The sequence below is a fragment of the Mobula hypostoma genome, chromosome 5 (assembly GCF_963921235.1).
Source record: "Mobula hypostoma chromosome 5, sMobHyp1.1, whole genome shotgun sequence".
In the NCBI taxonomy this organism is placed as follows: Eukaryota; Metazoa; Chordata; class Chondrichthyes; order Myliobatiformes; family Myliobatidae; genus Mobula; species Mobula hypostoma.
This window is the reverse complement of record NC_086101.1, coordinates 28,604,781-28,665,728: the sequence shown is the minus strand read 5'-3', so window position 1 is coordinate 28,665,728 and position 60,948 is coordinate 28,604,781. Positions and strand designations below refer to the sequence as shown.

The following is a 60,948-nucleotide window of genomic DNA, read 5'->3' as shown; positions in this document are numbered from 1 at the left end:
GCGGTGCTTGCTGCTGCAAAGATACAGAACACCAAAGGCTTTGTTGTGCACCTGATGCTAGGGTAAGGATCTTCCCTTCTGAGCTGGAGGGAATCTTGGTAATGGAAGGGAATGATCCAGCTGTTGTGGTGCAACTGCGCACTAATCCCACCGACCGGTCTTGGTAAGGTCTGCTGAGGGAATATGAGCAATCTGAGGCACAATTTAAAAGCAAAAATCAATGATAATTAACGTGAAACACACAAAATGCTGGAGAAGCTCAGCAGGGGAGTCTGTTCCTATGGAAATAAATAAGGTGTTTAACTTTTTCGGGCCAAGACCCTCCATCAGGACTGGAAAGGAATAAGAATCCCCCTTCTCTGTTGCTCCAACACCCTCCCCACCCCTACCAGACTCCGGATTCCTCCCACTCTCACTGCCGGGCCCTGTACCTCGCTATGAGCTGTCGTTGGTGGAACTTGTGACAATTGTCCTTATGTTCCATTACACTAACATAAATTTATGTTCTTGTTCCTTGTATTCTTACCCAAAGGAATCAGTTTGCCCTTCTTTGAGTCAAACCATCATTGTTCTTATATGCCTATTTTACAAAGCTGTGTTTCTTCTGGAGATTTGATAAATGTTCACAGTATTCACAGCTGTATTGTGTTCACTTTTCATATTTTCATTGATGGTATGAATTCAGAGAAATAACTGCATTATTTGTTTTCTCTCAGTGGAAGCAAGAAGCACAGAGACTGGTACTGACGTTAGTAAACATTTTATTACTTGATGGAACAACAATAAGCTGAAGTTCACACTGCAGTGGAAAATTTCATCCTGTTCCAGAAGTAGTCGTTCGACATTTTCATCATGTTTCCCATTTTTCCATGGCTTCACTTCCTCTCCCCCACTCTCCGATGTGTGCCACTCTCCCACATTTCCCATTACTTCCCTCCTCTGCCTGTTGCTTCTCTTCTCCTCCACACCCCATCTCTCGCACTCTCTGTCCCCACTGTTCCTCTCTGTTTCACCACATTCTCTTTCTCACCTTACCTGTTACACTGATCTCTGCTCCTTCTCCCTCACCTCATCACCATTCCCATTCTCTTTTTGACACACTCACCTCGTTCTGCATACCCTGATCAGTATTTGGCAGGTGTGTTCATTTTCCTTAAATTTTAGTCTCTGGTGACCCAACATATTTCTCCTGGAACAAAATGCTCTTTTCCCAGCAAATAGGTCTGAGCTTGCACAGACGGTTCATTAATCAATCCTACTACATCTATAACCTTTAATTTGATTATCAGTATCTATTGGAGTAAACAATATCTTTATGGCAATGAAAGATTTATCAGGCTTGAATGCTTTAAAATACAATAGCAACAAGATTATTTAATCAGAAGAATGTTCATTGGAAAATCAGAGAATACTTCAAAATGAATTAATGGTTGGTTCAGGTGATGTGTCACTGCCTTCATGTTGTTGTGACTGGATAGTCATAGATGTCCACTCTAAAATCTGACAAACGATAATCATGTAACACTTAAAGAATAAGAGTTGACGCACAATGTGTTCCACAAGGTTGAACGGTAAGAACAACAAATCCAAAAGAACTTAGATGACAAGTGATCTGGAGGGTTGGATAAAAAGGAAGGATGTTGGCAGGAAGACATATTAAAAATGAAGATACCCTTCAAATGTGGAGAGAGTCAGTAACTTCAAATGCCTGAGAGTCACTATCTAACAGGACTTGTCCTGGACCCATTATATAAATGCAATTGTAAAGAAAGCATGACAGTGCATCAACTTCCTTAGAAGGCTGCAGAGATTCAGCATGACACCAGAAACTTTGACAAACTTTGAGAGATTAGCAGTGGAGTGTATTGACTGGCTGCATTACAGCCTGGTATGGGAACACCAATGCCTTTGAACAGAAAATCCTACAAAAGGTACTAGATTTGGCTGAGTTCATAACAGGTAAACCTCATCCAGCCATTGAGCACATCCACATGAAATGCTGTTGTAGGAAAGCAGCATCTATCATGTTATCTTGTTATTCCATGCTCGTTATTTATTACTATTTTATTTGTAGTTGCATTTCAAAAGTTTGTTGTCTTCTGTGCCCTTGTTCTTTCAGTGATCCTGTTTATAGTTACTATTCTATTGATTTGATGAGTATGCCTGCGGAAAAAAGAATCTCAGGCTTTTTTTATGTGTGTACTCCAATAATAAACTTTAATTTGAACAGATGTACCACTGGTATAGAGGGGAACATGAAAATGAAATAGGAAGAAAATCTAATGGAAAACCCCAATACATTTAATGACCATAGTAAGGGTAAACAGGAAACAAGTCAATTCCTTTGGGAACAACCTATTCATGGAGCATGTTATCATTGAAAAAGGCATATGTGGTATCGTATAAACTTTGAGGATGTATCTCCCCCAGGAACCAAGATGTATCCCAGTCTGTTATGTGCCATATATGAGAGAGTGCTCTGGCCCCAGCAGAAACTTGTATTGTTAAACTATCCACAAGTGAACAGAAAGATGACCAAAGAGTAGTTAATGTGATAGTTGTATTCCAGAATGGCAGACCAGATCAAGCGGGGTAGGAAAAGGATGTGAGGTGGTGCAGAAACAAAATCTGAATAACATGAATCATACATGCTTGCTCAGTTAGTGATTACTCATAGATTATCAAAAAATGTATTATCAAAAAATATTTGACCAATTGAGCGACATTTTGAAGAGGTAACAAAATGTATCGAAAACGACAGTCTGATTGTTGTTTACCCATGTCTGATATTGTCATAGACAACAAATCCAAAGCGTTAGAGCTCGGTGGATCCAGACCCAATTGCATAGATGTATGTCTCAGAGCAGCTGCAAAAAAATATCAAGGGAGGGTGAAATGCCAGAGGTCGAGGTGCACAGTGGAACCAATGACAGGTCGAAAGGCAGGGGAAATAGATCCTGCACTGTGAGTACAGGGAGACAGGGAAAATGTTGAAGAACAGGACTTCCAGGGTAGTAATCTCTGTCTTACTCCCAGTGCCACATGCGCGTCAGGGCAGCAATAGGATGACGGCACAGACAGATCAGTGGCTGTGGAACAGCTGCAGGGGCAGGGTTTCAGATTCTTAGGATCTCTTCTGGGGAAGGAATGAAACAACCTGTGCGAAAATGATGGGTTACACATCCCACAGAAGGCATAGACTGGTTGTAGACAGGTCATATTCTGCATGGAGGTCGGTCACCAGTGGAGTGCCTGAGGGATCTGTTCTGGGACCCCTACTGTTCGTGATTTTTATAAATGACATGCACGAGGAAGTGGAGGGATGGGTTAGTAAGTTTGCTGATGAGCACAAAGGTTGGAGGTGTTGTGGATAGTGTGGAGGCTGTCAGAGGTTACAAAACTGGGCTGAGGAGTGGCAGATGGAGTTCAACCCAGATAAGTGTTAGGTGGTTCATTTTGGTAGGTCAAATATGATGGCAAAATACAGTATTAATGGTCAGACTCTTGGCAGTGTGGAGGATCAGAGGGATCTTGGAGTCTGAGTTCATAGGACACTCAAAGCTTCTACGCAGGTTGACTCTGTGGTTAAGAAGGCGTATGGTGTATTAGCCTTCATCAATCATGAGATTGAGTTCAAGAGCCGAGAGGTAATGTTGCAGCTATATAGGGCCCTGGTCAGACCCCACTTGGAGTACTGTGCTCATTTCTGGTTGCCTCACTACAGGAAGGACATGGAAACCATAGAAAGGGTGCAGAGGAGATTTACAAGGATGTTGCCTGGATTGGGGAGCATGCCTTATGAGAATAGGTTGAGTGAACTCAGCCTTTTCTCCTTGAAGCGACGGAGGATGAGAGGTGACCTGACAGAGGAGTATAAGATGATGAGAGGCACTGTATTGTGTGGATAGTCAGAGGCTTTTTCCCAGGGCTGAAATGGTTGCCACAAAAGGACACAGGTTTAAGGTGCTGGGGAGCAGGTACAGAGGAGATGTCAGGGGTAAGTTTTTTTTTTTACGCAGAGTGTGGTGAGTGCGTGGAATGGGCCACCAGCAACGGTGGTGCAGGTGGATACGGTAGGGTCTTTTAAGAGACTTTTGGATAGGTACCTGGAGCTTAGAAAAAAAATAGAGGGTTATAGGTAAGCCTAGTAATTTCTAAGGTAGAGACATGTTCGGCACAACTTTGTGGGCCGAAGGGCCTATATTGTGCTGTATGTTTTCTATATCCTCATGGGCAGGTTTACCAGAGCTGTTGGGGAGGGTAGGAACTAAACTGGCAAGGGGATGAGAATTGAGTGACAGGGCTGATGATGGGGCATTTGGTATACATGTCAATGCAGTGTTTAGTCAGACCTTAAGGGAGTCTGCGGAAGGATTTGGACAGATTGAGAGATTGGGCAAATAAGTGTCATGTGGAAATGCAGTGAAGGGAAGTGAGTTGGTAGTAAAGAGGGTCCAGAGGAGAGTCACAAGAATGATTCTGGGAATAAAAGGGTTAATGTACGAAGAGTGTTTGATGGCTCTGGCCCTGTCACCTCATTGAAACCTAACAAATATTGAAAGGTCCAGACAGAGTGGATGAGAAGAGAATGTTTCCTATAGTGGGGAAGTCTAGGACCGGAGGGCACAGCCTCGGAACAAAGATGAGAAGGAATTTCTTTAGCGAGAGGGTGGTTAATCTGTGGAGGTCTCATCATTGATTATATTTAAAGAAGAGGTTAATAGGTTCTTGATTAGCCAGGGCATCGTGGGTTATGGGGAGAAGGCAGGAGAAGGGGTTGAGATGGCAATAGATTAGCCATGATGGAATGGAGGAACAGAGTCGATGGCCCGAGTGGCATAATACTGTTTCTATGTCTTATGGTCTAAAATTGCCCTGGTGATAAAAGGCAGCTACTGATGTTGGAGGATTGTGTTTGTGAGTGGAAGCCTGTGTCCAGCAGATAGTGAGCAGGCTAATTTTTAGTAATATTGATACTGTAGAGTTGGTGAAATGCACAGATAGATGGCAGGTAGAAAGAGTGATGATGTATGGTGGGAGGATGAACAAGGAGGTGGTGTACACAATGAATGTAAGACCCCAGGGAATTTTAAGGAACAGGATAATCTTGTTCTTTCTGTCCAAGCATAATGACTTAAAAAACACCCAAATAAGCTGGAGAGAGAAACAGTTAATATTTTGATTGCACAAGTTGCATTTGCTCTGATGTTCAGACATTCCACACAAGAGTATCTAAAAGTCTATTGCAGGTTGTGGATATGAAATGTTAACTGTTTCTGCCTGAGCAGACACTGCTTGACCTGCTGAGCAGTTCCAGCATTTCCTGTTTTTTCCCTATTGCACATTATCATCATATATTTTATTTTTTTAATTTCTGGGCAAATGTCTGCATTGGTTGCAACTGATAGTGGGTAGATTATGGGGAAAGTGGGAGAATTGGACAATTGGTGCTGCTTTGTGCACTAGCATTGGTTCAGTGGGCTTAATGACTACCTACATCATTTGACAATTTAAGTCTCATCTTATTTCTCCCACTTCGTATTTTTCTGAGCCAAACCTTATGGAACACATCAATGCTTCATCGATCCCATGGGCGAGACTCTGAAAGTAGTAAGGGAGAAGCATAGAACTGGGAGAAAGTTTACCACCATTTGACACAAGATCAGGGAATGTGCTGTCTGACAACATGGAGAGAATAGGGATTGAGGGAGGAGTTGAGGAGGTGGGGCTGTGAGTAGACTGAGTACAGGGGTAATAGAGGCTGTCATTCCAATGTTATTTCCAAGGGATGGGACATATATGGGGAACAGGAGACAATATGGATGGATTCTCTGTCCTCAGCTCCCATCATGTCTGAGGGAGGGCAGCACTGAGGAAAAACGATGTGGTCTTAAACACTCTGGGCAAATGGTGGAGAAGATGGAGGGTGAATTGGAATCAGCAGATTGTTTATCAGCTGGGTGGAACATTTACTTCCCATTTTGGAAATGTTTGCAGTGTCTTCCAGTTATTTATCATCCGACCACCAATTAAAAATGAGAGAAATGCCTTTTTTAACCCAGTTTCCAGTCCCTTTGTTTGACTCTGTTGGATTTTGCTTCTGCTCCTCTGATGACATATTCACATTGATAACTTTCTCTATTAACTCTGCCCGTTCCTTGACCTCCGTCAGTGCCTGAATTCTGTCCAGGAACCCAGGCTTGGCCTCTACTCTCTCAGACTGAATCAGGAGCTCAATGTAGGCTGGGGTAGATAACGGATTTGGTCTCAGAGCTATCTCTTCAAGTCTCCTAATGCTCATGGATAATTGTTCAATAAACTTCAGGACTGCATTCTGAACCTCATCAAACTCTTTCTCAAGACTCTCCATGATTTTCTGCTGAGTCATCTTCTCACCATACGCCATCTCATAATTTTTTTTCAGCTTATCAAATGTTCTCTTCTCTTTTTTCGTTACATAGTCAAACTTGTATTTCTGGTTGAAGTGAACACTCCAGACACATTTTTGGGGACAGACAGTGCAGTTCCCATCCCTGTCCATTGCTGCACATCGTGATTTTTTTGCATCATTTGCAATCCTACAGGGATAGTGACAGGTGAAGCGACATTTCTGACAGTTGGTTATGTAATGTCCAGTCCTGCTGATATCTTCCTCCACTGGAGATGTAATTTCAATCTCATACTCAAAGTCTTTATTTGCATCCAGCTCGGTCTGGTGTTGGTTCAGAACTTGTTGTGTTTTTCTGAGCTCCTCCTGTTTGGTCAGGCTAACTCTGATCTGAACCTGCAACCCCTCCACTGTAGTCTCCAGCTGCTCACGTTCCCTCAAAACCTCTCTGGTCAAAGATAAACTTTTTGTTTCCATCTTGTTGAGAGCGCTAAAGAATTTCTTCATACTGTTTTGTCCCTTCTTCCAGAAAGTTGCATCAAAATTATCATCATCATCATCTTCCCCGCTGTCATCAGAAGTACCCTTAGCACCATCGTTTCCTGACGCCGGACACTGGGCAAATATGACAGAATTGTTGAACTTGAAGTGAGCTGGCACACCATTTTTATCTTTGGGACATGGTACATCAGCTGCCTTCAAAGCCTCTAGAACAGGGGGACGGTTTCCATCTGCAAATGTCACCAATATCTGAACATTCTCGGCAATATCTTTGCCAAAAACAGAAAGAATTGAATCAAAAATATATTTCTGTGTGTGAGTCAGGCGAGCCAAAGAGGCTTGAACAACAAGACACACAGCATCAATTTGATCAACACCCTGTGGGGAGGTGAAAAACTCTCGGATGTGCTCAGTGATCAATTGATCTTGGCTTATTCCCCTGGTGTCTCCAAATCCTGGTGTATCGATGATAGTCAGAGAGTAATCAGTTTTAAATCCTACCTGATGGTGGAGTTCGTAGGCAGTGATGGAGGATGTCTGACTTTCAGCCTGAGATTTTCCTGTCTCTTCATGTATTAACTTGTATCTGAAGTCGTCTTCCCATTTCACACCCAAGATGTAGTTGATCATCCCATTGATGAGGGTCGTCTTTCCTGACCCTGTTGCTCCCAGAACCATCACTGTCTTCATTCTGTGTTTTGTACTGGGTTTTCCAAAGGAGCATTTCACAAGGTGTTTCCTATCATCCAATATCTTCTCCGTTAGGTTGAGCTTGTAAATGGAAGGGTTTCCTTTGGATATCACTGGAGATCTGCTCAAAAGTTTCTGGGCTATTCTGTTTGGTGCATTTACTGTTTCTAATAAAAGCTCATCACTTGCTGCACTGCAACCTGCTTCCCCACAGTCAGCAGACACTCGGACTCTGTATTTTTTCTTTGGTTTCAATCCCTTTAGCTCACAGTGACATTGTGTTTCATTTGTCCTCACTTCCTCCCATAATCCACACTCCAGTTTGGACCCAACTGCTGTCTCTTCTTTATACTCAATTTTGTACTGAACGATTTTAACACCATCTCCAATCTGTTTTGGAATGTCCCAAGTCAGAGTGGCAATTGGTGAACGATATTGGAAGGCCAGTTGACCAGGTGGACTTGTAGGATGAGTGGTGTACCGACAACTGTCACTGGCCTTACTGACACCTACCTTAGACACAGCTCTGTACTGGAAATAATATTCCTTGTATGGCTGCAACCCAGATATCGTGAAAGACTGGGATTTATCAGGTGTAACCAGAGATGTCCATCCCTCCTGCTGGGGGCCCTGGTACTCTACTCTGTAACCCACAATCTCACCGGCCCCATATCTGGGTGGATGTAACTGCAGAGTCACACTGTCATGTGTTGTTTGACTAAATTTCGGTCTCGCTGGCTGTGATAGGGGTTCAAAGCATGGGTTCTCCAGAGACCCTTCCCGATACAGGTAAATAGCTGCTCCTGTTTGACTGCCATCCTTCACAGATGCAAGAAGAAATTTTGTTTTCCCATCTGCTTTGTTGGCTGTGGCAAAGTCCAGGAATAATTGAGATGTTTTCTTCATTTTACGGGACATGGACGGATGGCAAAAACAATCGTTGATATGTCGTGTTGCACAGGCTCCAGTAGCAGGAGTTGGTGACTGCATTTTCTGATCTGTGAGAGATTGGAGGTAGTTCTTTGCCTCTGACAGATAGAGATCATCCTGATGCAGTGATGTAAATGTGAAGCAGACCACATAGTCTATTGTTGGATCCATCAGCTCATCATCCAACTCTGTCTTCGATTTCACCGAAGGTATATCTTCAAACATCCTGAGGTAATGTCCCACTGCCTTCATCTCCTGTTCCTTATCATCCAACCATGTGACCAGTGACTGCTGACTGAATGGTGACAGTTCCCTATTCTTCAGTATATCAACCAGTAAATCTTTCTTCTCTTCACCTCTCCGGATAGATGGCAAATCTCTTGCTAAAGTCCCCTGGAAAACCTGTTTGTATTCCAAGCACATCTCTCGGAATTCTTTTGTCCCATCTCCAATCTCGGGAAACTGAATGGAGACTCTGTCTTTCAGCATATCATTGCATTTTATCACTGCCTCACTGAGCTGTTCCAGGACACGCTGGCAGTGACTGATCAAATCCACACTTATCTCCCTCACCACCAGAGCAGCTTTTGAGTTTAGTTTACTGAGAGGATAAAGTATGACTCTCACAGGCACCGAATTCTCCCCACCTGATCCCAGTAAGCTTGGGAGGCTTGCATAGGTACTGATGGCATCTTTGAATGTGGTGGGATTATTCTTCAGTGAGAAATCCCCATAAAAGGTGCAGCTAAATTTCCTAGAATTAGACTTCTGTTCTTCTGTCATTTTCAGTGAGTCTTCCCCATGAACTGCAAACTCAGGGAGATGTGTAATCATTGCTTCCATATTACGCTGGACGTCCTGCAGTTTCTCTGCTGGAGGGACCATTTGATCAAACACAAAGAAAGCCTGGGCCCCATACAGCACTGCTGTAACGACGTGGGTTGCCGACCCCTCGTCAAACACACTCGGGTCACTGATGTTCAGCTTCCCCAAGTGGCTCACTGTCAGCTGTTCAAAGCTGGTTGTTGTTTTGTACTGAAGGGTAACTCGTGCCTGCTGTTTTGATTCCTTTGTGTCAGTGAGATATTTTGCTGATCCTTTCACCTCCACTGCACCACTCAGCAGACTTGCTTTCAGTGATTCCGACACGTTGAGTGCGGCAACTTTCTTCTCCATGGAGTCTGATGTGATGATGTGAATCTCAGTGCTGGGCTGATCCCGACTACTGAGGTTGTTTTCGAGTGTCTGTGAATCCCACAAGGTGATGTCTATGGAATAAAACAACAGGAAACAGTCAAATTAAGTTCAGTTGTGTAAATAATGATTATACTGTGAACTGATTTCCTGAAAAGGCTGCATTTTGGCCATAAGACATAGGAGAAGGATTAGGCCATTCATCAACTCTGCTCCTCCATCTGACCATGGCTGATTTATTATCTCCGTCAGCCCCATCTCCTGCCTTCTTCCCTAATCTTTGATGCCCTTACCTATCAATCTCCAATTTAATTATACCTAAAATGGCCTATCTGTGGCAATGGATTTCACAGATTCACCAACCTCTGGTGAAAAAAGCTCATTGTTCTAAAAGACGTCCTTGTATTCTGAGACTTGCCTCTGCTCCTCGCCTCTCCCATTATTAGTAATATCCTCACTCCATCTCAGCATTAAATACTTCATCCGTTCACCGCCTTCTACAGACTTCCTGCTTCCTGAACTCCACCAGTCTTTGTACCAGCTGTAAACATGACCGTAACGTTATCAATTCCGCCATCCAGACCATTGACATACAGTATAACATGAAAACAAATGCTCCCAATACTCACCCCTGAGAGCACCACTAGTCACTGGAAACCCCATTATTTTCCTCTTGCCTGTGAGCCACTCATCAGCCAACCATTGGTGCCGTATACCATGGGCTCTTTTTTTAGCAGCCTCATGTGCACAGTGGCATATCTAAGGTATGGCAGGTATAGCACGTGCCCTTGGCGCCACTGAGCAGTTTCTATTAGAGTCAGACAAGCCATCCTCGGATCGTGAGAAAAGAATTTTCTTCAGATGTATGATCTGTCTTTGATTATCATGGGTGAGAAGCACTAGGATGGCCTTATTTCAGAGCATTGTGTAAGAAGACCATGAAACGTTACTTCACAAAGAAGAAGGAATGTGGAGCTGCAGGACAGAAGAGACAAAAGTGGGATGCAGAGGAAGCCAAGAAGTCGAGCAAGTTCTTCATGCCCTTCTTTGAAAAGCCTGGAACAAGTAGTTCGACATGTTCGATGGAGTCGCCTGCACCTGCTACAAGTTTGTTAGAATCCGAAGGTGGATCAAGTACAAATGTGTCACAAGCCGAGGAGGAAGTCAAGTCAGAGAAATCTGAGTATGATGAGATTAAGAGTGAGGCTGCCACAGAGAACGTGGACATGACAGGAGGGGAAGACGATGGTGGTGGTGGTGATGTTGAGTTTATTGATGAGATTTTACCTGACAATACTGAACCTAGTGAACTGGATGGTGTCAAAGAGCCTCGAACTGTCATACCAGAAGTGATTGTACAGCCTGACATTGGACTTCTGAAGTTCGACAAGGATACTGGAAAAGCAATTCTGCCTTACGCGCTGAGAACAAAATTAATAAAGCTGGGTTCGAAGTATTTCCAGAACAGCGAGGGGCCTTTCCTACTAACAAATAACTGCTCAATGAACAAAACTTGCTTCAGGAGGAAATTGGGAAATGGTCGTGGTGAGGAAGTGACTCGCTCATGGCTGGTCTATTCCCCTTCTAAAAAGTCTGCATTTTGTATCTGTTGTCTTCTCTATTCCCGGTCAGACCATCAATCCTCATTGGAGCAGGAAAGTGGATTCAACCAGTGGAAAGCACCTGAAAGGATTGGTGTTCATGAAAAAGCCAAGAATCAGCGGGAATGCTTCACACAGTGGAAAGAAATGGAAAGAAATTTAGCTGGAAACAGAGGCGTTGTTGACGCGGTATTTCAGTCACAGATTGAGAAGGAAAAGCTGAAGTGGTGTGATATCTTGACGAGAATCCTTCACTGCATAAAATTCCCTGCGACTCAGAACCTGGCTTTGCGAGCACACAGGGAGTCACTTCAGTTCGACGATGACTCCAATGTGGAAGTTTCCTCGGCTTACTGAAACTACTGGCCGTCTTTGACCCTGTCGTAACAGAACACCTCACTCATTTGGAAAGTCATCCTGGATCCACGTCTTATCTTTCACTGAGTGTCCAAAATGAATTCATCCACATCATGGCATCCACTGTTCGCTACAGTTTACTGAGAAGGATCCGTAAAGCCAAGTACTTTGTACTATGGTCTCATGTTCGACTCGACTCCTGATCGACACTGTGAGCATATGTCAGAAGTAGTGAGGTATGTGGAAGTTGATTTTGAGAGGAAAACAGTTTGTGTTAGAGAGCCCTTCCTTGGTTTTATCCAGCTAAGCCAACAGGATGCTGAGAGCTTGGTTGAAGACATCTTGAAACAGTTAGGGAAGGACGAAATAGAGCTGCAAGATTGTCGGTCACAGTGTTATGACAACGCAGCTGTGATGGCTGGACACAGTGGTGTTCGTCAAAGAATAACTGAGAAAAACAAGCTGACGGTGTTTGTGAATTGCAACAATCACTCACTCTACTTGGTGGGTGTACATGCAGCTATCGAAGCTCTCGACGTGTTTTTCTCTCGTTCAACACAGCGCTGGGAAAAACTCAAAAATGCCGTGCCTGTGGTTGTTAAGTCGGTGTCAGAAACCAGGTGCAGTGCAAGGACAGAAGCAGTGAAGCCCGTCAACAAGTACCTTGAGGAGATACTTCAAGTTCTCCAGGATATGATAGACAATGAAAACAAGATCAGTGAAACAAGAAGTGATGCAAGGCAGCTGGACAACCACATGTTGAGTTACGATTTTCTGATTTTGCCAGGATTTTGGAACAAAGTACTCATTCTCATTGACCATATTCAAAAGAGGCTGCAGGATCCTAGCATGAATTTCCACAATGCTGCCCTGGATTTGAAAGCCCTCCGAGATTGATTTTATGATGAAAGAGAAGTGTTGGTCAGAGAGTCACTCGAAGAAGGAGTCAGTCTCTGTCAAGAATGGAATATTGAAGTTGAAAGATGTCGGAGACGAAAGGAACGAATGAGAAACTGATGAGAACTCGAGAGACGCTGGATTAACAGCTAAGGAGGAAATGGAAAGAGTCATGAAGGGAACACTTGACCGTCTTCACAGAGAAATGGCCAAAAGGTTTGCTCGTTTGCATGAAACTGACGCCACGTTTGGGTTCCTTCTCGATGTCAAGGGACATCTATCTTGAATTTATTGTTCAGTATGGAGATGAGAGTGTCTTCCCCAATCTTCGCATTGCTATTTAGATAATGCTAACCGTAACATTTTCCATCGCCAGCTGTGAGTGATCATTCAGCAAGTTAAATCTAATACTTTTTTATTTGGGAGCCTCCATGGGCCAAGACAGATTCTGCAATCTTGCTGTGCTGAGTGTGGAAAGAGAAGAAACTGAAAAAAACTGACTTTGATCACATCATAGACCAATTTGCAAGGAAGCAAGGAAGGTGCAGTTATAATTTTCATGTAGTGCCATAATTTGTGAGCTTGACTTGTATTTTTCAGCTGATATTATGGTAAAGTTATCTAAAAGATGGGTGTCAGATGTTTGGACAGGGGCACAATTTCAATGCTTGCCATAGACGCTATTTTCCATAGATACGCCCCTGTATATGCAGTACCTTATCAATAGCCTTCTGAAATTGTAAGTAAACAACAACCATTGATTCGCATTTGTCTACCTTTCCTGTTATTTTCTCAAAGAATAACAACAGATTTTGCAGGGAAGATATTCCCTTGAGGAAACCATGCTGTCTTTGACTATTTTATCATGTGCCTTAAAATACTTTGAAACCTCATCCTTGTAGATGGACTCCAACATCTTGCCAACCACGGTAGTCGGTAGACAGTCTAACTGGCCAATAATTTTCTGTCTTTTGCTTCCCTCCCTTCTTAGAGTGGAGTGTTATTTGCAATTTTCAGCCCTCCCAATCCATTCCAGAATCTAGTGTATCCAGGTGACTTTTCTACCTTCAGACGTTTCACCTTCCCAAGCACCTATTCCTTATAGCAGCGGTCCCCAACCACCAGGCCGCAGACCGGTACTGGGCCGCAAAGCATGCGCTGCCGGGCAGCGAGAAAACGATATGATTTGGCGATTTGAGTCAGCTGCACCTTTCCTCATTCCCTGTCACGCCCACTGTTGAGCTTGAACACACGCGAGGTCATTACCCTGGCGTCATCCATGTCAGCGCAGGAAGAAGATCAACTCCTCGAGCTTGCAAATGACGGCGGGCTGAAAAGTATGGTTGACATAACATCTCTGCCGGCATTCTGGATCAAAGTCAAGGCTAAATATCCTGAGTTAGCCAGTAAAGCACTGAAAATGTTGCTTCCACTTCCAACATATCTCTGCAATGAATGCAACGAAAACCAAATTGCGGAATAGACTGGACATAAGGAACTCCCTTCGAGTATCGCTGTCTCCCGATGGGACCGTCTTGTTGCAGGAAAACAAGCCCGGGGCTCCCACTGATTCAGCGATATTGGTGTGTTGCAATGATTTTATGTGTTCATACGGGGAAAATATGTGCTGTGTGTTTAATATCCAAATGTTACTTAAAATGTTATGATGCTATTGACTTACTTATATAACCATATAACAATTACAGCATGGAAACAGGCCATCTCTGCCCTTCTAGTCCGTGCCGAACGCTAGTCTCACCGACCTGCACTCAGCCCATAACCCTCCATTCCTTTCCTGTCCATATACCTATCCAATTTTTCTTTAAAAATGATAATACCGAACCTGCCTCTACCACTTCTACTGGAGGTTCGTTCAACACTTACATCAAGCTCCCCTGTCCTCCCCTGATAATTGAGTTATCGCTATATTCATGCAAGGAAAATATGCGCTGTGTGTTTAATATTAAATTTGTTAGATAAATCCATTTAGAAATGAAATTGAGTGTATTAGCCACTTATCACCTATATTCTGGTCCTGATTACCATCCTCCCCCCCCCCCCGAACAGAATCACCAAAAACGATTTGTAGAAAAAATCGGCACGTACACACATGCGCACTGGTGCCCGCGCAAGGCTTCATGGTCATTGTAGTCTCTCGGGGTAAACAACCTATTAGATTGCTACTCTTGTCTGTTGGAAACCCTACACCCACCCCCGCACCCCGGGTCGGCCGGTCCGCAAGAATATTGTCAATATGAAACCGGTCCGCAGTGCAAAAAAGTTTGGGGACCCCTGCCTTATAGTAGCGACTGCAGTCACTTCTGCCACTTGACACTCTCAGATTTTTGGCAGACTGCTGGTGTCTTCCACAGTGAAGAACTGACCAAAATACTCATTGAGTTTGTCTACCTTTAGCTTGTCCTCCATTACTACCTCACCAGCATAATAAAAGAACTTCTGGTATCCTCTTTTGTGTTATTGGCTAGCTTAACTTCATATTTCATCTTCTCTCCTTATTGCTCTTTTAAGTGACTTCTGTTGGTTTTTAAAAGCTTCCCACTATATATTATATCATCTCTTCCATGCTGTCTTTGACTTCTCTTCTCAGTGTGCTTCTTTTTAAGGATGAGCCAATCCTGAGCATTCCGAATTACTTCTAGAATCTCAAGCAACTGCTGCTCTGGTGTCGTTCTTGCTCGAGTGCCCTTCCAATCAACTTTGACTAGCTCCTCTCCTATACCTCTCTAGTTTCCTTTACTCCACGACAATATTGATATATTTAATATTAGCTACTCCCTCTCACACTGAGGGTGTATTCCATCATATTATGATCACTACCTCCTAAATATTCCATTAATTTCCCTCATCAAATCTGTTTCACTACACAACATCTAATCCAGAGTTACCTTGTCCCTTGTGGGCTTTACCACAAGCTGCTCTAAAAGCTGTCTCATAGAAACATAGAAAACCTACAGCACAATACAGGCGCTTCGGCTCACAAAGTTGTGCCGAACATGTCCATACTTTAGAAATTACTAGGCTTACCTACAGCCCTCTATTTTACTAAGCTCCATGTACCTATCTAAATGTCTCTCAAAAGACCCTATCATATCCGCCTCCACCACCGTTGCCAGCAGCCCATTCCACGCACTCACCACTTTCTGAGTAAAAAACATACCCCTGACATCTCCTCTGTTCCTACTCCCCTGCACCTTACACCTGTGGCCTCTTGTGGCAACCATTTCAGCCCTGGGAAAAGCCTCTGACTATCCACAAGATCAATGCCTCTCATCATCTTTAACACCTCTATCAGGTCACCTCTCATCCTCTGTCACTCCAAGGAGGAAAGGCCAATTTCACTCAACCTATTCTCATAAGGCATGCTCCCAAATCCAGGCAACATCCTTGTAAATATCCTCTGCACCCTTTCTATGGCTTCCACATCATTCCTGTAGTGAGGCAACCAGAACTGAGCACAGTGCTCCAAGTGGGGTCTGACCAGCGTCCTATATAGCTGCAACACTACCTCTCGGCTCCTAGATTCAATTCCACGACTGATGAAGGCCAATGCACCATATGTCTTCTTAAGCACAGAGTCAACCTGCACAGCTGCTTTGAGCGTCCTATGGACATGGATCCCAAGATCCCTCTGATCCTCCACTTTGCCAGGAGTCTTACTACTATATTCTGCCATCATATTTGACCTTCCAAAATGAACCACTGCACACTTATTTGGGTTGAACTCCATCTGCCACTTCTCAGCCCAGTTTTGCATCCTATCAATGTCCCGCTGTAACCTCTGACAGCCCTCCACACTATCCACAACACCTCCAACCTTTGTGTCAAACTTACTAACCCATTCCTCCACTTCCCCATCCATGTCATTGATAAAAATCATGAAGAGTAAGGGTCCCAGAACAGATCCCTGAGGCACCCCACTGGTGACAGACTACCATGCAAAATATGACCCATCTACAACCACTCTTTGCCTTCTGTGGGCAAGCCAGTTCTGGATCCATATCTTCTCCATCAACTTACCAACCACTGAGGTAAGACTCACTGGTTTATAATTTCCTGGGCTATCTCTACTCCCTTTCTTGAATAAAGGAACAACAATCACAACCCTACAATCCACCAGAACCTCTCCCGTCCCCACTGATGATGCAAAGATCATCGCCAGAGGCTCAGCAATCTCCTCCTTCACATCCCACAGTAGCCTGGGGTACACCTCATCCAGTCCCGGCAACTTATCCAACTTGATGCTTTCCAAAAGCTACAGCACATCCTCTTTCTTAATATCCACATGCTCAAGCTTTTCAGTCTGCTGAAAGTCATCACTGCAATCACCAAGATCCTTTTCCACAGTGAATACTGAAGTAAAGTATTCATTAAGTATCTCTGCTATTTCCTCCGGTTCCATACACACTTTCCCACTGTCACACTTGATAGATCCTATTCTTTCACGTCTTATCCTCTTGCTCTTCACATACTTGTAGAATGCCTTGGGGTTTTCCTTAATCCTGCCCGCCAAGGCCTTCTCATGGTCTCTTCTGGCTCTCCTAATTTCCTTCTTAAGCTCTTTCTTATTTGTCTTACAATCTTCTAGATCTCTATGATCACTATCTCCAAAATGTTCTATCACTGAGAGATCTGACGCCTGACCAGGTTCATTTCCCAATATCAAGTACAGCCTCTCCTCTTGTAGGCTTATCTACATATTGTGTCAAGAAACCTTCTTGAACACACCTAACAAACTCCACCCCATCAAACCCCCTCGTTCTAGGGAGATGCCAATCGATATTTGTGAAATTAAAATCTCCTATCATGACAACTCTATTATTACACCTTTCCAGGATCTGTTTCCCTATCTGCTCCTCAATATCCCTGTTACTATTGGGCAGCCTATAAAAATCACCCAGTAAAGTTACTGACCCCTTCCTGTTCCTAACCTCCACCCACAGAGACTCCATATACAATCCCTCCATGGCATCCACCTTTTCTGTAGCCGTGACACTATCACTGATCGACTGTGCCATGCCCCCACCTCTTTCTCCTCCCTTCCTGTCCTTTCTGAAACATCTAAAACCCAGCACTTGAAGTAACCAGTCCTGTCCCTGAGCCATCCAAGTCTCTGTAATGGCCACCACAACATATCTCCAAGTACTGATCCACGCTCTAAGGTCATCCGCTTTGTTCACAACACTCCTTGTGTTAAAGTAGAACATCTCAAACCTTCGGTCTGAGCACATCCCTTCACTATCACCTGCTTATCCTCCCTCTCACACTGTCAACAAGCTTTCTCTATTTGTGAGCCAACAGCCTCTTTCCCAGTCACTTCAGTTCAGCTCCCACCCCCCAACAATTCCAGTTTAAACTCTCCCCAGTAGCCTTAGCAAACCTCCCCGCCAAGATACTGGTACCCCAGGGATTCAATCGCAACCTGTCCTTCTTGTACAGGTCACATCTGCCCCAAAAGAGGTCCCAATGATCCTGAAATCTGAATCCCTGTCTCCGGCTCCAATCCCTCAGCCATGCATTTATCCTGCACCTCATCCTATTCCTATACTCCCTGTCACGTGGCACAGGCAGTAATCCCAAGATTACTACCTTTGCATTCCTACTTCTCAACTTCCTTTCTAACTCCCTGTAGTCTTTTATCAGGACCTCTTCTCTTTTCCTACCTATGTCATTGGTACCAATATGTACCATGACCTCTGCCTGTTCTCCCTCCCAGCACAGTATATCTTGGACGCGGTCTGAAACATCCCAGACCCTGGCACCTGGAAGGCTAACTATCATCTGAGTTTCTTTCTTGCATCCACAGAATCGCCTGTCTGATCCCCTAACTATAGAGTCCCCTATCACTACTGCCTTACTTTTCCCTTCTCTACCCTTCTGAGCCACAGGACCAGACTCTGTGCCAGAGGCACAGCCACTGTCGCTTCCTCCAGGTTGGCTATCCCCCTCAACAGTACTCAAACAGGAAAACTTATTGTCAAGGGATACAGCCACACGTTTACTCTCTAGTACCTGACTCTTCCCCTTCCCCCTCCTGACTGTGACCCACCTATCTGTCTCCCGTGGCCCCAGTGTGACCACCTGCCTATAACTCCTTTCTGCCACCTCCTCACTCTCCTTGACCAGGCAAAGGTCATCGAGCTGCATCTCCAGTTCCCTAACTTGGTCCCTCGGTCTCATATGCATGCTAAAACTTTTATCTCATGGTCCAGCACCAACCTGAATTTCTCAACCTCTGCATATTGAAAATCTCATTACCATCATAGCATTGTCCTTTTTTACATGCCTTTTCTATCTCCCCATTTGTACTCCACACCCCGGCTACAGTTCAGAGGCTGGTATATAACTACCATCAAGGTATTTTTATGCTCACAGTTTCTTAACTCTACTCACCGGAGTTTCTACATCTTCTGATCCTATGTCACTTCTTTCAAAAGATTTTATTTGATTTGTCTTTTTAACCAACAGAGACACCCCCTCACTTCTGTCCTACTATCTGTTCTTTCGATATGATATGTATTCTCCGATGTTAAGTGCCCAGCTACAGTATGATATCCTTCCAGCCTCGAATCAGTGATGTCCACAACATAGTAACGGCCAATTTCTAACTGTGCTACAAGATCATTCACCTTATTACAGACACTAAGCTGGGTTCATTCAAATATAAAATGTGCAGTCCTGTATTCACCACCCTGTTCATTTTTTCCATGTTAATTTCTTATGGTAATGAACTTTGTGATTTGCTAGGTCCCAGCGTAACCTAGGAGGAGCCCAGCCCATCAGAACTCCTCCCTGTTTCCCCAATAATGGGCCAATATTCCACAAATTCAAACTCATTTCTCCCTTATCAATCTTTGAGCCACGCATTGGTTGTCTGATCTATTTACCTTGTGACAAATTGCACTTGGCTCAGGAAAGAATCTAGAGATCATTATGTTTTGGGTTCTGCCTTTTAATTTAGTCACTAGCTGCTTAAATTCCCTCAACAGAACATCTTCCCTTGTTCCCACAAAAACTGCGACAACTGGATCTTTCCTCATCCACTCCAAACTCCTCTGCAGGTCAGAGGAGATGTCCTGAACCAGGGCACCAGGCAGACAGCACAGCCTTTGAGATGCTTAATCACTTTGACAGTGAATTGTGTCTATTTAGAATGAATGTATAACATACTAGGCCAACAGAACCAATTAGTTTACTGGTTTGGAACAGTTACTTTACCTGCCAGAACTTTCCTAATTGCCCCTCAGCCAACTGAGACCACAATTGCTCACCAGCCTGATCCCAAACCAGATCCCTGTTACAAACCTCTGTGGTGTGAGCGTCACTTATCATCTTGTTGCAAATAGAATCCAAATTGTAAAAATATTGGTGAACATTCACACTTCTGTCCTCATGATGAAAGAAGGTAATTGAAGCAGCAGTTGATAGGTCATGGGAATCTGCCCTGGAAGTTGTATCAGTGTTTGAACTTGAACTGCATGCAGCACAGGAGACAGACCCTTCCAGTATCATAAGCACACATTTGCTCATTATTTCTCACTCTATTGGAAATCTTCCCTTTCTGCTTTCCATCTTTTCCCCACCTTCTCTGCTACTGAATTATTCTCTCTTTAATTTCTGACAAATGATCTCCAGTCTGACACATTCCCTGTTTCAAATTCCCCAGGTGTTGCCTGATCTGTCTGGACTAACACCTCGCCTGTGGCCAGCGAATAGTTAACAATCTCTGTCTGGATTCCAGCAACCTCCTTGCCTTCTATGGGATACCTCTTAGAAAAATGAGAGCTATGGGTAACCCTAGGTAATTTCTAAAGTAAGTGCATGTTCAGTTCAGAATTGTGGGCTGAAGGGCCTGTATTGTGCTGTAGGTTTTCTATGTTTCTACCTTATTGGATTAGCCATACTAGAACATCACCATCACAACATCTAATATTTTTGAACAATGTGCTTCTCCTTGGCGAATTCAGACAAGGGATAATTTTACGTGATCTGACTCCATGGACGGTCCTTGACATCCAACTTTTCTTGCGTTTACTGAACTTGCCTTTCGTCCTTTTGGAACACATTTACCCTGAATTCTGATTGTTGCTTGCTGCCACTTATGTGCGGGAGGGAGGGGAGCTGGGGGCGACTTTGGGGTTCTAAAATTTAACTGTCATTCATCTTTTGGGGGCACTCCTCTGTTTTCGTGGATGGTTGCGAAGCAGAAGAATTTCATGATGTATATTGTATACATTTCTCTGACATTAAATGTACCTTTGATTTCTCTTTAGAATGATTCCTACTTGTCTGCTGGAGACTTTGCTGCAGGTAGCTGCCCCCAATTGACTTTGCCAGGTGTTATTTTATGACATTGAAATCGACCTTATCACATTTTAGGAGCTTTAATCCCAAAGCATCCTTATCTATTTGCATAACGACTTCGAAATTTACAGAGTTCTTGTCACAACCTTGCGGTCTGTAAACTGAATCTACCGCACTGTATTGACCATGATCTTCCAATACCTGGGATCAGAGTGTCTGACCGGCAGTCGTACAGCATTCCCAGCTGGAAAGGACGGCCCAGGGTAGCCATTTTCACGACTTCACACATCATTGCACTGAGAGCTAGGAACTCTGTGACCTGAAATGGAAGGTGTAACTTTTTTTAACCAATTATTCAAAGATAAAATTATTTACAATAAACCATTCAATGACTCTCAATCCTTTACAGACATTACCATTACATTCTATATATTTCCACACTTTACAGCACTCACGTGGCACTTTGTTGGTTTATCTTTACCCACCATTGTTGAGGGGTATATTCCCCGTCACCCGACCCCTCCCACTCCCGCCGGAGAAGAACCTTAAAGCGTGGTCCTTCCCCACCGGGCCCTTGCGGTGGCTGCACCGAGTTTCAGTGCGTCCCTCAGCACGTACTCCTGCAGCCGAGAATGTGCCAGTCGGCAGCATTCTCCCACGGACATCTCCGTGTGCTGGTAGATCATCAAGTTTCGGGCCGACCAAAGAGCGTCTTTCACCGAGTTGATGATCTGCCAGCAGCACCGGATATTGGTCTCCGTGTGCGTCTCCGGGAACAGCCCGTAGATCAGACAGTCCTCTGTTACGCAGCTGCTGGGGATAAAACGTGACACTAGCCCGTCCATCCTCCTCCACACCCTCTCTGCGAACTGACAGTGTGCAAAGAGGTGGATCACAGACTCCTCCTCACTGCAGTCCTGCCTTGGGCACCGGGATGTCGAGACGATGATCCGGGCGTACGGGAGGAATCTGACTGGGAGGGCCCCTCTCACTGCCAGCCAGGCGAGGTCCTGGTGCCTGTTGGTGAGATCTGGTGATGAGGTATTTTGCCAGATGAACTGGACGGTCTGCTCAAGGAACCACCCCACTGTGTCCATCATGTCCTTCTCCTGCAGTGTCTGCAGGACATTACGTGCTGACCACTGCCTGATGGCCCTGTGGTCAAAGGCATTGACCTGGAAGAACTTCTCCACGAAGGACAGGTATGGCGGCAACGACCAGCTGACGGGGGCGTTGCGCGGGAGTGGAGCCAGACCCATCCTTCGTAGCCAGGACTACAGGTAGAACACGGGCACATAGTGGTACTTGGTGCCCACGTATCTGGGATCCACGCTCGACCTGATGCAGCCACAGACGAAGCTGGCCATCAGGGTGAGGGCGACATTGGGAACGTTTTTGCCCTCATTATCCAGGGACTTGTGAATGGCGGCCCATCTGACACGCTCCATCTTGGATCCCCAGACGAATCTGAAGACAGCTCAGGTGATTTCTGAGCCGCAGGACCAGGGGATGGGCCACACCTGCGCCAAGTACAGCAGCCCTGAGAGCACCTCACACCTGATGACCAGGTTCTTGCCCGTTATCGATAGGGAGCGCCCTCCCCACAGTCCCAGTTTCTGTTTCACCTTGGCAGTCCGCTACTGCCATTTCTTATTGCATGCCTCGGCCCCTCCAAACCAGATCCCCAACACCTTCACGTGGTCAGACCTGATGGTGAAGGGGACACTGGATCGGTCGGGCTAGTTGCCGAAAAGCATGGCTTTGCTCTTCATGGGGTTGACCCTGGCCCCCGACGCCAGCTCAAACTGGTCGCAGGTGCTAATAAGCCTGCGAACCGACCTCGGATCAGAGCAGAAAATGGTGACATCATCCACGTACAGGGCGGTTTTCACTTGGGTCCCTCCACTGCCTGTCAGCGTCACCCCTCTTATGCCCTCATCCCTCCTGATGGCTTCGGCAAAGGGTTCTATGCAGCACACAAACAAGACAGGGGAGAGGGCAGCCCTGCCTGACTCCAGACCTGATGGGGAAGCTGTCTGTTTCCCACCCGTTGACCTGGACTGCACTACGGATGTCTGTGTAGAGCAGTCTGATCCAATTCCGGATTCCCTCCCCAAATCCCATGTTGGAGAGCATGTCCGCCATGTACATGTGTGAGAAATGGAAGGTGTAGCACATGAGGCAAAGTATTAGAGAAGTTCCTGTTTAGGGATAAAATATATGGGCTACATGGAGGCATAGTGGTTGGCAGATTGCTTTACAGTACCAGCGACCTGGGTTCATTTCCCACCGCTGTCTGTAAGGAGTTTGTACATTCTTCCCGTGACAGTGTGGGTTTCCTCCAGGTGCTCTGGTTTCTTTCCACATTCCAAAGACGTACATGTTGGTTGGATAATTGGTCATTGTAAATTGTCCCATAATTAGGCCAGGAATAAATCAGGAGATTATTGGGCAGCGCAGCCTCAGAAGACCGGAAGGGCCTGTTCGGCACTGCATGTATACATAATATGGAAGGAGAAGAAAAAATATTAATCATAATAAATAAGTAAAACAATTACACTATATGTATATTGAACAGATTAAAAACTGTGCAAAAAAACAGAAAAAATATATATTTTGAAAGTAAGAAGTAAATATAAGCCCAATCTTAGAACCTCATACATTAAAACTCTGATAATCCCATGTTCAAAATACCAGTCGGGTGACATCTAACTCGCTTATTACTTTACCAGTCTTTGCCATCTGCAAGGTGTCTACTTGTGAGGCTGTGCTAATTGTACTGTGGCTGCACACAGGGTATGTGGGCAGAGGACAGGTCTGGAGTGTGGACCAATAACGAGGACAGAGTGTGCATGAGGAGCCCAGCTCCAGAGTGTGGACCAGTGGTCCTGTGTGTGGACAGAGCTGGGATCTGGAGCTGGAGCCAGGATGCTGAATGTGGGCTGTGAGTGTGTACAGAGCCAGGGTCTGGAGAGTGGGCCTGAAACACACCGGCTGAAACTCACCAGGTTCTGCTTCCCAAGTTCCCTGAAACTCATTGAGTTTGAATACCTTTATTGCATAATACATGAACTCACTGAGCTTAAAGCATTGATGGGCTTCATATTCTATGGAAAAAAGTGAAATGGAAGTGGTGAGATACTAATAGGAGTAGCATCCAATAGTAGGCAAGATCAGCTGTCCTGGAACCCCCAGCATGCCATGTGCTGGATTGTCTGTTTTACAAGTGTATCAATTGCTGAAAATTGAGAGGCAATTGCTGAAAATTGAGAGGAAATTGCTGATTTATTTCATTACAGATTTAGGGAAAATGTGGCTGACAATCCCTGAGTAACAGTTCAATTCTGATCAGTTTGACTCAGGGGCTTTCTGGTTATAGGGTCCATCCCTTGTACAGTGTTTGTGCAAATTTAAAGGCACAGACTATTTTCTACATGGGGAGTGAATTCAGAAATCAGTCAGAGGTGCAAAAGGACTTGGGAGTCATAATATGGGGTTCTAGTACAGAATTCCCTGAAGGTTAACTTGCAGGTTCAGTTGATAGTAATGAAGTCAAATGTAATGTTAGCATTCATTTCAAAGAGGACTAGAATATAAACACAAGTATATTATGCTGAGCTCAATAAGGCATTGATAAGATCACAAGTGATACACTGCGAGTAGTTTTGGGCCCCATAAGGAAGGATATGTGGGCACTGGAGAAGGTTCACAGGAGGTTTACGAGAATGATTTTGGGAATGAAATAGTTAATGTATGATGAGCATTTGATGGGTCTGGGCCTGTACTCAACAGAGTTTAGAAGAATTAGGGGGATCTCATTGAAACTTATTGAATATTTAAGGGAGCAAATAGAGTGCACGTGAAGAGGATGTTTCAATTCGTGTGAGAGTCTGGGAGCAGAGGGCACAATGTCGGAATGCAAGGAGATCCTTTTAGAACAGTGATGAGGAGGAATTTCTTCAGTCAGTGGGTGGTGAATGTGTGGAATCCATTGACACAGATGGCTTTGGGGGCCAAAGCATTGGATATATTTAAACCAGAGGTTGATAGGTTCTTGATTAGTAAGGGTGTCAAGGTTAAAGGAAGCAGGCAGGGGAATCGGAGTTGAAAGGGAAAATAAATCACCCGTGATTGAACAGTGGACCAGACTCAACAAGCTGAATGACCTGATTCTGTTCTTATGTCCTGTGATCTTTGAGAAGATTTCAGGTTGTTGGCTGCTCAGAAAGAATAGATCACATGGAATACAGGAAGATCTGGCTTACTGGATACACAGTTTATTTGATAGTAGGAAGCAGAGAGGGATTCCGAAAGCTTGTTTCTCAGACCAAATGCCCATAAATTTTGGTATACCTTTGAGCTTGACAGTGGGCATTGCTGTTTGTCATCTATATCAACAGTTTAGACATGACTAAGACATGGTTAGTAAGGTTGATCATGACACAGAGGTTTCACACAGAGAGTGGTGGGTGCGTGGAATACACTGCCAGCAATGGTGATAGAGGCTGAAACAATAGGGGCTTTTAAGAGACCCTTAGATAGGTACATGGAGCTCAGAAAAATAAAGAACTGTAATGTGCTGCAGATTTCTATGTTCTACAACAATAACATAGGTGGTAGACTGGACAATGAAGGTGGCAAATAAGAGTTTTAATTCAGGTATGTGTGAAATGTTGTGTTTTGCAAAGTCTAAACAGGTAGGACTTTCACAGTAAATATCAGGGCCCTGGGGAGTGTTATAGAGCAGAGGGGCCTTGGACTACAAATACATGGTTCACTGAAAATAGAGGCACCGGCTGACAGGGTGGAGAAGGTGGCTTCTAGCATGCTGGGCTTCATAAGTCAAGGCACCGGGTATAAAAGTACGGAGGGCATGATACATTTGCACAAGGCACCGGTGAGCCCACATCTGGTGTATTGTGTTCAGTTTTAGTCAGCCTGCTATTGGAAAAATGTTATTAAACTGGAAAGAGTTCAGAGAAAAGGATTCTGCTAGGATTTGGGGGACTGAATTATAGGCGGAGATTGGACTAATTAGGACTTTATTCCTTACAGTGTAAGAGACAAGAGGTGAATAAAATCATGAGGGGCATAGATGAGGCAAATGCACTGATTTTTATTCACTGGAGTTGTGGTATCAAGAACCGAGGGCATAAGTTTAATGTTAGATGGGAAAACTTTAAGAGCAATTTGAGAGGCAACATTTTTGTGCAGATGGTGGTATTATTTTGGAATCAGTGTCAGGGGAGATTCTTTACCTCTGTCTGCACCACAGTCTGATCTCTGAACCTCCTTTCTGGTTCCCCCGTGATAACTGGCATTGCATCTCCTCAGATCTAGTCCCATCTGTAACTGACCATTATGGTGTTTCACCGCTAAAGCAACTTACTCAAAGTAAACTTGTAATTAGATACATATATGCCACCAAATACAACCTAACGATTAATTTCCTATAATTTTCCTAAAGATTAATAAAACTATAGAATAATAACCATAATGTAATTAATACAATACTGCCCAATTTGAGCATTCAGCCACAGTGCAGAAGACAACAATCTGTGCAAATACAAAAAGAAATTAATAATAAATAAATAAATAAGCAACAAATATTGAGAACATGAGATAAAGAGTCCTTGAAAGTGAGTCCATTGTTGGTGGAAATATTTCAATGATGGGGCAAGTGAAGTTGCATGAAGTTATCCCCTTTGGTTCAAGAGCTTAATGGTTGAGGAAGTTACTATTCCTGAACTTGGTGGTGTGAGCCCTGAGACTCCTGTACCTTCTTCCTGATGATAGCAGCAAGAAGAGAGCTTGTCCTGTGTGATGGGGGTCCCTAATGATGGATGCTGATTTCCTGCAACACCATATCTGTGCTGAATATAGAACAATGTTATAAAAATCCCATCAGCCTGCACATCATCCACATCCCTCTGTTCACTAAATCGATGCCCTCCAGTATTTGAAATTCCCAGAAAAAGACTCTATCTGTACCACCCATAGCACAATACACTCCTATCAGGTCACCCATCAGCCTCTGAGAGTCCACATGAAGAAAAATCGAAGGACAACGAAGGGATAGTCAAGGGAAGAAGAAGAACACTTACAGGACTGCATTGAGTTAATCAACTAGACCATATTCAGGGGTTCATCTTAGATCTGAAAGACTGCCACAGCCTTCACTGACTTCATCGAGACTTGTGTGGGTAAGTGTGTATTTTTGAGAACATACTGAGTCTTGCCAAACAGGAAGCCATTGATGAACCAGGAGATTCACAGAAGAAGGTATGAAATGGATCAGGCTGGAAAGGTTGAGGAAAATCCCAAGTAGTCTCTGGCCATATAAACAACACAAGGGAGCACGGCAGAAAGTTGCAGATGGGAGTTTTAATAAGTATATCCCTTCATTGTTTACCGAGGAAAATGTCATGGTTTCGAAGAGTTAAGGGAAACAATGGAGATGTATTGGAGGAAATTCATATTATCAGGAGGAGGTATTGGCAGCCCTACAGTGCTTTAAGGTGGATAAATCCCCAGAGTCTGACGAAGAGCATCTCCGACGTTGTGGGAGACTGGATAAAGAAACTGAAGGGGCCCATACGGTAATGTTTTCTTTATCATTAGCCATAGGTGAAGTTTCCAAAGACTGGGGTACTCACTGCTGTCCCATCATTTAAGGTAGCGAGGGAACTGCAGACCAGTCAGTCTGATATGAGTAGAGCGGATGTTATGGAGGGAATTCTGAAGGACAGGATCTAACAATATTGGGATAGACAATCTCATTAGGAGGAGTCCACATGGCTTTGTGCATGGGAAGTTATGCTTGACTGGAGAGAAATGGTAAATTGGATACATAACTGGCTTAGAGTTAGGAAGAGGGGTACTTCTCAAAATGAAGGCCTGTGTCAAGTTTCATGCCACAGGGGTTAATGCTGGGACCTTTGTAGTTTGTGATTTATGTAAACATTTTGGATGAAAGTGTACAAGTCATATAACAGGAATTCTGCAGATGCTGGAAATTCAAGCAACACACATCAAAGTTGCTGGTGAACGCAGCAGGCCAGGCAGCATCTCTAGGAAGAGGTACAGTCAACGTTTCAGGTCGAGACCCTTTGTCAGGACGGGTCACACTACGGTTCTCCACGGGCGATGGGTGCTCGTTCTCAGACTCACCATGTGGCCTGCTGATTTGATATTTCCGGGTGTGGCCGGACAGACATGTGCCTTTGGGGTACGGCCCCGTGAACAACCCGGTTCCCCACCGGGGTAGGAAGAGGGGGTGGAAGGAGTGGGGGTGAGGGAGAGTGGAGGGGGGGTGGTGAGGGAGAGGGGGAGGGGAGTGTAGTGTGGGAGAGGGAGGGGGAGTGTGGTCAGGTGGGGGGAGGTAGAGGAGGGGGAGGTAGAGGGGACGAAGTAGAGGGGGAGGTGAAGGTAGTTGGAGGAGGGGGAAGGTAGAGGAGGGGGAGGTAGAGGAGGGAAGAGGGTAAAGGAGGGAAGAAGGTGGGGGCAGGTAGAGGAGGAGGAAGGTAGAGGAGGGGGGAGGGTAGAGGAGGGAAGGTAAGGCGGGGAGGGATGGAAGGTAGAGGATGGGGAGGGGGTGGCAGAGGAGGGAGGGGTGGCAGAGGAGGGGAGGGGGATGGTAGAGAGGGAGAGGGAGAAGGTAGAGAGGAGGGTGAAGGGGAAGGTAGAGGAGGAGGGGGAAGGTAGAGGTGGGGAGGTGCTGTAGGTAGAGGGGTGTGAGGGTGTAGGTAGAGGAGGGGGAGGTAGCGGAGTGGGAGTGGGAGGTTGCAGAGGAGAGGAGGTAGAGTTGTGGGAGATTGGGAGGTAGAGGTGGGGGAGGGTGGGAGGTAGAGGTGGGAGAGGTAGAAGAGGAGGGAAGTAGAGGGGGAGGGGGAGTAGAGGGGGAGGGGAAGAGGAGCACGAGGGGGGAGGTAGAGGAGGCGGATGCGAGCAGTGGGGAGGATGTCAGCGGAGCAGAGAGAGGTAGTGGGGGAAGGAGGAGAGTAGGGGATACGGGAGAAGGAGGGAAGGGAGTGGGGGGGAGGGGCAGGAATGGGGAGTGTGAAGGAGGGGAGAAAGTGGGGAGTGGGGAGGAGGGAAGGGAGTGGGGATGAAATGAGGGAGAAAGAGTTGGGAAGAGGGAAGGGAGTGGTGAATGGGGAGGAAGGGAAGGGGGTGGAGGGGAGGGAGTGGGGAGGAGTGGGGAGTAGGTAGGAGGGAAGGGAGAAGGGAGTGCGGAGGGGAGGGAGTGGGTGGGGAGTGGGGAGGAATGGAGGGGTTAGGGAGGAGGGAAGAGAGTGAGGAGGAGGAGAGGGAGAAGGGAGGGGAGGAGGGCAGGGTGACGAGGGGTGTGGGGAGTGAGTGGGGTGTGGGGAGGAGGGGAGTGTGGGGCGTGGGGAGGAGGGGAGGTAGAGGGGAGTTGGCGGGAGAGGAGGGAGTGGGGATTGGGCAAGAGGTGAGGGTGGGGAGTGGGGAGGAGTTGAGAGGGTCGGGAGTGGGCGGGAGGGGAGGGGAGGGAGTTGGCAGGAGGGGAGGGAGTGGGGAGTAGGTAGGAGGGAAGGGAGACGGGAGTGTGGAGGAGGAGGGAGTGGGGATGAGGGGAGGGAAAAAGAGTGGGGAGGAGGGAAGGGAGTAGGGAGAGGGGAGGAGGGGAGGGAGTATGGAGTTGGTAGGAGGCGGAGTGGGGAGTAGGTAGGTGGGAGGGGTGGGGGGTGGGGAGTGGGGAGGAATGGAGGGGATAGGGAGGAGGGAAGAGAGTGAGGAGGAGGAGAGGGGAGGGAGAGGAGAGGGGAGGGGAGGAGGAGAGAGTGGGGAGGAGGGGAGAAGGGGTGTCGGGAGGAGGGGAGGGATTGCGGAGTGGGGAGGATGGGAGGGAGAGGGACTGGGGAGGATGGGAGGGAGGGAGAGTGGGGCGGAGGGGAGGGGGAGAGTGAGTGGGGAGTGGGGAAGGTAGGAGGGAGTAAGAGTGGGGTGGAGGGAAGGGAGTGGGGAGAGAGGAGGAGGGGAGGGAGTAGGGAGTGTGGAGGAGGGGAGGGGGAGTGTGGAGGAGGGAAGGGAGTGGGGAGTGAGGAGGAGGGGAGGGGGAGTGTGGAGGAGGGAAGGGAGGGGGGAGTGTGGAGGAGGGAAGGGAGGGGGGAGTGTGGAGGAGGGAAGGGAGTGGGGAGTGAGGAGGAGGGAAAGGGAGTGGGGAGGGGGGAGTGAGTGAGGAGGAGGGAGAGGGGAGGATGGGAGGGACTGGATAGTGGTGATGGGGAGGAGTGGAGGGAGTGGCGAGTGATGTTGGGGAGGAGGTGAGGGAGTGGCGAGTGATGACGGGCAGGAGGGGAAGGAATAGGGATTGGGGACGGGGAGGAAGGGAAGGAATAGGGATTGGGGACGCGGAAGAAGGGAAGGAATAGAGATTGGGGACGGGGAGGAAGGGAAGGAATAGGGATTGGGGACGGGGAGGAAGGGAAGGAATAGGGATTGGGGACGGGGGAGGGGAAGGAATAGGGATTGGGGACGGGGGGAGGGGGAGTAGGGATTGGGGACGGGGAGGAGGCTGGGGAGTGGGGACGGGGAGGAAGGGGAGGAGTGTCAAGTGTCTCGTGTCGACGAGGGGCGAAGTGGAGGGAGTGGTGAGTGATGATGGGGAGGAGGGGGAGTGGGGAGTAGTGATGGGCAGGAGTAGGGAGTGGGGACGGGGGGAGTGGGGAGGCGGCGGGAGATGGGGGCATCACCAGAAGTTCGGGAAATCAGGTTGGAGGCTACCGAAGCGGGATACAAGGTGTTCCTCCTCCAACCTAAATGTGGCCTCAAAACGACAGTGGAGGAGCCCGTGGATAGACATATCGATCCTGCTTTTTCTGGTGGACGGAGCATATGTACTCGGAGAAGCGGTCTACCAATACGTCGGCTCTCTCCGATATACAGGAGGCCCCTCCCCAAGCACCGAACACAGTATATCACCCCAACAGACTCACGGGTGAAGAGTCGACTCCCCCTGAAGGACTGTTTAGGGCTTTAAATGGCAGTGAGTGAGGAGGTGTAGGGACACCTTCGCCGAGTACCTATGTGCTGTCAGATATGTCTATCCATGGCCTCCTTCACTGTCGTGATGAGGCCACACCAAGGTTGGAGGAACAACACCCTATATTTCTTTTGGGTAGCCGCTAATCTGATGGCATGAACATTGATTTCTCGAATTACCGGTAATCCGCCCCTGCCCCCGTTCACTAATTCCTCCCCCTTTTCCCTCTCTCACTTACTACCTTGACCGTTCATCGATTCCCTCTGGTGCTCTCTCCGCCCCCCCCCCCCGCCCCTTTCCTCCATAGCCGGTCTCTTTCACCTATCAACTTCCAAACTCTTCACTTCATCTCCCCCTCCAAGTTTCACCCATCACCTTGTGTTTCTGTCTCCTCTCACCCTTTTAAATCTACTCCTCAGATTTTTGTTCTCCAGTCCTGCCCAGGGGTCTCGGCCGGAAATATCGACTGTACTGTTTTTGCATAGATGCTGCCTGGCCTGCTGAGTTCCTCCAGCACTTTGTGTGTGTGTTGCTTGGACTTCCAGCATCTGCATATTTTTCTCTTGTATGTCAATGCGGATTTAAATTCATCACTTGTTGAACCTGGGTGTCTGTAACATATGTGCGAACAGGTTGGTCCGATGATGGGAAGATTTGTAACCATTACACGTAGCTCAAAGAAATTGTTCCTCCCTCAACTACAAGAGACTGTCACCTTATTTGTGACAACTTTTCAAATCTATCAACTGCATCTCTTTGTCCATGGGCCAGTCTAAAATGAAGTTTATTGTCAAATGCACCAGTAAATGTATGCCCAGGTACAATTAAAACTTAATTTACGTAAGCATTGTAGGCATTCCCAGTGAAAACAAATTAGACACTTTTTGAAAAAAACAAGATGCGATTCCATTGGCATCCTGGTCGGCACAGGCACCAGGTCCGAATGAGTGGCTCCTGTGCTGAACTGCTCTGTGGTCTGAACTCACATTTACCCACTACAATAAAATAGCGCAAAGCAGATTGTTATTGAGCGTTTAGTTGCTTAGTGAACAAGGAGCGGTTTGGTTTCTTCAATTTACACCCAAGTGGAAAAAAATAAATTTCAACCAACGATTGGCGTCTTACAGAAACAGCCCCACCTATGCAGCCCCCCACACAACTACACACTACCTCCCTCACAGGCAACCTGTTTCACTCACCTGTAGATCGGATGTCTGTCTGTCTGCAGCTGACGAGGGACTGCAGCGCTGGTTCGAGTGGTCTCAGTGGGAATCCCCACTGCGCTGTCTGTACGTGGGTCAGACTCTAAACCTCACTGGGTTGATTAAAGTACCCGTGCTCGGAGCTCCGTTGTGTTTTCAGACAAATGCTCGAGTTGACATTAATGTTGAGTAGCGATATATGCAGGGAAAAGCCGTCCTGGACCGGTTCAAGTACTGCACTGTATCCCTTCTGCACAGACTGGGCCGAGTCCTGCAGATATACTTTCTGATTTGCTCATCAGTTTCGATTCCACGAGCAGAGATTGTCCATGTAACACTAGTTTTACGTAGATAGAAGAAACGAAAGGGACAAACAGAGGGGGCGGTGGTTGACTTCCACAGCAGAAGTTGCGGTTGGTTTGCTCTCCACCTTGGCAGCAGAGAACAAGTGGGGGCGGGGCTGAAATTCCCGGCGGTTGGAGAATTCAATGTTCAGGCGATCAGGTGTCTCTTCGTTACAATTCAGCATCCGATTCCCACACCGACATATCTGTCCGTTACCTTCGCTGCTGCCACTGAGGCCAAACTCGCAACACTTCATATTCCACCTGGGCAGTCTCTAACCTCGTGCTTTCACGAATTTCCGTAATTTCTACCCTCCACCATATTCTCTCTTCCTGTTCTCTTTTTTCCCCATTCACCAGCCCTGATGAGCTTCCCATCACTTCCCCTCCTCCTTTCCTTTATTCCGTGGGCCACTTTCAACGCCTGTTACATTTCTTCTTCTTCACTCCTTTACGTCTTCCATCTCCCAGCTTCTTACATCATGCCCCACCCTCGCCCACCTGTTCCCCCTCATCTGGTCTCATTATTACCTGCCATTTTGTATTCCCTCCTTCTCCCTATCACCAGCTTTTGATTTTGGGTTCTACCCACTTCCTTTCCAGTCCTAATGAAGGGTCCTGACCTGAAACATTGCCCTCCATGGATTCTGTCGGACCTGCCGAGTTCTCCCAGTATAGAGATGCACTGTTCTCTAATTCCTCATTCCCCAATCCTGGTGATAAAGACTGTATGCATTATCTTTGTCCACGTCCCCCTTATAATTTTGTACACCTCTCTAAAGTCTCCTGCTCCAATAAATAAAAGTCCTAACCTGCTTAGCTTCTCTCCAGAACTCAGTCCCTCAAGCCCGCAAACATCTCTTAATCTCCTCTGCTCTCTTTCCTGATTAATGACATCATTCACATAGAAGGGTAACTAACGATAAACACAAAACTTCTATAACTGCAACATAACATAACATAACATCCCAACTATGATATTCAGTGCCCTGACTGAAAAACACCAGCATGCCAAAAGCCTAATTCACCACCTTTTCTACTTGCAATGCCACATTCAGTGAACCATGCATTTGTACTCTGGGATCCCTCTGTTATGCAACACTCCCCAGGGTCTTAACATTGACTGTGATTATCCTATACCAATCTGTCTACCCAAAGTGAAAGACCATGTGTTTATACAAACTAAATTCCATTTGCCAATTCCCAGCCCATGTATCCAGCTGATAAAGATACCTCTATAAATCCTAATAGTCATCTTCACTCTGAATGCAACCATCCACTGTATTTTAGTGTCATTTGCAAAGGTACTAACCAACTGTCTAGCAGAATTTGTCCTCACTCTTAATAATTTCTCCTTTGGCTCCTCCCATACCTTGAAACAAAATGAGTAGCCATGGGCACTCGCATGGGTCCCAGCTATGCCTTCCTTTTTGGTGGCTACATGGAACAGTCTAAGTTCCAAGCCTACACTGGTGTCTGTTGCCCACTTTTCCTACGCTGCATTGTTGAGTGTGTTGCTGCTGCTTCCTGCACCCACATGGAGCTTGTCGACTTCATCAACTTTGCCTCTAACTAGCACCCTATCCTCAAATTTACCTGGTCCATATCCGACACATCCCCTTCACTCTCTCAATCACTCTGTCTCCATCTCTGGAAACAGTCTATCTACTGATACCATTTATAAATCCACTGATTCTCACAGCTACCTGGACTACACCTCATCCCACCCTGTCACCTGTAAAAATGCCAACCCCTTCTCTCAGTTCCCCTATCTTCACTGTATCGGCTCTCAGGATGAGGTTTTTCATTCCAGTAATACTGAGATGTTCTCCTACTTCAAAGAAAAGGGCTTCCCTTCCTCCACCAGCAATGCTGCCCTCACCCGTATCCCTTTCATTTTGTGTACCATCCTCCCACTACCACAGCAGGGATAGGGTTCTCACTAGCCTCCACTGAATTAGTTCACACATAATTCAGCATAACTTCCACCATCTACAAGGGGATCCTCCCACCAAGCACATCTTTCCCTCCCTCTTATTTTCCACTTTCTGCAGGGATTACTCCCTTGTAAATTCATCCCTCCTCACTGATCTCTGTCCTGGTACTTTTCCTTGCAAGCAGAACAAGTGCCATACCTGCCCCTACACCTCTTCCCTCACTATCATTCAGGGCCCGAACAGTCCTTCCAAGTGAGATGACAGTTCACCTGAGAGTCTTTTATAGTCATCTACTGTATTAGGTGCTCCTCATGTGGCCTCCTGTATATTGGTGAGATCTGACATAGATTGGGAGACCACCTCACTGAGCACGTATGCTCCATCCGCCAGAAAAAGTGGAATCTCCTGGTAGCCACCCATTTCAATTCTATTTCCCAATCCCATCCCAATATGTCTGTCTATGGCCTCATCTACTGCCACTCAGTTTAAATGAGCAACACCTTATAGTCCATCTGGGTAGCCTCCAACCTGATGGCATGAACATCACTTTCTCAAACTTCTGGTAATGCCCCACTTCTCCCCCACCATTCCCCATTCCTGTTTCCCTCTCTGACCTTATCTCTTTACCTGTCCATCACCTCCCTCTGGTGCTCCTCCTCCTTCCCCTTCTTCCATGGTTTTCTGTCCTCTCCTATCAGATTCCCCCTTCTCCAGCCCTGCATCTTTCACCAATCAACTTCCTAGCTCTTTACTTCACCCCCTCCACGTCTCCCGGTTTCACATGTGACCGAGCACCTTGTATTTCTTCCTTCTCTTCCCCCTCCATCTTACTCTGACCTCCTCTTTCTTTCCAATGCTGATCAAGGGTTTCGGCCCAAAACTTTTTACTCTTTCCCATAGATGCTGCCTTGCCTGCTGCGTTCCATCCAGCATTATGTGTGTGTTGTTTTGGGTTTCCAGCATCTGCAGACTTTCTGATGTTTGTGACACTGATATAGATGACAGACAGCAATGGGCCCAGTACCAGTCTCTGGGGAACACCACTAGTCATGGGCCTCTAATCTGAAAAAAAAATTCCTGCATAATCTTCTGCTGCCTGCCATAAGGCCAATTCATTATCCAGTTGGTTAGCTCTCTCTGGATGCCATGCAATCCATAGCAACCTATCATGCAGATCCCTATCAAAGGTGTTACTGAATTCCATATCATCAACGTCCTTGATTACATTTACAAAAAACGTAATCAAATTCATGAGACATGACCTTCCACGCAGAAAGCTACGCTGATTATTCCTAAGCATTTCCATCCTTTCCAAACGGGTAAACATTTTCCCTCAAAATCTGCTCCATAATATATGGGCTGAGTGCAGGTCAGTGGGACTAGGTGAGAGTAAGAGTTCGGCACGGAGTAGAAGGGCCGAGACGGCCTGTTTTTGGGCTGTAATTGTTATATAGTTATATGCACAACAGATGCTAAAATGTGTAACTCAAAATGGTGTCAGCTTGGAATGTGGTAATAGCCAGAAGATGTGCATGGATGTACGTACTTGAGATTAGATACTGGTGAAAAACGTTTTCCTCCTGGCAGACCCGCGGCCATGTGTGCCAAGGGCAAAGTTGCAGGAGACCAGAAGGTCCAGGCTGGTATTAATAGGGAGGGGATGGTAAAATACTAGGATATAAGTTTATTTATTTTACTATTTTTTCAGAGATACCGTGCAGAATAGGCCCTTCTGGCTCAACAGTGTAGTAAGAGCGGGAACAGCAAGAGGGTTTCACACTGAGCTCCTGTCAAAGAGATTATTGAAGTATCTTGCAACACACATAAAAGTTGCTGGTGAACGCAGCAGGCATTCTTGGTGAAGTATCTTGGTTAGCTAGGTAAGTGGGCCAAGGAATGACAAAAAAGAACATTGGCTCAGATTAGTGTGTAGTGTTGCACCTTCGGGAGACAAATAAAATCATTTACAGGTGAATGGGGTGTCATAGAATAGAGGGTTCTAGGAGTACAAGTCCAAGGTTCCCTGAAAGTGGTGCTTTTAGGTAGACAGAATGGGGAATAAGCCTTTTGGCACTCTAGCCTCCGTCTGTCAGGGGCACAGAGTACAAAATTTGGAATGTTATGTAAAAGTTTTACAAGATTTTGGTGAGGCTACATTTAGGATATTCAGTTTTAGTTATCCACGTATCGGACATATATTATTCAGCAGGAAAGACTGTTAAGGAGATTTACGAGGATTTTGCCTGGAGATGAGAGACTGAGTTATGGAAAGAGGTTGAGCAGGTTGGAATATTTTTCGTCGGAGCATAGGAAATTGAGGAGTGATCATACAGAGGTGGGGAAAAGTATGAGTGAATGTGCTGTCTTTTCCCCGTTTGGGTAAATCAAGAAGATAGATAGATAGATATACTTTATTAATCCCGAGGGAAATTGGGTTTCGTTACAGCAGCACCAACCAAGAATAGAGCGTAAATATAGCATAAATAGCAAACTACAGGGTATAGCATCAAGGTGAGTAGGGACAGATTAAATAGGAATTAGAGGGGCAGTTTTTTTATCCAGAGGCTAGTCCATAGACAGAAAACTGAGAAGCATGACCTCCAGGGTAGTAATTTCTGGATTGCTACCTATTCCATGTGCCAGTGAGGGCAGAAGCAGGACGATTTGGCAGATAAGTGTGTGGCTGGGAAGTTGGTGCAGGTTCTTCGATCACTGGGATCTCTTCTGGGTGAGATATAACCTGAGCAAACGTGACGGGTTGCTCCTGAACCTGACAGGGACCAATATTCTTGCGGACAATTTTATTAGAGCTGTTTGGGAGGGTTTAAACTAATTTGGCAGGGAGGTGGGAACCGTAGTGAAGAGACTCAGGATAGGATGGATAGTGAAAAAGCAAAGAAAACATGCTGTCAAACTGCTAAGAAGAGCAGGCATTTGATAGGACAAAATTGCAGCCAGCAGCGTGATATCAGTGCATTTGGGACGCAGAATCAAAAAGGGTAGCAAATACAGCACTCAAAGTGTTATATCCCAATGCATGGAGTACAAAAAATAAGGTGGATGATCTTGTTGCACTTTTAGATTGTCAGGTATGATGGTTGTAATTGGGAGCTGAATGTCCAAGGTTACACAATGTATTGGAGGGATGGGAAGGTAGGCAGAGGGGGTGGTGCGGCTCTGCGGGTAAAGAATGGCATCAAATAGTAGAAAGATGTGACATAGGATCGGAGGATTTTGAATCATTGTGGGTTGAGTTAAGAAACTGAAAGGGTAAGAGGACCCTGATGGCAGTTACATATAGGCCTCCCAACAGTAGCTGGGATGTGGACCACAGTTTACAATGGGAAGTAGAAAAGGTGTGTCAATACGGCAATGTTATGATAGTCATGGGAGATTTTATCCTGCAGGTGGATTGGGAAAATCAGGTTGGTAATGGATCCCAAGAGACTGAGTTCATTGAATGTCTATGAGATGGTATTTTAGAGCAGTTTGTCATTGAGCCAACTGGGGATCAGCTAACACCCACAGAATGCTGGGGGAACGCAGCAGGCCAGGCAGCATCCAATTCCAACTGTGCTGGATTGGGTGTTATGTAATGAACCAGAGGCGATTAGGGAGCTTAATGTGAAAGAACACTCAGGAGGCAGTGATCACAATATAATTGAGTTTAACCTGAAATTTGATAGGGAGAAAGTAAAGTCTGATATAGCAGTATTTCAGTGGAGTAAAGGAAATTACCGTGGTATGAGAGAGGAGTTGGCCAAAGTAACTGGGAAGGAGATGCTGGCAGGGGCGACAGTAAAGCAGCAATGGCATGAGTTTCTGGGAAAAATGAGGAAGGTGCTGGATAGATGTATTGCAAACCAATGAAATACTCAAATGGCAAAATAGTGCAACCATGGCTGAAAAAAGAAGGCATAGCTCATGGGGCAAAAGAGAGGGCATGCAATAAAGCAAAAAACAATGGTAAGATAGAGGATTGGGAAGCTCTTAAAACACTGGAGAGAGCAACTAAAAGAATCATTAGGAGGGAAAAGATGAAATATGAAAGCAAGCTAGCAAACAATACCGAAATGGATGGTAAAAACTTATTCAAGTATGTAAGAAATAAAAGACATGAAAATGGATAGAGGGCAACTAGAAAATGAGGCTGGCGAAATAATAACAGGGGACAAGGAGATAACAGTTGAACTAAATCAGTCTTTTGCATGTCTTCACTGTGGAAGACACTGGCAGTGTGCCAGATTTTGAAGGGTGTGAGGGAAGAGAAGTGAGTGCATTTACTGTTTCAAGAGAGAATGTGCCCAAAAAGCTGAAAGAATTAAGGGTACATAGAGTAGTACTAGAAAGTTTGTGAACTAACTTTCAGCTTTTGGAGATGGAGGAAATTCAACATCATTATTACTCTCCCCAAGAGCGGTCAACCAACAAAAATCACTCCAAGAGCAAGGCGTGTAATATTCCAGGTCACAAGGAACCTCAGGGTAACATCTAAGGAGCTACAGGCCTTCCTTGCATTGGCTAATGTCAGTATTCATGAGACTACTATCAGGCAAGTACTGAAAAATGATGGCAGAATTGCAAGGAGAAAGCCACTACTCTCCAATAAGAACATTGCTGCCCATCTAAAGTTTGCTAAAGACCACGTGGATAAGCTAGAAGGCTATTGGAAGAATGTTCTGTGGACAAATGAGTTTAAAATAGAGCTTTTTAGCTTAAGAAGTGTTAAGTTTGGTGAAAAGCAAACACTGCATTATGCCATAAGAACGTCATCCCATCTAGATACATGGTGGTGGCAGTGTCATGGTTTGGGCCTGTTTTGCTGCCTTGTGACTAGGAAAGCTTGCCATCATTGATGGAACTATGAATTCTGAATTTCACCAGCAAATTCTACAGGAAAATGTCAGAATATCCATTCATGAACTGAAGCGCAAGAGAAAGTGGGTCATGCAGTGAGACAATGACACTAATCACACAAGTCAGTCTAGCAAAGAATGGTTAAAGCAGAAGATATTTCACATTTTGGAATGGCTGAGTCAAAGTCCTTACCTTAATCCTATAGAAATGCTGTGGAAGGCCCTGAAGCAAGCAGTTCATCCAGGGAAGCTCACCAATATCCCAGAGTTGCAGCAGTTTTGTAAGGAGGAATGACATAAAATTCCACCGAGCCGATGTGCAGGACTGAACAACGGTTACTGGAGGCATTTGGTTGAAGTTATTGCTGTACAAGGGGGTCACAAACATCCTTCCTTCCTTCCTCACACACTTAGCTCCTGGTGGAGTCATTGGGGCACCGTCATGACAAGCTTTGCCCCAGTCTGTTCCATCTGTCGCGGTTGTGTGCCAGAACCTGGGTCACCGCAAGTGTTTTCCCTGTCCATTCTTTAATGTTGTCCGTCTATCTTTTCCTCTGTCTACCTCTCCTACTTTTCACCTCCACAGTTCCTTGTAGAATGGTCTTTGTAAGGCCACTGGATCTTGTTACGTGGCCATACCATCTCAGCTTTCTTTTCTTCACCGTTGTGAGAAGGTTCTCATGGGGGCCAATGTGGTGCTGGATGGTCTTGTGGACCTGCTCATTTGTGATGTGGTCCAAGTATGAGATGCCCAAGACATTGCGATAGCATCTCATTTCCAATGCCTGTATCACAAACATGACTGAAAGCAAATGTTACCATACTTTTCAACAAATGCATGTAATATTGGATCATTTTTCTCAATAAATAAATGAAAAAGTATACTGTTTGTGTTAATTATTTAACTGGGTTCACTTTATCTAATTGTAGGACTTACATGAAGATCTGATCACCTTTTAGGCCATAATTATGCAGTAATAGAGAAAATATTGAAGGGTTCATAAACTTTCTTCCACGACTGTAAGTCACCTGTACCAAATGAACTGCTGGGGTTCTGAAAGACGTCATGGTAGAGATTGTGGAGGCATTAGTAATAATCTTGCAAAAATCATTGGACTCTGGCATAGCGAGAATTGTAACTCCACTCTTTAAGAAAGGAGGAAGGCAGTAGAAAGGAAATTATAGACCAGTTAGCCTGGCCTCTGTGGTTGTAAAGTTGTTGGGAGTTCATTGTTAAGGATGTTATGGAGTATTTGGTGACACAGGACAAGATAGGATCAAGTCAGCACAGTTTTCTTAAAGGAAAATCTTACCTGACAAACCTGTTGAAGTTCTTTGATGAGATTACAAGTAGGATAGATAAAGGGGGACGCAGCGGATGTTTTATTTGGACTTTCAGAAGGCCTTTGATAAGGTGCCAGACATGAAGGTGCTTACCATGTTATGAGCCCATGGTATTACAGGAAAGTTACTGGCATGGTTAGAGCAATGGCTGATTGGTAGGAGACAGCAACTGGGAATAGAAGAATCCTTTTCTGGTTGGCTGCCAGTGACTAGTGGTGTTCCGCAGGGGTCGGTGCTGGGACCATTTCTTTTTATGCTGTATATCAATGATTTAGATGATGGAATATATGGTTTTGTTACCAAGATTGCAGATGATACAATGATTGGTGGAGGGGCAGATGGTGATGAGGAAACAGGTAGGCTGCAGAAGGACTTAGACAGATTAGCACAATGGGCAAGAAAGTAGCAAATGAAATACAGTGTTGGAAAATGTATGGTCATGCACTTTGGTAGTAGAAATAAATATACAGACTATTTTCTAAACAGCAAAAAAATCCAAAAATCTAAGAAACAAAGGGACTTGGGAGTCCTTGTGCAGAATACCCTAAAGGTTAACTTGCAGGTGACTTGGTGGTGAGGAAGGCAAACACAATGTTAGCATTCATTTCAAGAGGTCTAGAATACAGGAGCAGGTTTATGATGCTGAGGCTTTTTGAGGCACTGGTGAGGCCTCACCTTGAGTATTGTGAACAGATTTGGGCTCCTCATCTAAGAAAAGATGTGCTGGCATTGGAGAGGGTTCAGAGGAGGATCAGAAGGAGGATTCTCGGAATGAAAGGGTTATTATATGAGGAACGTTTGATGGCTCTGGGTCGTAATTGCTGGAATTCAGAAGGATATGGGAGGATCTCAATGAAACCTTCAAATGTTGAAAGGCCTAGACGGAGTAGTTGTGGAAAGGCTGTTTCCTACAGTGGGGCAGTCTAGGACAAGAGGACACAGCCTCAGGATAGAGGGGTGTCCATTTAAAGCACCGATGCGGAGTAATTTCTTTAGCCGGAGGGTGCTGAATTTTTGGAATTTGTTACCACGGGCAGCTGTGGAGACGAGGTTTGATAAGGCAGAGCTTTGATAGGTTCTTGATTGGACACGGCATCAAATGATATGGGGAGAAGGCCGGGGATTGGGACTGAGGAGGGGGGAAAGTATCAGCCATCTTTGAACGGCGGCGCAGACTGGATGGGCCAAATAGCCTCATTCTTCTCCTACGTCTTAAATAAAAAGAGCCAGTGAAGCAGGTACTTTACACTTAAATATTTCCTGTCCATCTACTTGTCCAAGTACTTTTAAAACTATGTGGGTTATAATAGGCTCAGCTTAGGTGACAAAACTGATCAGCATGGCCAGTTGTGCTGAAGGGTCTGTTAATACTCTGTAATTGGTGTAGTTGGCGGTCAGAGCCACTGCGGGCCGTCTTGATTCCGGGACGAATCGCAAGACGACACGAGTAATTAACAAGGCTTAGCGAGGACCTTCACCAAGCACCCGATGTCCATGTTCTTTCTAGTTATTGAGGTACAGCGCCTTCCCACAGTCTCAATGTAAGGTTGCCCGTCTAGTCCAGCCATTTTTTGTCACACGTCTCAGACCCTCGGTACAAGCTCCCCAGCACCTTCAGCTTGTCAGGAGGAGCCCCAGGACCGGTCGGACCAGTTGCCGAAGAGCACAGCAAACCAGGAAACAAATAACCTTGAATCCCGACTGATGACTGTGACGTGGAGAGTGAGCGGTCAGCTGTACCTCTGCTCCTCCTACTACTGTTGACTTCATGAACCGCTCCTTTGTGTTTCAACACGCCGGGAGATCTATTTCAGTATTTCCTGTAAAATCTCTATTTGTGGAAATCGAAACTCATGAGCGAAACAGAGAACAAACGGCACGCCTCCGAAACTTCCGGAGGGGGAACCAGCGGCGGTCCGGGACATCCTTTCCCTGCAGATTGCGCCACTCCAGGATTTGCAGATCGGCACTTTCGGGTTTTCAGAGCGGGTTTTCAGACAGCTCAGTGAAGTTCATTGTCCGAACTACATGCTGATAGTGCAGGAGGGCTGCCGGCTCGAGGATTCGTACTATCGTCAACCCTGCAGCCCCCTTCAACTGCAGAGGACACTTTATCCATCCGTGAGTGAGGCAGGTCAATACGCAAGTGTATCTGTTGAGTTCGAGCGTGTGTCTATTTGTATGTATGAGGGAGTGTTGGGGTATATGTGCGTTAGAGTGGGTGCTCAGTGTAGTAGTCGGTGCTTAACACCTCAAGGCATAGGAGCGGAGTTAGGCCATTCAGCAATTCAAATATACTTAATCATGGCAGATTTATTTTCCCTGTCAACCACATAACATTCTCCACATAACATTGACAGCCTTACTAATAAAGAATCTATCAAACTCCCCTTGAAATCTACACAATGACTTGGTCTCAACTTGGCAATGAATTATCAAGATTCACAATGGTCAAACCATTGCTCCACATCTCTGTTTCTGGAAGACTGGAAAATTGCAAATGAGAGAGGCAGAAGAAAGGAAATTATGGGCCAGTTAGTCTGACCTCAGTGGTTGGGGAGATGTTGGAGTTGATTGCTAAGGATGTGGTTTCGGGGTACTTGGAGGCACAAGATAAGATAGGCTGTAGTCAGCATGTTTTCCTGAAGGGAAGATCTTGCCTGACAAATCTGTTGAAATTCTTCGAAGAAATAGCAAGCAGGATAGACAAAGGGGCATTGGTGGATTTTGTGAACTTGGATTTTCATAAGGCCTTTGACAAGGTTCCACACATGAAGTTGCTTAACATGTTAAAAGAGCCGATGGTATTACAGGTAAAATAATAGCATAGATAAAGCAGTGGCTGATTGGCAGGAGGCAAAGAGTGGGAATAAATGGCACCTTTTTTGGTTGGCTGCCAATGACTGGTGGTGTTCCACAGTGGACTGTGTTGGGACCGATTCCTTTGTACTTTATATGTCAATGACTTGGATGACAGAATTGATGCTTTGTTTCAAAGTTTGCAGATGATACAAAGGTAGGTGCACGAGCAGATAGTTTTGAGGAAGTAAATAGGCTGCAGAGGACTTCGATAGTTTAGGAGAATAGGCAAAGAATTGGCAGATGGAACACAGTGTTGTGAAATGTATGATCATGCACTTTGGCAGAAGAAGTAAAAGGGCAGACTATTTTCTAAATGAGAGAAAATTCAAAAGTCTGAGCTACAAAGGGACTTGGAAGTTATTGTGCAGGATTCCCTAAAGGTTAATTTGCAGGTTGAGTCTGTGGTGAGGAAGGTAAATGTGATGTCAGCATTCACTTCAAGAGGAATATAATATAAAAGCAAGGATGAAATAGAAGCATAGAAAACCTACAGCACAATACAGGCCCTTCGGCCCACAAAGTTGTGCCGAACATGTCCCTACCTCAGAAATTACCAGGCTTAATTATTGCCCTCTATTTTTCTGAGCTCCATGTACCTATCCAAAAGTCTCTTAAAAGACCCCATCATTGCCAGCAGCCCATTCTACGCACTCACCACTCTCTGAATAAAAAACTTACCCCTGACATCTCCTCTGTGCCTACTTCCCAGCACCTTAAACCTGTGTCCACTTGTGGCAACCATTTCAGCCCTGGGAAAAAGCCTCTGACTATCCACATGATCAATGCGTCTCATCATCTTATACACCTCTATCAGGTCACCTCTCATCCTCAGTCGCTCCAAGGAGAAAAGACCGAGTTCACTCAACCTATTCTCATAAGGCATACTCCCCAATCCAGGCAACATCCTTGTAAATCTCCTGTGCACCCATTCTATGACTTCCACATCCTTCCTGTAGTGAGGTGACCAGAACTGAGCACAGTACTCCAAGTGGGGTCTGACCAGGGTCCTATATAGCTGCAACATTACCTCTTGGCTCCTAAACTCAATTCCACGATTGATGAAGGCTAATAAACTGTACACCTTCTTAACCACAGAGTCAACCTGCACAGCTGCTTTGAGTGTCCTATGGACTAGGACGCCAAGAGCCCGCTGATCCTCCACACTGCCAAGAGTCTTACTATTAATACTATATTCTGCCATCATATTTGACTTACCAAAATGAACCACTTCACACTTATCTGGGTTGAACTCCATCTGCCACTTCTCAGCCCAGTTTTGCATCCTATCAATGTCCCGCTGTAACCTCTGACAGCCCTCCACACTATCCACAACACCTCCAACCTTTATGTCATCAGCAAACTTACTAACCCATCCCTCCACTTCATCATCCAGGTCATTTATAAAAATCATGAAGAGTAAGGGTCCCAGAACAGATCCCTGAGGCACCCCACTGGTGTCCGACCTCCATGCAGAATATGACTCATCTACAACCACTCTTTGCCTTCTGTGGGCAAGCCAGTTCTGGATCCACATCTCCTCCATCAACTTACCAACCACTGAGGTAAGACTCACTGGTCTATATTTCCTGGGCTATCTCTACTCCCTTTCTTGAATAAAGGAACAACAATCACAACCCTGCAATCCACCAGAACCTCTCCCGTCCTCACTGATGATGCAAAGATCATCGCCAGAGGCTCAGCAGTCTCCTCCCTCGCATCCCACAGTAGCCTGGGGTACATGTCATCCGGTCCCGGTAACTTATCCAACTTGATGCTTTCCAAAAGCTACAGCACATCCTCTTTCTTAATATTGTTACGTACCCCGTAACTGGGTTGCCAAACCAGCAGAAATGGATCACTCAGTTGGAGTCTGGAGTACTAGAACTAAGAAAGTTTTATTAAAGAAACAAGCAACACAGTAATCGAAAGGATAATAAATGCAACAATTCAACAATGATAACCACACATGTGCACAGAATTAAGATAACAGCATCAATCAAGCTCTATCGTTGTCTAGGGGTAAATGACCAATTTCAAAATGACTCAAAGTTCAGTCCAGTTAGTAGTTCAGTTCGCAGTAATCGTTGCCATGGCGATGGACAAGGTGGGGGAAGAGAGACAGAATAGGAACAACTGATCATTCAGAACGGCTTCACTCACAGACCAGCGAGATGGCTCACAAACAGCATTTGGGCGGGTCCTTGGTGATGTCACCTGAGGTCACCGACTGTGACCCCTCCTCCAGATGCGGTCGATCCTCTGCAGTGAACCCGGCACCCAGGCAAGGGCGGACACACACCGGGTTCCCGCTGATCGTACCTTTCCACCCTTGTCGTTGTCTGGCACTTCTCACCCACTCGTGAGAGGCGCACCGCTTCCAGGGTCTCGTTACCTCGGGTGGCGTGTGTGTCGCCTTAGCGAACCTGTCCCTTTTTATCCCCCTGCTGGGGTATCGCCTGTCCATCACTTCAAACAGTTCAGGGTTCAAAGGGGGGGAGCCGCTCCAGACAGCTCTCCCTCCCACATCCCTTCATTACACATCTCCAGACGCTGCTCCATTGTTCCTTATCTCTCCTTCCCCTGAGGGCAGGTGGCAGACCAACTGCTGATGCCACTGATGCTAGCCCAGGCCAGCAAACATCTTAATGTTATGTGTATTCTCGTAACAATATCCACATGCTCAAGCTTTTCAGTCTGCTGCAAGTCATCACTACAATCAGCAAGATCCTTTTTCATAGTGAATACTGAAGTATTCATTAAGTACCTCTGCTATTTCCTCTGGTTCCATATACACTTTCCCACTGTCACATTTGGTAGGTCCTATTCTTTCACGTCTTATCCTCTTGCTCTTCACATACTTGTAGAATGCCTTGGGGTTTTCCTTAATCCTGCCCACCAAGGCCTTCTCATGGCCCCTTCTGGCTCTCCTAATTTCCTTCTTAAGCTCCTTCCTGTTAGCCTTATAATCCTCTAGATCTCTAACATTACCTAGCTCCCTGAACCTTTTGTAAGCTCTTCTTTTCTTCCTGACTAGATTTACTACAGCCTTTGTACACCACAGTCCCTGTACCCTACCATAACTTCCCTGCCTCATTGGAATGTACCTATGCAGAACTCCACACAAATATCCCCTGAACATTTGCCACATTTCTTCCATACTTTTCCCTGAGAACATCTGTTCCCAATTTAAGCTTCCAAGTTCCTGCCTGATAGCCTCATTATCTCCCTTACTCCAAATAAACGTTTTTCTAACTTGTCTGTTCCTATCTCTCTCTAATGCTATTGTAAAGGAGATAGAATTATGATCACAATCTCCGAAATGCTCTCCCACTGAGAGATCTGACGCCTGACCAGGTTCATTTCTCAATACCAAATCAAGTACAGCCTCTCCTGTTGTAGGCTTATCTACATATTGTGTCAAGAAACCTTCCTGAACACACCTAACAAACTCTACCCCATCTGAACCCTTGCTCTAGGGAGATGCCAATCGATATTTGGGAAATTAAAATGTCCCATCACAATATCTCTGTTATTATTACACCTTTCCAGGATCTGTTTCACTATCTGCTCTCGATATCCCTGTTACTATTGGGCAGCCTATAAAAAACACCCAGTATAGTTATTGACCCCTTCCTGTTCCTAACCTCTACCCACAGAGACTCCGTAGACAATCCCTCCATGGCGTCCACCTTTTCTGCAGCCGTGACGCTATCTCTGATCAACAGTGCCATGCCCCCACCTCTTCTGCCTCCTTCCCTGTCCTGTCTGAAACATCTAAAACCCGGCACTTGAAGTAACCATTCCTGTCCCTGAGCCATCCAAGTCTCCGTAATGGCCACGATATCATAGCTCCAAGTACTAATCCACACTCTAAGCTCATCAGCTTTGTTCACAATACACCTTGCGTTAAAATAGACGCATCTCAAACCTTCTGTTTGAGCACGTCCCTTCTCTATCACCGGCCTATCCTTCCTCTCAAACTGTCTACAAGCTTTCTCTATTTGTGAGCCAACTTCCTCTTCCCCAGTCTCTTCAGTTCAGTTCCCACCCCCAACAATTCTAGTTTAAACTCTCCCCAGTAGCCTTAGCAAACCTCCCTGCCAGGATATTGGTCCCCCTGTGATTCAAGTGCAACCCGTCCTTTTTGCACAGGTCACACCTGCCCCAAAAGAAGTCCCAGTGATCCAGAAATCTGAATCCCTGTCCCCTGCTCCAATCCCTCAGCTACACATTTATCCTTCACCTCATTCTATTCCTATTCTCACTGTCGCGTTGCACAGGCAGTAATCCCGAGATTACTACCTTTGTGGTCCTGCTTCTCAACTACCTTCCTAACTCCCTGTAGTCTTTTTTCAGGACCTCTGCCCTTTTCCTACCTATGTTATTGGTACCAATACGTAGCACAACCTCTGGCTGTTTTCCCTCCCACTGCAGGATATCTTGGACGCGATCTGAAACATCCAGGACCCTGGCACCTGGGAGGCAAACTACCATCCGAGTTTCTTTCCTGCGTCCACAGAATCGCCTGTCGGAACCCCTAAATGTAGAGTCCCCCATCACTACTGCCTTCCTCTTCCTTTCCCTACCCTTCTGAGCCACAGGGCCAGACTCTGTGCCAGAGGCACGGCCACTGTTGCTTCCCCCAGGTACAGCCACAGGGGTACTCTCTAGTACCTGACTCTTCCCTTTCCCCCTCATAACTGTGACCCACTTGTCTGTCTCCCGTGGCCCCGGTGTGACCACCTGCCTGTAACTCCTTTCTATCACCACCTCGCTCTTCCTCTTGCCATCAGGCTCTTGAACAAAAGAGGATAACCACACTCATCTATTGAGATGTTCCCACAACCAACGATCTCACTTTAAAGACTCTTTATCTTGTAATTTCATGTTCTCGTTACTTATTGCTATTTATTTATACTTGCATTTGCAGAGTTTGCTGTCTTCTATGCTCTTGCTCTTTCGTTGATCCTGTTTACAGTTACTACTCTATAGATTTGCTGAGTATGCCCACAGGAAAAAGAATCTCAGGGTTGTATTTGGTGACATATATGTGCTCTGATAATAAATTTTACATCAAGATATTACCCTTGGACCATCAGGCCCCTGAACTGGCATAGATAAATGGAATTTAATTGACTTTATTACTTACATCCTTCATATACATGAGGAGTAAAATTCTTTATGTTACGTCCTCCATCTGAATGTGCAATGTGCAATTTATAGTAATTTATAATAAATAGTATGTAGAACTTCACTCATCTCAACTTTGAACTGCTTCACAAACTACAGATACACATTCAAGGACTTTACAGCTCATGTTCTCAGTATTTTTTATTTGTACCTTTCATCTTTCTTAGCACATTAGTTGCCTGTCAGTCTGTTTATGTATAGATGTTCATACATTTTGTTGTATTTCTTTACTTTCCTGTAAATTGTTGCAAGAAAATGAATCTCATGGTGACATATATACGCATTTTAATAACAAATTACTTTGACTTTGAATATTATTCAGATATACAGAAAACAACCGAAGTAAGAGAAGGAGGGTTCCAAAGCAACTAATAAGGAGTCATTTCGGTGTTTTCATCATTTGCTGCTGGGAGGAATATATATTCTCATCGTTTTCCCCACTTTCACCCTGACCGCAGCTTCTGTCTCCCTCTACAGGGGAGGCAAGAGACTGCAGAATCGAGCTGAACATGAAACTCGGCAGCTCTGGCAGCATCTTTGGGGTGAAATGGACAGTCGACTTCTCATCTGGAGGAATGGTAGTCAGTATAAACAGGTGAGTGAAGGGTTGGTGCGAAAACTGGTTGATCCACTGCATTGATCCTGCTTCCTGCATGCGGAGCTCGTCGACTTCATCAACTTCACCTCCAACTTCCACCCTGCCCTCAAATTTACATGATCCATTTCTGACACCTCCCTCGATCTCTCTGTCACTATCTCTGGAGACAGCTTATCTACAGATGTCTATTATAAACCCACTGACTCTCACAGCCACCTGAACTATACCTCTTCCCACCCCGTTACTTGTAAAAACGCCATCCCCTTCTCTCAATCCCTCTGTCTCCACCGCATCTGCTCTCAGGATGAGGCTTTTCATTCCAGAACTAAGAAAGTGTCTTCCTTCTTCAAAGAAAGAGGCTTTCCTTCCTCCAACATCAACACTGCCCTCAGTCACATCTCTTCCATTTCACGCACGTCTGTCCACACCCCATCCTCCCGCCACCCCACCAGTGATAGATTTCCTCGTCCTCACCTACCACCCGACCAGCCTCCGCGTCCAGCACATAATCCTCCAGAACTTCTGCCATCTCCAGCGGGATCCCACCACCAAGCATATCTTTCCTCCCACCCTCCATTTTTTGCTTTCTACAGGGATCGCTCCCTACTCAACTCCCTTGTCCTTTCATCCCTCCTCACTGATCTCCCTCCTGGCACTTATCCTTGCAAGTGGAACAAGTGCTACATCTGCCTCTACACCTCCTCCCTCACTACCATTCAGGGTCCAAAACTGTCTTTCCAGATGAGGCAGCACTTCACCTGTGAGTCTGTTGGGTCATCTACTGTATCTTGTGCTCCTGGTTTGGCCTCCTTTCTATCGATGAGACCCGAAGCAGATTGGGAGACCGCTTTGCCAAGCACCTACACTCTGTCCATCAGAAAAAGCGGGACCTCCCAGTGGCCACTCATTTTAATTCCATTTCCATTCCCCTTCTGATATGTCAGTCCATGTCCTCCTCTACTGTTGCGATGAAGCCACATTCAGATTTGAGGAGCAACACTTTATGTTCCGTCTGGGTAGTCTCAAACTTGATGGCATGAACATTGATTTCTCAAACTTCCGGTAAGGCTCCCCCCCACCCCTTCACCATTCCTCATTTCCATTTCCCTCTCTCACCTTATCTGCTTACCTACCCATCACCTCCCTCTGGTGCTTGTCCCCCTTATATTTATTTCATGGCCTTTTGTCCTCTCCTATCAGATTCCCTCTTCTCCTGCCTGTATCTTTCACCGATCAACTTTCCAGCTGTTTACTTCATCCCTCCTGATTTCACCTATCACCTTGTGTTTCTTCCTCCCCTCCCTCCACTTTCTTACTCTAACTCCCCAACTTTTCTCCCAGTCCTGACGAAGGGTCCTGGCCCAAAACGTCAACTGTACTCTTTTCCATAGATGCTGCCCAGCCTGCTGAGTTCTTCCAGCATTTTGTGTGTGTTGATTAGAAGGAGTAATAGGTTGATGGGGGGGGGGGGAGAATTGATTCCAAAACTGACCTGATTTTCCTTGGCCTCCTCCACAGCCCATCATATTCCAACGAGGTAGTCTACAACCCAACTGCATGAACACTCTATTCTCCAATTTCAGGCAACCTTCCCCCATCTGTCCCTTTTCTCTTTGCTCCTGATCTCCCTAGATCCTTCTGCACCCTTCCTAAGCCTTGTAACTCCGCTTCTTTCCCCTCCTCTACCCACACCATCTGCTGGTAACCCACACACTCCTCCCACTGCATCCCCACCCCATCATTCCTGTCTGCCCTCCCTACCTCCCCCATTTGTTTCCAAACTCCACCTTCCATCATCAGAACTCCTGTGTCACCCCCACAACTTCCAGCATCTCTCATTATTTCCAGTCCTCCATCTGCCTATCTGTACCTGGATTGACCTCAAACTCGCATGCACGTGCTCCTCCCACTTCATCTCCCAACATTACTCTGGCTCCTGCCTTTTCTCTTTCCAGTCTTGATGAGGATTCCTGCCCCCAAAAGGTGAACTGTTCATTCCCCTCCATAAATACCAATGACATAGGTAGGAAAAGGGATGAGGTCCTGAAAGGAGAATATAGGGAGCTAGGAAGGGAGTTGAGAAAAAGGACCGCAAAGGTAGTAATCTCGGGATTGCTGCCTGTGCCACGCGACAGTGAGAGTAGGAATGTGATGAGGTGGAGGATAAATGCGTGGCTGAGGGATTGGAGCAGGGGGCAGGGATTCAAGTTTTTGGATCATTGGGACCTCTTTTGGCGCAGGCGTGACCTGTACAAAAAGGACGGGTTACACTTGAATCCTAGGGGGACCAATATCCTGGCAGGGAGATTAGCGGGGGCTACTGAGGTGACTTTAAACTAGAATGGTTGGGGGGTGGGAATCAAATTAAAGAGGCTAGGCGTGAGGAGGTTAGTTCACAACAGAGGGATGGGAACCAGTGCAGAGAGACAGAGGGGTGTAAAGTGAGGGTAGAAGCAAAAAGTACAAAGGAGAAAAGTAAAAGTGGCAGGCCGACAAATCCAGGGCAAGCATTAAAAAGGGCCACTTTTCAACATAATTGTATAAGGGCTAAGAGAGTTGTAAAAGAGCGCCTGAAGTCTTTATGTGTCAATGCAAGGAGCATTCGTAATAAGGTGGATGAATTGAAAGTGCAGATTGTTATTAATGATTATGATATAGTTGGGATCACAGAGACATGGCTCCAGGGTGACCAGGGATGGGAGCTCAACGTTCAGGGATATTCAATATTCAGGAGGGATAGACATGAAGGAAGGGGAGGTGGGGTGGCGTTGCTGGTTAAAGAAGAGATTAACACAATAGAAAGGAAGGACATAAGCCGGGAAGATGTGGAATCGATATGGGTAGGGCTGCGTAACACTAAGGGGCAGAAGACGCTGGTGGGAGTTGTGTACAGGCCACCTAACAGTAGTAGTGAGGTCGGAGATGGTATTAAACAGGAAATTAGAAATGTGTGCAATAAAGGAACAGCAGTTATAATGGGTGACTTCAATCTACATGTAGACTGGGTGAACCAAATTGGTAAAGGTGCTGAGGAAGAGGATTTCTTGGAATGTATGCGGGATGGTTTTTTGAACCAACATGTCGAGGAACCGACTAGAGAGCAGGCTATTCTGGACTGGGTTTTGAGCAATGAGGAAGGGTTAATTAGCGATCTTGTCGTGAGAGGCCCCTTGGGTAAGAGTGACCATAATATGGTGGAATTCTTCATTAATATGGAGAGTGACATAGTTAATTCAGAAACAAAGGTTCTGAACTTAAAGAGGGGTAACTTTGAAGGTATGAGACGTGAATTAGCTAAGATAGACTGGCAAATGACACTTAAAGGATTGACGGTGGATATGCAATGGCAAGCATTTAAAGGTTGCATGGATGAACTACAACAATTGTTCATCCCAGTTTGGCAAAAGAATAAATCAAGGAAGGTAGTGCACCCGTGGCTGACAAGAGAAATTAGGGATAGTATCAATTCTAAAGAAGTAGCATACAAATTAGCCAGAGAAAGTGGCTCACCTGAGGCCTGGGAGAAATTCAGAGTTCAGCAGAGGAGGACAAAGGGCTTAATTAGGAAGGGGGAAAAAGATTATGAGAGAAAACTGGCGGGGAACATAAAAACGGACTGTAAAAGCTTTTATAGATATGTAAAAAGGAAAAGACTGGTAAAGACAAATGTAGGTCCCCTGCAGACAGAAACAGGTGAATTGATTATGGGGAGCAAGGACATGGCAGACCAATTGAATAATTACTTTGGTTCTGTCTTCACTAAGGAGGACATAAATAATCTTCCAGAAATAGTAAGGGACAGAGGGTCCAGTGAGATGGAGGAACTGAGTGAAATACATGTTAATAGGGAAGTGGTGTTAGGTAAATTGAAGGGATTGAAGGCAGATAAATCCCCAGGGCCAGATGGTCTGCATCCTAGAGTGCTTAAGGAAGTAGCCCAAGAAATAGTGGATGCATTAATGATAATTTTTCAAAACTCGTTAGATTCTGGACTAGTTCCTGAGGATTGGAGGGTGGCTAATGTAACCCCACTTTTTAAAAAAGGAGGGAGAGAGAAACCGGGGAATTATAGACCGGTTAGCCTAACGTCGGTGGTGGGGAAACTGCTGGAGTCAGTTATCAAAGATGTGATAACAGCACATTTGGAAAGCGGTGAAATGATCGGACTAAGTCAGCATGGATTTGTGAAAGGAAAATCATGTCTGACGAATCTCATAGAATTTTTTGAGGATGTAACTAGTAGAGTGGATAAGGGAGAACCAGTGGATGTGGTATATTTTGATTTTCAAAAGGCTTTTGACAAGGTCCCACACAGGAGATTAGTGTGCAAACTTAAAGCACACGGTATTGGGGGTAAGGTATTGGTGTGGGTGGAGAATTGGTTAGCAGACAGGAAGCAAAGAGTGGGAATAAACGGGACCTTTTCAGAATGGCAGGCGGTGACTAGTGGGGTACCGCAAGGCTCAGTGCTGGGACCCCAGTTGTTTACAATATATATTAATGACTTGGATGAGGGAATTAAATGCAGCATCTCCAAGTTTGCGGATGACACGAAGCTAGGTGGCAGTGTTAGCAGTGAGGAGGATGCTAAGAGGATGCAGGGTGACTTGGATAGGTTGGATGAGTGGGCAAACTCATGGCAGATGCAATTTAATGTGGATAAATGTGAAGTTATCCACTTTGGTGGCAAAAATAGGAAAACAGATTATTATCTGAATGGTGGCCGACTAGGAAAAGGGGAGGTGCAACGAGACCTGGGTGTCATTATACACCAGTCATTGAAAGTGGGCATGCAGGTACAGCAGGCGGTGAAAAAGGCGAATGGTATGCTGGCATTTATAGCGAGAGGATTCGAATACAGGAGCAGGGAGGTACTACTGCAGTTGTACAAGGCCTTGGTGAGACCGCACCTGGAGTATTGTGTGCAGTTTTGGTCCCCTAATCTGAGGAAAGACATCTTTGCCATAGGGGGAGTACAAAGAAGGTTCACCAGATTGATTCCTGGGATGGCAGGACTTTCATATGAAGAAAGACTGGATGAACTGGGCTTGTACTCGTTGGAATTTAGAAGATTGAGGGGGGATCTGATTGAAACGTATAAGATCCTAAAGGGATTGGACAGGCTAGATGCAGGAAGATTGTTCCCGATGTTGGGGAAGTCCAGAACAAGGGGTCACAGTTTGAGGATAGAGGGGAAGCCTTTTAGGACCGAGATTAGGAAAAACTTCTTCACACAGAGCGTGGTGAATCTGTGGAATTCTCTGCCACAGGAAACTGTTGAGGCCAGTTCATTGGCTATGTTTAAGAGGGAGTTAGATATGGCCCTTGTGGCTACAGGGGTCAGGGGGTATGGAGGGAAGGCTGGGGCGGGGTTCTGAGTTGGATGATCAGCCATGATCATAATAAATGGCGGTGCAGGTTCGAAGGGCCGAATGGCCTACTCCTGCACCTATTTTCTATGTTTCTATGTTTCTATACAGCATGACCTGCTGAATTCCTCTGCCTTTTTTTTGCTTGTTCCAACCTTGCCAGCTCTTGCCCCACTCTTTCCCTTCTCCCCTCAACGTTCAGTCCAGATGATGGCTTCCAGTGTCCTCATATACAAGAGGCTAACACACTGCCTGGGACTGAGTGCAATTCCTTCAGCTGGTGGAAGCCCTGACATTCAACCTGGATACGAGGCCCCACTGCTCAGGAGCATCTTTGGAACTACAGACGATCAGGTTATCTTTGTGAGATGGCAATGGTTTAACGTCAACAGTATGTAACCTCAAGCAATCTCATGCTGATGTGCAAAGAGTTCAAGTTTATTGTCGTTCAACCATACACATGTACACTGCCAAATGAGAAAACATTCCTCCAGACCAAGATGCACAACGCAGTACAAAAAAAAACTCACACACATAACACATAAAGTAATATTAGCTCAAATAAGTTAACCAGTAATAAGGTGCATATACCTTAAACAGCATGACACTAGTGGAGCTTCATACGTGATAAGACCTGGGCTGTGGCAAGGAGCTCAGGATTCTCACAGCCGGGGAAAAGAACCTGTTTCCCATCGTAACAGTTCCTGTCCTAATGCTGTGGTACCTCCTGCCTAATGGCAGGGAGTCCAAGAGATTGTTGGATGGCTGCGAGTGTTCATAACAATGATAGGTACCCTGTATATGCAACACTTGGCTGGTGGCATAGTGGCATCAGTGCTGGACTGCGGGGCGAGAGGTCCTGAGTTCGAATCCAGCCGGCTCCTGTGCACGCTTTCCATCTGGGTTGAGTGTCGATCTAGCAACTCGACTTCATAAAAAAAAAAGTATCCTGGGGAGGGATGGGCTCCACCAAGTTTTGGACGCCCAAGACACGCCACATGATGAGCGAAGCTTGACAGTGCCCCGACAACTCCACCAGGAGTTAAGGACACATACACACACACACGCACACGCAACACTTCTTATAAATATCTCTAGAGAGAGACCAAGGTGATCCTCTCGGCAGTCTCTGCAATCCTTTGTAGGGATTTGCGGTCAGGTGTAATTCCCATTCCCATTCCAGATGGTGATGCATCTGGTCAGGGCATTCTCGATGGTGATCCTGTAAAAATTGGTTAAATGTTGGAAGTTGGGGCGGGTGGGGGTGGAATAGAGATGCTGCTCTGATTTTTTGATCAAAGAGGTTCTGTTGATGGACCAGGTGAGATCAACAATTATGTGCACTCCCAGGAACTTGGTGCTTCTGGCTCTCCCCATGGAGGAGCCGTGTATGTGCAGTGAGGAGTGGTCAGCCTGGACCTTCTTAATGTCCACAATTATCTCTTTAGTCATATCCACGTTGAGACTCAATCTGTTGTGCTTGTACCATTCCACCAGCCGCTGTAACTCCTTCTGTATGTCGTCTCATCATCATTGTTGATGAGGCCAGCCATTGTTGTGTCATCGGAGAACTCCATGAACAAATACTTTTTCTCTAAAGGGCATGTATGAGATACTGTTTTGAGCTTGTTTTTGCATCTTCTGCTTGACAGAAAGGGGAATGACTGGGACAGGAGCGATTTTGTTGGCTACTTTTTCAAAGCAGCTGGATGTTGATGGAGTAGAGGTTGGCTTTTGTGATAGACTGAGTTTGTGTTCACAACTATTTTCAGTTTCTTGCAGTCCTGGCCAAAGCAATTGCCATTCCAAGCTGTGACGCATCTGGATGGAAAGCTTTCTGAGCATCATCGGGCACATGCTGACTTTGCTTTCACATTTGATGAAGAAGAAGCACAAGTATGCTTCTCTTTGCTTGAATTCATCCCACGGATAATGACAACTTGTTCTCATCAAACGACTGATCTCCTTCCATTTCAAGTTCCTCTAAATTCCATAAGCTGGAAACAAGTTGGATGTGAGGGTTAACTGTTTCACTTTCCACCGATTCTGCCTGACCTGCTGAGCATGGCCCCTAAAAGGAAAATGCTGGAAAGGTCAGGCAATCAGGCAACATCTGCAGTGAGAGAAACGTGGTTAACATTTCAATTCAAAGCCAGACCTGTGATGTTAAGATGCTGCCAGAACCACTGGGTGTTTCTGGTATGCCTTAATTTAAGCATTGAAAGTAATTCCACAAGGGTTTCAAAGCACAATGCTTGATTCACAGACTCTATGAAAGAGAGAATTCAAGTACTCTCACAGTCAATTTGAGACATAAACCCATGTGCTGCGGGACTAGTTGTCCAGGCTCTGGGTAATTAGATTAGAACTATCCGTTGATTTTATTTTTCTCAGTGTCAGAGACTGAGGGACAAGGGGCACGATAGAAGTGTATGATATTATGAGAGGGACAGATGGTCAGAATCTTTTTCTGGGAATGTAAACTACACAGTACATCATTATGGGAGGCATAGATATTCAGAGTCTTTTCCCAGGGAGGGAACTTCAAATACTGAGAAGTGGACAGTTTAAAGGAGATTTGCAAGGTTAAAGTTTCATTTACACAACTGCCTGAGATATGCTGCCAGGGGAATTGGCTCATGCAGACACTATGTCAATGTTTAAGAGGTATTTAGACAGACAAATAAACAGTCAGAGAATAGAGGCAAATGGACAATGTGCAAGCTGATTGGTTTCATTCTCATTTTCTACTATGTTCTGTCACAGAAATGGAAAGCTGGCCACAGAGGTTCAGACGCAAACACAAGGAAATCTGCAGATGCTGGAATTTTGAGCAACACACATAAAAGTTTCTGATGAATGCAGCAGGCCAGGCAGCATCTCTAGGAAGAGGTACGGTCGACGTTTCAGGCCAGGACCCTTCGTCAGGATGTCCTGGACTTCTATGTTCACCAGTAACTTTTATGTGTGGTGACAGAGGTTCAGACCTGTGTTCTGGGGGAAATGTACACAGATTTGTGTCAATGTGCTCAGGGTCAAGGGAGGCAATGTATCTTGAGAAAGGATGGCTGTTTCCACTATAGGTGTGGAACACCATGATGGTCGGTAACTGAGAGGGACTGGATTTCAGGAGGCACAATGCTGGCCAGCATGGAGGAACTGGAAAGAAGGTCAGGAGCTTAGACTATAGTGTAGACAGAGCTGAAGGAAGCTACTGATGAATCTCACCGGCAGGATTAGCTGGAGAGTATCTAACACTGCAATTCAACATCTTACGCTACATGAGGATTCACTGCATGAGATTCCCATCTCAGTGGACACAAGGTTGTTGACACTGATCACATTGTATATGAAGCCACAGATAAACTGATCTTAATGGACATTCCCACACCCCAGTAATATACAACACACATACATGCTGCCTGAACTGCTGAGATCCCCCAGCATGGTGTATGTGTTACTCAAGATCTGCAGAATCTCTTTCAGTCGGCATCCAGAGTAGATAGATCTGCAGATAGCAAGGATTCATGAGCCAACATATTGTGGAATATTAAGAGTTTTAGTGTATTAAACCCTAAGCTCACACTCAGCTGTCTCATCTGCACAACTAGCAGGTGTATTTACAGACATTTTTAATCTCTCCCTCTCCCAGTGCCCTCCTGCTTCAAAACAGCCACCATTGTCCCTGTACCTAAAAAGGCCAAGGTAACATGTCTGAACTGGCGCCCTGTTGCACTCACCACAATAATAAGCAAATGCTTTGACTGTCCTGTTATACATACTATTTATTACAAATTATTATAAATTATACATTGCACATTTAGACAGATGTAACGTAAAGATTTTTACTCCTCATGTATATGAAGGATGTAAGTAATAAAGTCAATTCAATTCTCTAAACAGAAGCTTCTGTGTTACATTGCTCAATGTGTGCGGACTGAATTCAGATTTTCATATCTAGTTACATCTTTAGTTTCGGGTCACTGTTCAAATACAATATTGTTTAATGTTTGCAAGTAAAATACATGCAATGTTATCAGCTAAACAGAGCAATATCTTGCATTGATTTAAACGGGGCCAAGCAATCCAGTTTGTGTCTGCATATGAAAACAAGCAGTTCAGAACGTTGTTTGGAAGGAATTGATTCAGTTGACAGGAGTTACATAACACATTGAGGCCAAGCTTCGCTGATAATCATTTTGATGACCAGATGTTACTGTCCTGCCTAATACAAATGCAATTAAATAAACTGGAGGAGTTCTTAGATTGTGATATCTGTATTATGCCAGATCTTGGTGAAAGGTAATACAACTGTGGCATTTCAGAAGCTGTTGGATAGACATATGAATATGCAGAGAATTGATTGGTATTGGTAATTTTTAGGCAGAAAAGGTTAATATAGAATTGGTTTTGGTGCAAACACCGTGGGCCAGTTCCTGTTCTGTGAACTAGCTTCACCCGCTGTGCCTCCTAAGCACCATTTCACTCCAGCTCACCTTGCAAGTCATAGAGCCATAATTTATACTTTATACTTTATTGTCGCCAAACAATTGATACTAGAACGTACAATCATCACAGCGATATTTGATTCTGCGCTTCCCGCTCCCTGGATTACAAATCGGTAGTAAATATTAAAAACTTAAATTATAAATCATAAATAGAAATTAGAAAAATGGAAAGTAAAGTAGTGCAAAAAAACTGAGAGGCGGGTCCGGATATTTGGAGGGTACGGCCCAGATCCGGGTCAGGATCTGTTCCGCAGTCTTACCACAGTTGGAAAGAAGCTGTTCGCAAATCTGGCCGTACAAGTCTTCAAGCTCCTGAGCCTTCTCCCGGAGGGAAGAGGGACGAAAAGTGTGTTGGCTGGGTGGGTCGTGTCCTTGATTATGCTGACAGCATTGGTCCGACAGCGTGCGGTGTAAAGTGAGTCCACGGACAGAAGATTGGTTTGTGTGATGTGCTGCATCGTGTTCACAATCTTCTGCAGCTTTTTCCGGTCTTGGACAGGACAACTTCCATACCAGGTTGTGATGCAGCCTAGAAGAATGCTTTCTACGGTGCATCTATAAAAATTAGTGAGGGTTTTAGGGGACAGTCCAAATTTCTTTAGTTTCCTCAGGAAGTAAAGGCGCTGGTGGGCCTTCTTGGCAGTGGACTCTGCTTGGTTAGACCAAGTCAGGTCATTTGTGATATTGACCCCGAGGAACTTAAAGCTTTTGACCTGTTCCACTTGCGCACCACTGATGTAAATTGGGTCCTGCGGTCCGCTACTCCTTCTGAAGTCAACAACCAATTCCTTCGTCTTGCTGACGTTGAAGGATAGGTTATTGTCTTCGCACCATGCCACCAGGTTCTTAATTTCCTCTCTGTACTCAAACTCATCATTACCCGAGATACGGCCTACAATTGTTGTGTCATCAGCAAACTTATATATTGATTTCAATGGAAACTTGGCTACACAATCATGGGTGTACAGTGAGTACAGCTGGGGTCTGAGTACACAGCCTTGTGGGGCACTGGTGCTTAGAGTGATTGTAGAGGAGATCTTGTCCCCTATTTTTACAGCCTGGGTCCTGTCTGTGAGGAAGTTGAAGATCCAGCTGCAGATCTGAGTGCTAAGGCCCAGGTTCTGGAGCTTAGGAATCAGTTTATTTGGAATGATGGTATTAAAGGCAGAGCTGTAGTCAGTGAAAAGGAGCCTTACGTATGTGTCTTTATTCTCCAGGTGTTCTAAGGAGGAATGTAGGGCCAGAGAGATGGCATCTGCCATTGACCTGTTGCTCCGGTAGGCGAATTGCAAAGTGTCAAGGTTGACCGGTAGGCTGTGGTTGATGTGTGCCATAACCAATCGCTCGAAGCACTTCATAGCAATTGATGTCAGAGCCACAGGTCAATAGTCGTTCAGGCATGCCACCTTGCTCTTCTTCAGCACTGGGATTATCGTTGCTTTCTTAAAACACAAGGGGATCTTAGACTGAAGCAAAGAGCAGTTGAAGATGTCAGCAAACACTCCAGCTAACTCGCTTGCACAGGCCCGGAGAACCCGTCCCGGGACGCCATCTGGGCCCATCGCCTTCCTTGGATTTATCTTCAGGGAGGCCCTTCTAATGTCCTCCTCGGTGATAATGAATCTCGATGCCACCAGGTCCGGTTCATTCGGTGGGAGCAGTATCCTCTTCTGTTCGAATCTTACGTAGAATAAGTTAAGTTCATCAGGAAGAGAAGCGCCACAGTTATTGATATTCCCAGCCTTTTCTTTGCGCCCAGTGATCTCATTTAAACCCTGCCATAGTCTACTGGCATCCCTCTGATTAGCCTGGACTTCCAACTTGGCTCCATATTGCCTCTTGGTGCCCTTAA

General features: G+C 45.6%; 1 protein-coding gene across 1 annotated transcript; it reads right to left on the bottom strand.

Annotated features, from left to right (window-relative positions):
• Positions 1-767: 767 nt before the first annotated feature.
• On the bottom strand, positions 768-39,777 carry LOC134346167 (uncharacterized). The gene is made up of 3 exons (XM_063047481.1): positions 39,419-39,777; positions 21,082-21,199; positions 768-9,777 (listed from the first exon to the last, which is right to left on the bottom strand). The coding sequence occupies exons 1-3, from the start codon at positions 39,653-39,655 to the stop codon at positions 6,008-6,010; spliced, it is 4,125 nt and encodes a 1,374-aa protein (XP_062903551.1). The 5' UTR covers positions 39,656-39,777; the 3' UTR covers positions 768-6,007.
• Positions 39,778-60,948: the final 21,171 nt, after the last annotated feature.

What these genes read in the sequence shown, in the direction of transcription:
- LOC134346167 (XM_063047481.1), bottom strand. Translation starts at nt 39,655, where the DNA reads ATGACTCCACCAGGAGCTAAGTGTGTGAGGAAGGAAGGAAGGATGTTT. An exon ending in AGCATTTCTATAGGATTAAG is followed by an intron (nt 21,200 to 39,418) that starts GTAAGGACTTTG and finishes CTTCCATTTCAG; the next exon opens with GTCACAGAGTTCCTAGCTCT. An exon ending in GTCAGACACTCTGATCCCAG is followed by an intron (nt 9,778 to 21,081) that starts GTATTGGAAGAT and finishes TTTATTCCATAG; the next exon opens with ACATCACCTTGTGGGATTCA.